Source organism: Macaca mulatta, chromosome 11 (genome assembly GCF_049350105.2).
Source record: "Macaca mulatta isolate MMU2019108-1 chromosome 11, T2T-MMU8v2.0, whole genome shotgun sequence".
NCBI lineage: Eukaryota > Metazoa > Chordata > Mammalia > Primates > Cercopithecidae > Macaca > Macaca mulatta.
In genome coordinates, this window is record NC_133416.1 from 55,055,528 (window position 1) to 55,112,500 (window position 56,973).

Genomic DNA, 56,973 nt, shown 5'->3' on the forward strand with positions numbered 1-56,973 from the left:
TATAACACGTCAAAGAGCCTACCAAGAAGGCTATTGCAATTGCCTAGGCAAGAGATGCAGAGAACCTGAATTCAACCATTGTGGAAGGTGAGAAGAAGGGGACGTCAAGAGCTGTTTCAGACAGTTGCCCTTTGGGAATGGGTTGGATATGGATCTTGTCTTTCTAAAAACATCCCAGAGTTCATCTCAGCCTTTTGTCCTCAGGCACTAATCCGTGACTCCTGCATACTTCATCACCTTCCCGCATTTTTTACTGCTCGCTTTATATTAGGTGTACATATGCTTGTTCAGGGCTTGTCCAATTTGCAGTTTGTCTGGCTCAGGCACAGGATGCCTGGAGTTCAGGCAAAGGCCCTGCTGGCTGAGCCTCTAGGTAGGGATGTCTCAGGCAGCAGTGGACAGATTCATGGAGGTTTTGGATGACAATCAGATGAGGATCTGTCCAGCCACCACGTTCATCCTGGAAGCTAAGATTGAGAAAGGAAGTGCGGGGAAAGTTGACCATGGAGATTGGCTGGCTGGCGCCTGGGTTTCATCAAACACGCATTGCAGAGTGAAAATCTAGGAAGCCCATCTCCAGCCTACCCCTCAGGCACAGCTCCCCCAGCTCCCCGGCCAGGCAGCCTTCCTCCACACCTGCCTCCAGGGTGCCAGCTCTTAACATAAGTACCACAGGTACCATTCGGGGGGTGCTCCAGCCCCTCTAGAGGAAGGGCAAAAAGGGGCAAGCAGTTTGTGTGTGTGTAGCTGGATCACCGTTTAACCTACTTAGACTGTGTTCATCTGAGGTTGCCAGTGGCGGAGGGACTTGCAGCAATTGTGAAGGGCTAAGACCCCCAAAGCCATCTCATGGTGTTGTCACCCTCTCCAGGCCGTACTGAGCCTGGGGCAGTTGTTAATAGTGTCAGAGGCAGCTGTTAGTCTCTGTGGTCTGCAGGTCCCCCTCCAAGATAGTTTGATTTTGTTCATTTCAAGATGTTAGTTTGTGTTTTGGTTTTTCCCCCATACCTGTCCCCTGTTCCAAAGGGATAACTCAGCCCTTTAGATTTCTTTGGGGTAGAAATTTTTTAAAAAATCATTCAAAGACAACCTCTTGAACTGACTCTCATGAATTCCTGGGCTTACTCAAGAGATGATATCAGGTGTTCAAGATGCTGTTGAGCGAGGACAGCAAGGAGCGAGCAGGGTGAGGGGAGAGGAAGCTGAACCCTGCCCTGGCATCACCGTGGAGAAGGGTCAGGGTCACTAAGGGGCATGGCTGCGTGGGCATGTTGGACCCTGCACACCAGCTTTACCAGCCTGGGCCAAGCTTCCCAGGTCACAAGGAGCAGTAACATGACCCAACACAGAGGTCTGTGGGACAAGGGACAAGGGGGAGATCAGCATGACATGGTGAGAGGCCCTTGCATACCCTGCCTCCTGGGCTCCAAGAAGCAATTCTCCAGGACTCCTGAGCGACCATGGGGAGGGGGAGGTAGCCTCAGTAATGGAGGAGATTAAATCCCCTGGGGCCAGTCAGGATGGGGCTCTGAGTTAGATTTAGGTTGGTTTAAATTTTTTAAAAATAGGACCTCTTTTGCCCTCCAGGATTTGTGGAGGAAGATTCATCCCTCCAACTGCAGCCAGGACACTTATTGGCTGTTCCAGGTGCATCTGTGAGCCAGGTGAATGTGGGCCCAATGCAAGCGAGACCCTCCTTCCCTGGTCCCACAGGCAGCCTCGTCAGGTCCCTCAAAGGAAGAGCTGAGAATGTGGTTTTGGGGACCACCTTGGTTGACTGGCTTCTGGGTCCCCTTCACAAGGTCGTGGTGAATTGTCAGTTCCTTGATGTTGTGCCAGACCCCTATTAACTTCAGTAGGGAGGGCACCAGGTTCAAGAGACCGAAGAAGAGACCCCCAGCCAGCATACGAGACCAGGGGCGTTATTAGTGGGAAACTTACACATGGGGATGTTCCCATGGTGGCGCGCTGGGCAGAAGAACCACAGCCACTTGTGAAAAACATGCAGTTTACAGCATTTTCACTTCTCACCCTGCCCCTAACAGCCTCCACCTGGCAGCCTTCACTTAATCCAAAAGAAAGGGGCTTGATCCCCTGTACGGCCATGTCCCACTGGACAGCAGGGAAACTCGGACATTCTCATAGATAAGAAATTAATCTCCAGGTCGGCCACTCCCAGAATCTTTAGCTCAGACTTCTGAACTGCTTTCAGGTGCATCTGCTGTACAGGATCACTCTCAGGGTAGGCTTGAGTTATCACTCTCAGGTGTGTCTACCATACACTTGAACACATAAGCTCCCTGCGCCCTCACTGTGTCTAACCTGTCCGAGCAGTGCTCTCTGCCTCCAACTGCACCCACAGGTGCAGACCCCTGCCTGGGACCTTCTCTACATAGACACCCTATGTGCTACTCCTCCAAGAAAAAGTCAGTAAACTCTCTTTCTGTGTCCATTCTTCACACAAATTAGCACGGTAAGGAAAAAAGAGACAACTTGGGAGCAGAAATCCCAATGATCCAGTTTGGACCCCACCACAGTAGTTAAGACAAATCAGCTTCCGTCTCAGTTTTTCCACCCATAAAATGGGAGTAACAGCTGCCTCACATCAAAGGAAGTGCCATGTAAGTGGTAAAATGCTCTAAGGTTGTAAGGAGTTTTTAAAAGCAAGGGACCCTATTCATTTAGAGAAGTGAACCCGGAACTTCAGAGGGTGAGACTGTTTCCTCACTCTAGACATATGAGCCAGAGCTTTGGGCTCTAAGATCTCTGATTCACATAGGAATAAACACAGAATCCATTAAATAAGGTCTGTGTGCCTCTTAAGTCCACTCAGGTACTACAGTGGCTGCAGCAACGGGGTTATGACCTGGCTCAGCCTCCAACTCTCCAAGCTTTAGCAAGTCCCGATCTTTTGGGAAAGTGCACCCAATAAGGAAACAACTGACTTGGTTCCAGTCCTGATTCTTTCACTCACTGGGTGTCATTTAACCTCAAGCAAGCTTTCTCAAGCGTGGAATCAAGAAAGTGGGGACAGAATGAAGACCATGAAGAGCACCTCCAACTCGAATTCCTCAGTCACCCCACCAGTGCAAAGGCAGGTCAAGACAGCACTGAAGATCCTCCTGCCTCATCCCGTTCCTGCCCACGAGTCCAGGAAGGGATGCAGAGCTGGGAAGAGCTAGTCGCTGACCTGCCCCTGGCCCCACAGGGCCTTTTAGGACCAGCAGCCCTTTCCACCCTGCACTGCCCTGGACCTATAGGGCCAAGAGTACATGCACATGGAGAGATTGAGGAGGCTGGGAGCACAGGAGTACACAGCTGGCCCCCTCTGCCCAGGCCCACCCGGAGAGCCCCAGTGAGCTCACGTCTGCAGTAACCTCACTTCTCATAACTGCGACGGTGAGACACGCCTGGGAAGCCAAGCCCAGGTGAGAAGTGATGGCTGTCTCCTCAGGAATGTGCTGCCCAATTAACACTGCCTCCCAGATGGCTCCTGCGGAGGCTAGGACTACTCCCCCAGGGCAGTGCTGGCCAGCCTCCAGGCTGAGTCATTCGGTGAGCATTTATTGAGGGCCTACTATGCATCAGGCATAACAAGGAGGAATAAAAGCCACACTGAAGAGTACAGTCTGTCTGTCCCAGACACACTTTCGGAGACAGATTGTCAGAGAGCCTTAAGAGCTCTACTGGTGAAGCCCCCAGACCTCCATCAACCCAAAGCCCTCCCACTTCCTGACCACAGCTGCAAGCCCTTAACTTGTTTCCCTCTCTTTTCAAAGCACCCACAGTTCTCAATCTCCTTCTAGGCTCCTCTTCATCTTAAGCTGTATGAATCAGGCTGCTGCCTCCTCATTTTCCTGCTTCTGGGACAGTCTGAACCACCCACTGTCCATCTGCAGACATTAGGTTTATTGCTTCCTGTCCTTGGCAGGGTGTCCAAGAGAGGCCATAAAGTGAGGCAACACCCATGTGTCTAGAGGATGGGCTCTCACTAGAGGTGCTCTTCAGGTTAATTACCTATAGAGGCAGGTCCTCAGGCAGGAAAGCCTAACTTGGAAGATAGGCCTCAGTTAGGCAAGGGGCCTCCCTCTCAAAGGGCATGTGCCCTGAGGGCTGAAGTTGGAAGAGGTTAGAAACCTCAGCATGGCCTGCATGGTATGTGGTCAAAGCAGTCATTCTTCTTCTTATAAGATCCAGTCTTTTATCTTTACTAGCTCTATATCTGCATGTTAGGATTGCATCCCACCAGGAAAAAGAGACACCCCAAAGACCAGGATTACATGATTTTGAGGGGCTATTTGTCTCATTTAATGAGAGCTCAGAGGTTAGGCAGTCAGGCTCTGACCATAGCTCCAATGCCATCAGGGGTCCAGGCTCCTTTTACCCTTCTACCCAGTCTCCCTTAGCACGTACTTCTTATCATCACAAGATGGCTGCCCCATCTCCAACATCAAGTTCAAATTCCAAGCAGGAAGATGAAGATCAAAGGATCAGTTGAGTCTCCATCCCTTTTAAGGAGCTTTCCTGGAAGTTCCACACAAGTTCTTACACCCCATCGGCCAGAACTGTGTCACACAGCCACCTCTATTTGCAAGAAATAGAGGCTGAGAAATGTGTTTTTAGTTGATCATTTGCTGCCACCAACAACATCAGATTTGGCTAAATGAGGAATAAAAACTGGTATAGAACTTGTAAGCAGAGAGATGTGTAGGAGCAAAGGGAAAACTGCCCCCTTTTCCTGTGAAGGGGCTCCCACTTGGTCACAAGTCAGACTCTCAACGACATAAGACAAGATGAGAGGGGGACCTCGTCCAGTTTTTATTTTGGGGACTCAGTGGTTTTTCTAAGTAGACACTGGACTGGTCAGAACCACAAAACTGACCAGTCTGCAAGGCTGAATTGAACAGCAGGGTTTTGGGGGTTTAGGTGTATGTTCTACCTTATGGTACCCACTTTATGGCATAAGAATACAGAAAGACAAAGACAAAGGAAAACAGGATTTCTGGGAGGAAAAAGGATCAGATAACATGAATATTCATTCAAAAAGTATACCAGAGTTGCCATACCCAAGACTAGTCACACAAATGCTTTTCTCCCATTAATCAAGATTTGGGAGAGAAAAAGGCAGTGATTTTTACCATTTGCTCAACCAGATTCCACAGAAAGAGAGATTGAAAGCCTGGCTGGTGAAAATTTCTTACCCTTCTACTGACTTGTGAGGTCCTGAGTTCTTTTCACGGAAGCTTCCAGAGGAGCTGAGCAGCATTGATGTACTGTTCACAGTGCCAAAACTGTAGGGGAAGTTTGCTGAAAACCAACTGAAAAAAGGCAGATTAATAGAAGAAAAGGCATACAAGTTTTATTCATATGCATGGAAGGGGAGTGGGGGAAGAGGGAATCATAGAGTGATTAGCTCAACCCTGCAATGCGGTATAAAATCTTATACACCCTCGATATGATTTGGATTTGTGTCCCTGCCCAAATCTCATGTTGAATTGATGGAGGGGCCTGGTGGGAAGTGATTGGATCATGGGGGCTGTTCTCATGATTGTGAGTGAGTTCTCACGAGATCTGATGGTTTAAAAGCATGTAGCACTTTCCCTTCACTCTCTCTCTCCTGCTTCGCTATGGTTAGGTGTGCTTGCTTTCCCTTCACCTTCTGCCATGATTCTAATCTCCTGAGGCCTCCTACCCATGCTTCCTGCACAGCCTGCAAAACTGTAAGTCAATTAAACCTCTATTCTTCATAATTACCAGTTTCAAGTAGTTCTTCATAGCAGCGTGAGAATGGATTAATACAGAAAACTGATGCCAGGAGTGGGGCATTGCTATAAAGATACCTGAAAATGTGGAATCAATTTTGGAACTGGGTAATGGGCACAGGTTGGAACAGTTTGGATGGCTCAGAAGAAGACAGGAAAATGTGGGAAAGTTTGGAACTTCCTAGAGACTTGTTGAATGGTTTTGACCAAGATGCTGATAGTGATATGGACAATGAAGTCCAGGCTGAGGTGGTCTCAGATGGAGATGAGGAACTTATTGGGAACTGGAGTAAAGGTCATTCTTGCTATGCTTTAGCAAACAGACTAACAGCATTTTGCCCCAGCCCTAGAGATCTGTGGCACTTTGAACTCGAGAGAGATGATTGAGGGTATCTGGTGGAAGACATTTGTAAGCAGCAAAGCATTCAAGAGGTGACCTGACCTGGCTGCTCCTAACAGTGTACAGTCATATGTGTTCACAAAGTGATGATCTGAAATCAGAACTTTTGTTTAAAAGGGAAGCAGCACATACACGTTTGGAAAATTTGCAGCCTGACCATGTGGTAGAAAAGAAAAACCTATTTTCTGGGAAGAAATTCAAGCTGGATGCCAGGCACGGTGGCTCATGCCTGTAATCCCAGCACTTTGGGAGGTTTAGGAGGGTGGATCACCTGAGGTCAGGAGTTCAAGACTACCCTGGACAACATGGCAAAACCCTATCTCTACTAATAATACAAAAATTAGCTGGACGTGGTGGTGGGCACCTGTAATCCCAGCTACTCAGGCGACTGAGACAGAAGAATTGCTTGAACCTGGGAGGCAGAGGTTGCAGTGAGCCGCGATTGCTCCACTGCACTCCAGCCTGGGCAACAAGAGTGAGAATCTGACTTGGTGAGGGCATGCGGGCTGGGAGGGAAAAAATTCAAGCCAGCTGCAGAAATCTACATAAGTAAAGAGGAGATGAATGTTAATAACCAAGACAATGGGGAAAATGTCTCCAGGGCATGTCAGAGATCTTTGTGGCAGCACCTCCCATCATAGGCATGGAGGCCTTGGAGGGAAAAATGGTCTTATGTGCCAGGCCCAGGGCCCCTGCTGCTCTGGGCAGCATCAGGATATGGCACCCTGCCTCCCAGTCACTCCAGCTCCAGCTGTGGCTAAAAGGGACCAAGGTACAGCTCAGGCTGTTGCTTCAGAGGGTTCAAGCCCCAAGTCTTGGTGGCTTCCATATGGTGTTGGGTCTGCAGGTGTGCAGAAGGCAAGAGCTGAGGCTTGGAAGCCTTCACCTAGATTTTAGAGGATGTATGGAAATGCCTGGATGTCCAGGCAGAAGTCTGCTGCATGGGCAAAGCCCTCATGAAAAACCTCTACTAGGGCATTGTGAGGGGAAATATGGGGTTGGAGCCTCCACAGAGTCCCCACTGGGGCACTGCCTGGTGGAGCTGTGAGAAGAATGCCACCATCCTCCAGACCCTAGAATAGTAGATCCACTGACAGCTTGCACTGTGCACCTGGAAAAGTAGTAGGCACTCAACACCAGCCCATGAAAGCAGCCAAAGGGGCTGTACCCCGCAGAGCCATAAGGGCAGAGCTGTCCAAAGCCTTAGGAGCCCACCACTTGTATCAGCATGCTCTGAACGTGACACATGGAGTCAAAGGAGATTATTTTGGAGCTTTAAAATTTGGCTGGGTGTGGTAGCTCACACCTGTAATCCTAGCACTTTGGGAGGCTGAGACATAAGGATTGCTTGAGGCCAGGAGTTTGAGACCAGCCTGGGTAACATGGCAAAACACCATCTCTACCAAAAAAGAAAAAAAATACACACATACAAATTAGCCAGGCATGGTGGTACATTCCTGTAGTCCCAGCTACTTGGGAGGCTGAGGAGGGAGGGTGGTTTGAGCCCAGGAGACAGAGGATGCAGTGAGCTGAGATCATAACCCTGCACTCCAGCCTGGGCAATGGAGACAGACCCTGTCTCAAAAAAATAAAAAGATTTAATGACTGCCCTATTGTGTTTCAAACTTGCATGAGGCTTGTAGCCCCTTTGTTTTGGCCAATTTCTCCCATTTGGAATGGGAGCATTTATTCAATGCCAGTACCTCCATTGTATCTTGCAAGTAACTAAATTGTTTTTGAATTTACAGGCTCATAGGCAGAAGTCTCAAATGAGACTTTGTCAGAGGCATCTGAACCAGAACAACTCCATCTTGAATAGGAGCTGGGTACAATGAGGCTGAAACCTACTGGGTTGCATTCCCAGACAGTTAAGGCATTCTAAGTCACAGGATGAGATGGGAGGTCAGCACAAGATACAGGTCATAAAGACCTTGCTGATATAACAGGCTTCAGGAAAGAAGCCAGCTAAATCATACCAAAACCAAAATGGCCACAAGAGTGACCTCTGGTCGTCCTTACTGCTACACTCCCACCAGTGCCATGATAGTTTACAAATGCCATGGCAATGTCAGGAAGTTACCCTATATGGTCTAAAAAGGGGAAACATGAATAATCCACCCCTTGTTCAGCATATCATCAAGAAATAACCATAAAAATGGGCAATCAGCAGCCCTCGTGGCTGCCCTGTCTATGAAGTAGCCATTCTTTTATTCCTTTACTTTCCTAATAAACTTGCTTTCACTTTGCACTGCAGACTCACCCTGAATTCTTTCTTGAGCGAGATCCAAGAACCCTCTCTTGGGGTCTGGATCGGGACGGACCCCTTTCCTGTAACAACTTTGGACTTGGACTTTTCAGTTAATGCTGGGATGAGTTAAGACTTTGGGGGACTGCTGAGAAGGGATAATTGTATTTTGCAATGTGAGAAAGACATGAGATTTGGGAGGGGTCAGAGTAGAATGATATGGCTCGGATTTGTATCCCTGCCCAAATCTCATGTTGAATTGGAGGAGGGGACTCATGGGAGGTGATTGGATCATGGGGGCTGTTCTCGTGATAGTGAGTGAGTTCTCACAAGATCTGATGGTTTAAAAGTGTGTGGCACTTTTCCCTTCACTCTCTGCAGCTCTGCCATGCTAAGATGTGTTTGCTTCCCATGTACCTTCTGCCATGATTGTAAGTTTCCTGAGGCCTCCCACCCATGCTTCCTGTACAGCCTGTGGAACTGTGATTCAATTAAACCTCTTTTCTTCATAATTACCCAGTCTCAGGCAGTTCTTTTTTTTTTTTTTTTTTTTTGAGACATAGTCTTGCTCTGTTGCCCAGGCTGGAGTGCAGTGGCACGATCTTGGCTCACTGCAAGCTCCGCCTTCCGGGTTCATGCCATTCTCCTGCCTCAGCCTCCCAAGTAGCTGGGACTACAGGTGCCCACCACCAGGCCCAGCTAATTTTTTTTTGTATTTTTAGTAGAGACAGGGTTTCACCATGTTAGCCAGGATGGTCTCGATCTCCTGACCTCGTGATCCGCCCACCTCAGCCTCCCAAAGTGCTGGGATTACAGGGTTGAGCCACCGTGCTTGGCCTTAGATAGTTCTTTATAGCAGTGTGAGAATGGATACAACCCTTCTTTACAGCGGAGAAAGAAGATGGGGAATGTACGCAGTTCTTTTGAGGGGCAGTAAATGATTAGGGAGAATGAATAGACAAGGCAGACACATTAACTTGTAAATGATTCTCTTTGCAATTTGAAAGAGCAGGAAAGGCAGGCATTATCTTGTGAAAAATTCCATCCAGGCATGATTGCATTCTTCAGTCTTCTTCTCTGCCATAGATCATGATATTTCAGGGATGGGATACAAACTCTTGGTAAGACGTTTTCTTGGCCAGACACAGTGGCTCATGCCTGTAATCCCAGCACATTGGGAAGCTGAGGCAGGAGGATTGCTTGAGCCCAGGAGTTTGAGACCAGCCTGGGCAACGTGGGGAGACTCCATTGCTAGTAAAAATTTAAAAATTAGCCAGGCATGGTAGTGCACACCTGTGGTCCCAACTACTTGGGAGGTTGAGGTGGGACGTATAATCCAAAAAAGTATCAGAGGTAAGTCTCAATTAATTTAGGAGTTTATTTTGACAAGGTTAAGGACATACCTGTAACACAGCCTCAGGAGGTCCTAACAACATGTGCCCAAGGTAGTCAGGTACAGCTTGCTTTTAAACATTTTTGGGAGACACGAGACATCAATAATTATGTGCAAGATGTACACTGGTTGTGTCCAGTAAGGCAGGACAACTCGAAGGGTGGCGAGGTGGGGGTCTTTCAGGTCAGAAGTAGATAAGAGACAAAATGTTGCATTCTTTTGAGTCCTAGATCCGCCTTCCACTGAATACACACTTTAGTCTGGTTCAGTATACCTGCATTTTTACATACACCATATGGCAGAGGAGGCAATCAAATACGCATTTGTCTCAGGTGAGCCTCAGAAGGATAAGTTTGAGTCCTGTCTGTCCTTTGTCCACAAGGAAATTCCTTGTGGGCAAATTGTGAGGGGTGTATGTAGCTTTTGATCTTTGTAGCTACCTTACTTAGGAATAAAATGGGAGGCAGAATTGCCTGACATAGTCTCCAGCTTGACTTTTCCCCTGGCTTCATGATTTGGGGGTCCTGAGATTTATTTTTCTTTCACAATGGTAATGAGGCATGTGTGACTCCCCCTTCCCATCATGGCCTGAACTAGTTTTTCAGGTTAACTTTGCAATGCCCTTGGCCAAGAGGAGGAGTCCATTCAGCTGGCTGGGGGTAGAGGAGGCTTAGTTTTATTTTTGTTTCACAGAGGACTGCTTGAGCCCCAGATTTTGAGGCTTCAATGAGCTGTGATGGCACTGTACTTGAGCCTGGACAACAGAGCAAAACACTGTCTCAAAAAAAAAAAAAAAAAAAAAAAAACAACTTTCTTGATGAGACAAGGAAATTCCAGAGAGACTCTTCCCCTGTGCTTGGGGTTGAGGGGAGGAACAAGACAAGGTTAGAGGGACCTTGATTCTGAGGCTTGTTTTCTTTTAATTCTCAAAAGCACTCAGTATGCTCAAACACCATATTTTGGGGAATCGTTTTCTGTGACCCAACAGATGAAAAAAAAAACATTTCAAGAAGGAAAAGAGGCGGATCAGAGATGTGAGAGGGGAAGTACAGGGTCCTCGTTGCCTCTTACTAAAGACTCAGTGGGCTGACTGTGGCCAGTGGTCAGGCAGGTGGCTAGACAACAGCAGGTACATTGGCATTCCCCACAGGAGAAAGAGGAAAATATGGAGGTGACAGAAACCTGAGGGGTCGCCAGCCTTCCTCTCCATTGCCAAATGGGCCCCTTATTCATCCCATTTCAGAATATCTCCTCTCCCTCAGCATCATCTTTAATAATTTCACCTGGTTAATGTCAGTGCTCAACTCTTTCTGCTGCAGGCTGAGCTCGACCTGGCAGTACGAACAAAGAAACCCACCCATTCAAAAGTACCCTCTAGGCTGGGTGCAGTGGCTCACACCTGTATTCCCAGCACTTTCGGAGGCCAAGGCAGGCAGATCCTGAGGTCAGGAGTTTCAGGCCAGCCTGGTCAACTACTAAAAATACAAAAATTAGCCAGGCGTGGTGGCAGGCGCCTCTAATCCCAGCTACTTGTGAGGCAGAGACAGGAGAATCGCTTGAACCCGGGAGGTGGAGGTTGCAGTGAGCTGAGATTGTGCCACTGTACTCCAGCCTGGGGGACAGAGCGAGACTCCATCTCAAAACAAACAAACAAACAAACAAACAAACAAAAAGTACTTTCTAACCTCTTGTGTGCGTGCCTTTTTTTGTGGAGGTCTGGGGAAAGGGGTCCCTACTACAGAATGAGTCTACTCCTTGGCGCCTCTGGCACCTAATTGGCTTGCAAAGCTCAGCTCTGGGGTACCTTCCTGCGAGAAGCCAGCAGGACTCCCCATGGAAGCTTTCCCCCAGACTGGGCCCCTCTGAGTGAGACTTCCAGCAGCACTTTTATCTACAGTATTGGAGGGGTCGATGAAGCCTCTGGTTCCCCTCCTGGACTGAGGACAGGTTCCAATGTAATTGCCCAACGGGTTCTCCTTGCCCACTGCCCAGAGCTAATTCATCAAGATAAGGGAATTGCAATAGAGAATTTAATTCACGCAGAGTCAGATACCGGAGTTTTATCACCCAAATAAGTCTCCCTGACAATTCAGACACTGGGGTTTTTTAACGATAATTTGGCTGGTAGGATACCAGGCAGTGGGGAGTACTGATTGGTCAGGTTGGAGATGAAATCATAGGGGGTCTAAGTGGGTTCTTCTTACTTCTAATCTTGGGTGGGATTGCAGAAATGGCTGAGCCAGATAACTGGTCTGGGTACTGCCAGCTGGTGCCTCAGAATGCAGGGTCTGAAAAATATCCCCAGCACCGATCTTAGATTTTACAATAGTGATGTTATCCCTTGGAGCAATTGGGAAGGTTTGGAATCTTGTGACTTCCGGCTGGATGACCCCTAAACCATAATTTCTAATCTTGTGGCTAATTTGTTAGTCTTACAAAGGCAGTCTGGTCCCCAGGCAAGAAGGGGGCTTGTTTTGGGAAAGGGCTATTATCTTTGCTTCGAAGTTCAACTATAAACTAAACTCCTCCCAAAGTTAGTTCGGCCTCTGCCCAGGAATGAACAAGGGCAGCTTGGAGATTAAAAGCAAGGCGGAACTGGATAAGTCAGATCTCTTTCACCGTCATAATTTTCTCACAATTTCTGCAAAGGCAGTTTCTCTGGATGCTCTGCATCTGTGTAGCCTCAGCGACTACACAGCTCCTGTGCTCTAAAGAATATTTCAGAATGGCTTCGGTAGCCGGCAGCACCTTCCTCCTCTCGCAGCAGAGAAGTGTTTTGCTCGGGAAACTTGACTGGAGCCTTTCCCAGCCTATCTAGCGAACAGGAGAGCATCCTCCGGACTCCGCAGACGACCCTGGCCGGACAGCCAGGCTAGCGGCTCCCCGGCGCTCTCTGCCGCCCTCTCCCGGAACCGAGGGAGCGAGACAGCGGCGACGTCGACGGGAAGGCCTCCGGAGCCGCGAAGAGCGCACGCGCGAGCGCGCTCTGGCGTCCCCCGGGCGGGCTTGGTATTTGGCGCCTGCGCGCTGAGTGCGTGCGGCTCCGCCGACCGAAGAGGCTGGTAAGTCCTAAAGCTGGCAGGTGGTCGGGGGAGCGGCCGGAGAGGAGCTGCTGGGAGTTCGTGCCCTCCAGGTCTGGGACGCTGGCGTTCGCTCCTGCCTGGGCCACTTTGGTGGGCTCAGAGCATCGCTTTTTGCCAGGGGGCGTGACCTGAGCCCGCCTCCCGGGGCTGGGGGGTGGAGAGGAATGGGAATCGTTAAGGCCCGTTATCAATTTGGTGCTTGTTTGTTGCTCGAGGAGGGCACAGAGCTTACAAATAGTGAAGAGGAAGGGGCAAGGCTGAACCAGGTGGGAGTGGGGGTGCCCCAAGTCCCAGGGCGGTGAGGATCGAGGCAGGTGCGCGAAAGGCAGGCCCCGTTCCCCCTCCCCACCCCCACCGGCTGTGTGTGGCGGATAAGAGCGGAGTGGGGAGCAGTACTACAAAATGGGGGTCCCAATGGAAATCGTACAGGTGTTGGGACCACACTCAGGGCGGCAACTTGTTATTTCTGCGTTTTCAGTTTTCTTATAGAAACAAGCGATTTCTGTCGTGATTCACTGGGGCCGCTAACATGCACTCCCTCTTTTCATCTTAGGACATGACACCAGTGGCATATCACGGCCATGGGGTCTCAGCATTCAGCTGCTGCTCGCCCCTCCTGCAGGCGAAAGCAAGAAGATGACAGGGACGGTTTGCTGGCTGAACGAGAGCAGGAAGAAGCCATTGCTCAGTTCCCATATGTGGAATTCACCGGGAGAGATAGCATCACCTGTCTCACGTGCCAGGGGACAGGCTACATTCCAACAGGTGATCACGGAGGGATGATTCCCTGATGAGAATCCCAAGGTACCTTTGGAGTTCTCCTGTCTGCCCAGACAACTTTTCTTCTAGGCAGTAATACCGTAACAGTCAGAGACAGTGCCCTGGACAGGAGCCAGTTCAACTGACTTAATACACTTGGGCAGTTCCACAACTTCTCTTCCTCTCCTTATTTTTCCAACCCTTTCTTCTTTTCTTCACCTCCACTCTTGTTCTTTTCCTGAGGTTTGGAATATTCAGTTTGCTCTATGTTGTGGGGTTAGTTGACAGGCGCATTTCTTTATCACTGTCACTCACAAGGATTGGGACAGCTTTGCAGGGAAACCATCTTGGAAGCTGCTTTTCAAGGAAATGGACAGCTAATCCTTAACAGCCTAAGGTCAGAAAAATGTATCAGGTCAGGAGAGAGAGACAAACACTCAACCTTGGTACAGGATCATCTATTACTATTAACAAGTTGGCCCTCAGAAAATCTTTAACAGTTTAGCTGGAGAGTCACGGAAATTTAGAGCTGGTTAGAACCTTACAAAGAATTTACTCCAAAGCTTCCATATGAAAGGCGAGGAAACCATGGCCTTGAGAGATTCAACGACTCTGCCAAGCCGGTGTAGTAAAGCCAGAACAGGATCCCAGGTTTTTCAACTTCCACATCACTATGCTAGCAGCATTGATAGATGTTTTATAATTTGTGGCACTTTCTTGTTTCTTGTTCATTAGACCCAACACGTGAATTTCACTAGTATTTTTAAAAACGTCTCATTCCAGAAGAATATTTGTTGTGGCAGGCTCAAGTGAGACATGAAGGAAAGTACTGCCAACACATGGGATTTACAAAATAATTGTTTGGCTCTTTTCTAGAGCAAGTAAATGAGTTGGTGGCTTTGATCCCACACAGTGATCAGAGATTGCGCCCTCAGCGAACGTGAGTTACCTGCCTCTTACCTATTAATACCTACTTCTGTCCCTAATCTCTTTCTGTATGTATGAATGCCAGTTAATTCTTTGAAAAGTACATACGTTCTTGTAAGTTCCCCATTTTCCTTGTAACTGTTTGCCTGAGCAGGATATCTCTGCCCCCATCACAGTCTGGGGAAAGAAACTTGAAGCTGGAAATGCTTTGAAGGTCAAGGAATGGAATTAGAAGAAATTGGGAAAGTGGGGTGTTCTGGGAGGTGTGGGACTGTCTCTGTCCACATAGCTCCTTTCTTCAGCTTTTCTTCCCAGAGCGCAAACAGTGTTCAAAGGAGTTTTAAAAGGTTTCTCCTGCTTCACTGCTTCTTGACTGGTTTATGGTTCCTGGCTCTTGGAACTTCCCTTTCACTCCCTTCTCTTTCCTGGTTTTGTGTTTAATCTTGACACACTGAACCTTGATATCTGAATGCCTGGGTCGGTCATGTGCTGTGTTATTTGCAGTAAGCAATATGTCCTCCTGTCCATCCTGCTTTGTCTCCTGGCATCTGGTTTGGTGGTTTTCTTCCTGTTTCCGCATTCAGTCCTTGTGGATGATGACGGCATCAAAGTGGTGAAAGTCACATTTAATAAGCAAGACTCCCTTGTAATTCTCACCATCATGGTAAGCCTTAGGGTCTCATTCTCTGGGTTATGCACCTGCCAGGCTGGGACCCGGGACACTTACACTTGTTTCCTGACTTGCCCTGATGTAGGCCACCCTGAAAATCAGGAACTCGAACTTCTACCCGGTGGCAGTGACCAGCTTGTCCAGCCAGATTCAGTACATGAACACAGTGGTCGGTACATATGTGACTACTAACGTCTCCCTTATTCCACCTCGGAGTGAGCAACTGGTATGCTGTTCTTTTAGGAACCTTGCCCCACAGGCCTGAGAGAAGAGTAGGGGGCTGCAGGAATGCCATAGCTGTGTCACTTTCCTTTTTGTCTTCTCATTTCTACTTGTAGGAACTGGTGGTGAGGAAAACCTGATGGGCCCTGTAATTATAAGTAATTGTGAAAAAAACCAGCTAGCATTTAAGCATCTGGGGAGCAGAATAATTTGTAAGAGAAAAAGATTTGCTACAAATTAAGAAGCAGCAGTGTTATAGCCTGAGGTCCATTGGCCTCTCAAAAGGGAAGAGGTTGGCAGTATCTATTAGAGGCTCACAGACTGTATTAGGGACAATCTCAGGGAAGTATTTTGTATGTGATGGAAAAATGACCCAAGGTCTTTGGATTGCTAATAACACTGTTCTGTGTCAAGCCTGCTTGACCACAGACCAACTCTGGTATCTTATTTTCAGGTGAATTTTACCGGGAAGGCCGAGATGGGAGGACCGTTTTCCTATGTGTAGTAAGGACACTGTTCTCTATGTGTGTGCTCTCTACTGGAGGAAAGGGATTCAAAGTCATACTTCATTGATTGGGGCCTGGTCCTGCCTTAGGTCTCAGCTTTTGGCCTATAGGTTCCCTGGCTTTGGATGTATTGAGATTTATTTGAAGAATGTATCATTATTATGCATATATTTGAAGAATGTATTATTTGATATGTGACGGAAGTACTGGAACTTCTAAAAGAGAACGTTAAGCCACTAAGGTTCCAAGCGCCAGCACTTATATGATGCGTTTGAAAAAACAGAAAGTGGTATGATGCTGTGGGAGGATGAAAACGACAGTGGCAGGGACTGAGAGCTGACGAGCCTTGGCAGCACTGAGGTCGGAAGGGGGAGGGGGTTCACCCCAAACAGGACAGTATAACTCTGCACTCTTCTGCTGAAGCTTTTTAAAACAAACAAACAAACAAACAAAAAACACTGACTATTTCCATATTTGCTGTTTGGTAGCTTCTTCTGCACGGTACCTGATATCCTGGTGCACAACATAGTGATCTTCATGCGGTGCGTCTCTCTTCCCTATCCTGACGGCCTGTGCGGCCGTGTGAGCCCACCACCTTTGCTCAGGAGGCCCCTGTGTGGCCACAGGGCAGAGACACCTAGCCCGAGGGGACACCCAGTGCCTCACAGGCACAGATACAGTAGACCCGTGGTGTTCTCTAGATGTGGTGTCCACATGCCCTTCACAAATCACCAGTCACCCTGAGCAGTCAAACCTTTTCTCCATAAAATGGGTCTAGTTTAACTAAACACATGATCCCCTCAGAATCCAGATGAGACAGTCATGAACAGAAAAGCTTTCTCAAGATGTTAAGTACTGAGCATTTGACCAGACTTCCTCTCTAGCCACACAGGTTACCACAGGTCATGGACCTTTAGGGTTGTTTCTGGAACCATGGCTGTTAAATTTGCCAGTGACAAGACTCTGCTGCAGGCGTGAACTATGAGGGTTAGAGCAGAGTTTCTCAGCCTTGGCACTATGAACACTTTGGGCCAGCCCTTTGTTGTAGGAGGCTGTTCTGTGCATTGTAGGATGTTTAACAGTATTCGTGTCCTCTACCCACTAGATCCCAGTAGTAAACCCTCCATCCCTTAGTTGTAACAACCCAGAATGTCTTCAGGCATTGCCAGAAGTCTCCTGTGGGGTAAAATCATTCCCAGTTGAGAACCCTTGTTTAGAAGGCCACCTCCTGGCACAGTATCTCTGTGAATGTGGAAAGATTTTCTGGCCTCCTGGTTACATAACCATGAGGGTGTGTGCCTGGGGCCCCTGGGTATTGTTGCCTGAACTTGCAAAAAATTTCCTGGGACATTTTTATGGCTTATTGCATCCCCCAAACATAATTAATTCTTCTTGGTTTTCTTTTCCCTAGAACTTCAGTGAAGATTTCATACATTGGCCTCATGACCCAGAGCTCCTTGGAGACACATCACTATGTGGATTGTGGAGGAAATTCCACAGCTATTTAACAACTGTTATTGGTTCTTCCACATAGCACCTGTAGAAGAGAGCACAGCATCTGTTCCCAAGGCCTGAGTTCTGTACCTACCCGCATGTGGTGTAAGCAGAGGAGGAATTAACTCCCAGCAAACATCCTCCTGCCACTTAGGAGGAGACACCTCCCTATGGTACCACTTATGTTTCTCAGAACCAGCAGAATCACTGCCCAGTGCCTAGCCTGTGCCCAGCAAATAGTTGGCACTCAATAAAGGTTTTCAGAATTTAATACAGATCTTTTCAGCTGTTCTTAGGGCATTATAAATGGAAATCATAACGTGGTTCTAGGTTATCAAACCATGGGGTGACGTGGAGCTAGGACTGTGAGTGAGCTGCAGGCCATTATCAGTGCCTCATCTGTGCAGAAGTGGCAGCAGAGAGGGACCATCCGAATACCTAAGAGAAAACAGACCTATTCAGGATGTGAATTTGTTTCAGCTGTTCCCAAAGGCCTGTGAGCTTTTCAAAAAGAAAGAAAAAAGTGTGTTGGCTTTTTTTTTTTAGAATGTTAGAATTGTTTTTACCGAGAGTCTACATGGGGCTTGATTCATCCTTCATCCATTGGCTGGAACATGGATTGGGGATTGATAGAAAAATAAACCCTGCTTTTGATTCATCTGTGTCTCCTCTGATTGCCTGGGTGTCTTTGTAGGGATCTCTGGGGGAACCGTAGAATAGTTCCCTGCCAAGTGGGTCAGGATGGAATGGGAGGAAAGAGATTGTACCGATTGTACTCCCATTCCCATGAGTTCCTGTCACAGCAAGCATCTGCCTCTTGCGGCATGGGGCTACCCTGTTCCCTTCCAGGACAGAGCACTCAGTGCCCCCTGGAGGTTGGAATTCAGTCTTGAATAAGACATCCTGGTTTGAGATTGTAAGTTTCGTGGGTCATCTCCACCTGCTCTGCCACCTAAGGTTAGGCTACAGCCCCAGGATGACAGAGAATCTAGTTAAGAAGCTTGAGTAGTCAGGTGTCAGAAGTTAGCTCTTCCCATAGCACTGGGACCTCAGGAAACCCTAACAACAACAGATGGTGGCTGGGGTTGTATATTAGTTTTTGTCTCCATTCCCATAGCTTGGTTTTCAATATTTGCGTAATGATCTGTATAGTGTTGAATCTTCAAGCTAAATTTCATGACTGTTGGGCTGACTTTGACCATAACGGAGGAATCCAGAAGCTGAGGGTTAAGTTTCGGTGTTGCCCTGGATCATGTAGTGACACGTGTACGTGACAGTGATGACTGATGTGGATTGATGATGGGATATCACCACTGACACAGAAGCAAATGTGCACCATTTCTGAGAATGTTGCCCTAATCAAAACATGCCCTAAACACATGAAGATGTTCACATTGCTACATTTGCTCTTTAGTTTTCCTGTTTTCCAAATAGCCTATGTAACAGATTTTTCATGGAATTTTGAAAAAGATACTCATACTGGTACTTCAGTTTTGAAACATTTTTCTTTTGTGACCATATGCCTTAGTAACATTTCTTGCTTTTGATATTATCTTAAAATCCAGTTATTATTTTATAATGAGAGCGTTTACATTTTTAAAACATATAGCAATAAATCCGATGTTATAATACTATCAATTTCCGTATCTGTTTATTAGCATCTCAGACTGCACTTTGGGATGTTCTGCATAGCTTTATTGTAGTGTCTGTCAATTCTTGAACAAATGCCTGGAATATTCTCTCAGCACCCCCAGATAGAAAGAGGAAGTGGCTGGCTTTGGTATCATTGTCATCATCATGGTGTTCCCGATGGATTGAAGTTTTCAGAGTGTGTTTCTTGGAGAGAGGCTTTGTTAGCTATCTCTTCTCTGTAATTTCTGGCTTGGCCAGAAACTATACTTATCTGTACTGTGACCTCTTTCTTATCTCGAACTACTTATCCCGTATCACCTGGTTGAAGAGTTGCTGCATACAGAGATGTCCATTCATTTATTTACTCATTTGAGAAAGTATTTATTGAGTACCTAGGATTGCAATTTCTAATGCATTTTGTCCAGAGTCATAGCTAGAGTTTAAAACACCATCACACATCTTTTATGCTCACCAGGCCTTATATAGGCCACAGTTTATCTCCACCAACTATTCTGCAACCGTAGGTACCTCAATGCAGGACCTCCATGATCTCTGGGTCAACTCTCAGGGATTCAAGCCCAAAGTGTGAAAGAAATTATTAAAAGAATCAGCCTATTTGTTTAAAGCACTACATGAATCAATAGGGTCCCAGGTTATTTTCTCTGGACAAAATAATCCTTATTCTTTGCCTTGATAAATAAAATATTACCTGGTTAGCACTCCTTTAAGATTCTGTGTTCTTTCAGTTGTTTAGAAGGGAACCCACTTCAGAAGTTCTGTGATTTGTACAGTATCCAAGGGGTTTGGAAGTAAGTCTTAGCTGGAGCTGAGACTGCCAACTCCTAGTCCAAAGTCTTTGATGCCAGACACTTCCATGGAGATGAGGAGGCTCAAGAGAGGGAAAGCCTGGCCCAGCCCCTTAAAATCAGCAAGCTGGGTCTTTCCACTCAGTCCTGCTGAGTGGAATTTATCCTGAGTCCTGCTGGGGTCGGGAATTTATCCGACAGGTTATTCTGACCAGTGAGACTATCTCCTTTCTGGGGGCATCAGGGATCACAGAAGTTAGTAGCAATCCTGGTTATTCTCACCTTCCCCTCTGGGCCAAGGGAAGACAAGGAAGCAGCACAGGGAGCACAGCCCTGCCAGCCAGGGTGGCGATTTCCACCTGACCCTAGTGCAGGCAGAGGTAGAGCTTTCTGTGCACCACCCTGGGCTCTTCCTTCTGCTTCGTGCGGCAGTTACCTAGGGAGCAGCTGCTATTACTTCTAGGTTTGACTAGGCACTCAAGAAGCAGGTGAACTGCAAGGAATCACCTTGATCCTGGGACTTATCTTGCAGAGGTCTAAGCTGATGGTGACAATCTACTGAACTACTTAATTAAGAGTAAGTAGGCTCTGGAGTTTGACAGGTTGGAGCAGAGCTCAACACTGTAGCTCCAGCTAGGAACTCATATATGTCACCTCTCTTCCGACCCTAATTAGCGCTCTTGGTAGGTGGAAGGTTAACTTATGAGATAGCTATTCTAATTATGTGTTTTCAATTATCGTGTTTTCATTTTACTCCTTTGTCATGAACTAGCTCTGACGGGGTATATATTATTATTGTAGATGTATATGTATGTATGTGTATATACATACATATATAAACCTACCTATATAATAATATATAATAATATATAGGTATATTCTATATATTATATAATAGTATGTAGGTATAGATTATAATTATCGTGATAATTTATATCATAAATTGAGCATTAATACATACAAATCCAACACAAGTGTCTTATTTATTTTTACTATTTAATAGAAAAGCTGTCAACCTTAACGTGGAGGAAGCAGGGGCAGGGATGGGAGAAGGGGACAGAGAAAGGGGTAGCTCTGTTTTATCAGCTGTGCCAAATATCTGGAAATTTACTTCACAAAATACTACTGCCCTCTGGTTGATTTGGAGTCTCTCACCCACTTCATGCATTCCCGTCACTGTGGCCCTCTACTGGAGAAGGGGACAACTTGCTTATTGTTGCCACCTGTCCAGGTCATTGAAAGGCAAGGGACACCCAAGAGTAGGAAGAAATGGGAAGCAGTCCATTCTTAAGACTGGTGTTCAGAGTATATGGAAACTTTTAAGTGCAGGCCCAGGGAGTGAAGAATGGGGGCTAGAGGGGTGGGGACAGGAAAGAGGAATATGGGTGGGGCAGGTCACATTTCCACCTCTCCTTGACCTACAACCAAACGTCTTATAGGGGGACATAAATAGATCACTTAGATTGATTGTGTGCACTTAACCATGGGCCCCTGCAGGATTAACTCCCCTATCTTCTCCCTTTCTCGAGGGAGTATCTCCCACGTCTCCGATCCAGCAGGATGCAGCCCACATGTGGTCTTACACCCTAAGCTGGCAGGGCACTCATGTGTCATAGAGCTGTGTTCAGTGTTTGTTTACCTTCAAGAGCAATGCCATTCCTCTGGCATACCTCCCTTCCCAAATTTTGGTCTCTGGTCCTGTTCAACAGTGGGTTCCACATAGTGCCAAGGTTTACCAGAGAGGCAAGTTCATGTTTGTGTGAGGCTGCTAACCCCAGCAGTGTGGCTTCAGTGTCCTTACTCTTGGTTGAAAAATCAACAGAAGAAGTCCTTAGGACTGCTATTTGGGCACGCCTACAGAATGGAGAATTAATGGAAAAGAAACTAAAGAACAAACCACAAGTCAATAGGTACTTTCCAATAATCTTTTCATTTTTAATATCAATTGATGTTTTAAAAAATACAGAGGTGTTTGACACAGAATAGCACCATTGTGTAGGACACACACAGTTCCTGCGCCCGGCACCTGAAGGGGGGTCTTCTGGCCTGGGCTGGGGGCAGTCACTCAGGGGGCATTTGACTCACACCAGTTAGTTTCCTGCCTCTGCCTTGACCCGAAGGTCTTACAGGAAGACAATAAATAAATAGAACACCAAGATTTTATTTTGCAGTCTGCCCAGTTCAGGTCTCTCAGAAAGAGAGGGGAGAAAGTCCGAACTGTGAGAGGGTGGGATGAATGGACATCAGGTCAGGTCAGCCATTCAGTGCAGAGTCCTAGAGTGACTGGGATTGGAAAGTACTTGGGTCCTTTGGGTTTGCAACGGATTGTGTTGTTTCTGGGTTCAGGTTTTTACAAGAAGCAGACCGGCCCTATGTCCACACCGAATTCCTGCTCGGGCCCTCCTATGTCCATGGGTGCAATGTCAATGATGGGGAGGCGTGAGGTCTTCTGTGACCGGTACTCGATGACAGTCTTGCCCCACTTACCGGTGTGTTTCTAGGGGAGAAAAAAGGAGGAGGCTCTGTTCAGTAGATGCCTTGCTACCCAGTTCCAGCTGCCCAGGAGCCCAAAACTGAACAAACTGGCGAGCATCAGAGCCTACAAGGTTGAACCACACTGAGGGGGCTCCTGAGACCTCTTCTCGGCTCGCCAAAGGCCTCTCCACTTCAACTCCTATCCTTAGCAGCAGGGCCCTCCTCCACTCTGCCCTTCCCGTCCTTCCCCACTCCCTACAGTGAGCTCCCAACCTGTGACCTCTTCTTCACCCTGTACACATTGTAAGAACACTTCTATAACAGTCATTGGGTTCCAGGTAGGGTTTTATTCCCCTGAGTCAGGGGAATGGAGAAGATGAATGATATGTGCCTCTCCCTCACCTGTCACTCAGCCTATCTTCTCTACATGACCCTCAAACTCATGCCTCTTATGATCCTGTCACTTTAGGACCTGACAACCCTCAGCCCTGCTCCAGGCAGCTCAGGCACAGGCCGCTCTTCTCTCTGGCAGCCCCACTCACCGTGCAGTCATCCTTCAGGGCAGTGTACGTGAACCTGCTATTGCCCTCTGCCCGGATCTCCACGTCGTTGGAGCCCTGGATGAGCAGGGCCTTCTTGAGGTTGCCAGCTGCTTCGTCCAGGTAGGCAATGCTATTCTTGCAGTGGTAGGTGATGTTCTGGGAGCCTTCCGTGGAAAGCAGGCGTAGGAAGGTCATCTGGACGTTGGCAGTGTTGGGAGCCAGGTTGTCATCTCCATAGCTGAACTGTTGGGGCAGACAGCAGCAGTGTGAGGCCTGGGAGCTGGCATTCAATGGGACCAGGGACTGTAGGGGCTGCCAAGAGTTCATGGTTCACGGACCTCAAGGGTGCTGGGGCAGCAGGGAGCTAGTTGGATATTTTTGCTTCCAGGAGTGGAGCAAGCTCAGAGGACCTCTTTTCCCACCTCCACGTGGGAAAAAAATACTCTTCCTCCTCTTTCCCTCCTCTCAAGCCCAACAGAAAATTGGAGGAAAATATGGGGAAGGTGCTAAAAGCTTCCAGAGAGAAATAAAAGAAAGAGTGTGAGGAGCCATCTCTGCTCATCATCTAGGGCACCCAGGTACTCACGTGGAAGCCACCATTGATGGTTTCTCCAAACCAGATATGTTTCTTCTCCTTGCTCTTGCTGCTCCACCAATTCTTCTTGGGAACGTTTGCTGGGTTGGGGTAGACGCAAGTCTCACCAGTCTCCATGTTGCAGAAAACCTTCATGGCGTCCAAGGTGCAGCCTTGGTTGGGGTCAATCCAGTAGTCTCCTGCAGGGGGAAGAGGCAGCACCCATGGGGGCTCAGACAGGCACAGACACAAAAGCTTGAGAGGGCCAGGCCTGACTGAAAGGGACAGAAAGGCCTACAGGGACAAGGAATGAGGTTCACACGTGGCCTGAAAGGAGGGGAACCTGGAAGGATGCAGGGGCAGGGAGATCTGCATGAGCTAAGTCCAGCTCTAAGGAAGGACACGTGCAAAGAGGGCAGGAGCAGTGCCCGGCTGGTGGATGGAGTCCACCCTGAGGTCACCTTGGCCAAGTAGCCATGGCAGGACAGGTGCCAGGGCTGCAGCTTCTCTGCTGTAAAATGAGAGAGGAACCCTCTGGCAGAACCTTCCAGGCCCAGCTCTGCCCTGTAGTAGGGGGCATCTCCTCCCTTGCTGCTGTGCCTAAGGGCTGACTCCCTGCTTCCCAGGGCGGGGGATCCTGTCCTCCAAGCTTACCACTCTTCCACTCAGGATGGCAGAGTTTCAGGTCTCTGCAGGTGCGTGCAGGGTTCTTGCGGGAGCCCTCGGGGCTGCGGATGCTCTCAATCTGGTTGTTGAGGGACTTGAGTGTGGCATCCACCTCGGCATCATGCTGTCTCAGGCCACCGGCTGCCTGGTCAGCCCGCATGTACTGCAGGGGGTCAGGGCCCTTCTCTCTCGGGCCTAGGCCAGCAAAGGCGGACATGTCGATGCCAGGGCCAGGGGGACCTGGAGGACCAGGGGGTCCAGGATTTCCAGGAGGACCCTGCAGCAGGAAACAGAGAGATCAGCCACGATTGTGGGAAAGTGCCCCTCCGTGTCCATCCCCATTTGCTAGAATGTACTAGAGTATCCCTCTTCCCAGTCCCATGGGTGGGGCAGAGGTGTAGCAGTTGTTTAGAAGGGAACCCACTTCAGGACCAAGGAAACCACAGCACCATGCCTATTTCTTCCTTAACCCTTCTCTTCAGTTTCCCAGCACTGATCATGGGCCCTGTGAACCTCTGAGGAGACCTCAGGATAAAGGGTGCCATCACTGTTAACTGCAGGTTGATGCCCTAAAAGAGGCCCTGAGGAAAAAAGAGCTCAAGCCTCCCAGATGCTGGAGACACCTCGACAGCAGGGAAGGAGTCAGGACACTTACAGCAGGGCCGGTTTCGCCTGATCGTCCACGGGGACCAGGAGGCCCAATGGGGCCAGGGATTCCATTAGCACCATCTTTGCCAGAGGGACCAACAGGGCCAGGAGGACCCTGAAAGAAAGAGCGGTCGTGAGGAAAGAGTGGTCACCACAGGGAAGGCTGGGGAGTCGCCGGGGCTGGGTAGGTGGCTGTCCTGATAGCACCAGCCACTCCACCCCCCGTTCTTCGCATGCTCAGTCATGGAAGCCTAAGTTGGTCTCTATTTGGCCAAGAACCAGCAGGACAGCTCCATGGCCTGCCTACCCTCCTAAGCTCCTCTTTGTAAAATGCTGTTACCAGGGGTTTGTCTGGCAGCAAGAGCTGCTTCGTGTTTGTCTTGCAGCCACTGTGGCCTCAAGTGCTTTTCTGGCCATAGGCACATGTGCCAGTCCTGCCCCCACTTTTGAGTGAGGACCCCTGAGCCCACAGCTTCCCCAGAAGCAGTAGCATTTCCCTCCTCATGGGAACACAGGCCCGCACCCTCTGAAGGGCCCCCTCCATCTTCCAACTCCAAGTCACTTACTCTAGGGCCAGAAGGACCAGCAGGACCAGAAGCACCTTGGTCTCCAGAAGGACCCTGTGTAGAAGGAAGAGGCAAAAAGCCGCAGTCAGCACAGACATATCTATATCCTGGGAGCTGGGGGAGCAGCTTTATGTCCCAGCCCCATTCCTTTTCCACTTCCTCCTCACTCCAGCCCTGAGGAAGTCCTAGAAACTGCTTAGGGTGATCCCAAGCTGTCCTGGCAGCACAGGGAGCTCAAGTGGGCTCTGAGTGGCAGGAGGCCTCGGGAAGTCCCACGCAGGCAGTGACACTCACAGGAGGGCCGGGCAGACCCTGCAGACCAGTGAAGCCACGGTGTCCCTTCAGGCCTCTCTCGCCAGGCTCTCCAGCCTCTCCTTTGTCACCTCGGGGGCCTTGAGGACCCTGGGAACAAGATAGACACAGATTGAGTCAGGTCAGGGGCAGGACAGGAGCCCCCTCCTGTCCCACCCAAGCTGAGGAATCCCCGGAACCACAAGGCTGGAGGCCCGGGAACCACCTGGAGGCCGGTTGCCCTCCAGGCCTACCCCTGGTGGGGACTCAGTGCAGGACACTTGGATACTTACCTGGATTCCCCGGGCTCCAGCTGGTCCTGAGGGTCCCATGGGGCCTTGTGCACCCTGAGGAGAGTAAGCGCAGCGTCAGAGAAAAGCCAAGACAGGTGAGGGCCTCCTCTGCATCTGCCCCGGGCTGGGCACTGAGGCCACCGCTCTGTAGTCCAGAGACCGCCTAAACCCGGGGACTGCCTCAGCCCCACCGCTCAGGGGAAGGCGGCTTTTAACTGAATTCAGGATACTTACAGCTTCTCCTCTGTCTCCCTGCTTGCCAGTTGGACCAGCGGGGCCAGGAGAGCCAGGGGGCCCAGGGGATCCAGGAGCTCCCACAGCACCAGTCTCACCACGATCACCCTGTCAGGAGAGAGGTCTCAGGCTCAGAGAAGAATGTTCCAGAAGAGACAGGAACAGAAGGTCCTTCTAGGCTGAGATGAGACTGGTTCCAACTAGCCACCCCCAGCTGACCTGTCAGGCCCGAGGCAATGTCCTCCCCATCCCACTGCATACACAGACACCAGACACTCACCTTGACTCCAGCTGCGCCATCTCTGCCAGGGGGGCCATCAGCGCCGGGGCTTCCCTGGACAAAGGGAAACAAGAATGCGTTTAGAGCTGCTTCCTGCCCGTCTCCACGTCTGCTCCCCCAGCCCTCCTCAGAAGCCCAGGCCTCTCCTCTTCTGCCTAACTCACTCACACTTTGAAGCCAAAGCTTCCTCACTGAGTTTTCCTCCTCCTTCTGGAAGCAGCTCTTGGTCTCTATGCCTGTCTCTCTCCCACACAACCTTCCCATTGCACCTAGGCTCTCAGGCCTGTCAGCTGACGCTGCCACCTGCTTCTCCAGTGCCCTGCCTGGGACTTGCTCTGGCTGGCCCAGCACAGAGACTCACAGGGCCCCTCTCTCCAATCAGAGCCACCCCAGGGAGTCCCACTGCTCACCTCTCGTCCAGGTTCACCTGCAGGACCGGTCAGGCCAGGAGGACCCACGGGGCCAGGAGGACCTCTGTCTCCAGATGCTCCAGGAGCGCCCTGCTTGCCGGGCTCACCCTGGAGGGACAGAGACAAGGACGATGAGTGCGCATGGTAAGCACCCCTGCCCAGGGCCCACTGACCCTTCAGGGAGAGGGCAGACAAGGGACAGTCCTGAGGGTGCTGAGGGAGGCAGAAGCTTTGGCAGGCAGGGCCCAGCTTGGATGGAGGGAGGGACACCCCACACTCACCGATGGGCCAGGCAAGCCTGGGAATCCTCTCTCACCACGCTGCCCAGGCAGACCGACGATGCCTCTCTGTCCCGCCAGACCCTGGGGACCTGGTGGACCATCGGCCCCCTGAGAGAGGAGAGGCGGGAGATGAGAACTGACAGAGTAGCCCAGCCTCTTCCGCCTTCTCAGCATAGCTCTGTCTGTGCAGCCCCGCTCCCTGGCATCCCCACGGCCCCTGCTCCCTCCCACCCCATGCTCTGTGAGCTCAGAAGCCACTCACGACCCTGCTCCCAGGGACCTTGGCATGGGCCTGGTAAGGGACTTACAGAGGGACCATCATCTCCAGGCTCTCCTTTCTCGCCAGGGGGGCCAGCAGGACCTTGGAGGCCAGGGTCACCAGCTCGGCCAGGGGGGCCGCTGTCTCCTCGAGCACCTTTGGGACCATCTTTTCCAGAAGGACCAGGGGGACCAGGGGGTCCAGGGTTGCCCTAGAAGGAGAAAATGCGGGAAGTGAGGGCTCATCTCACCCTTCCTCATCCAGGCTGCCAAAGTCACTATGGCCTCATCGACAGCAGTTTCCTCTCTGGGGGCTTCTCTACCTCCCCACACTAAGGGCAACCTAACCCCCACCCCAATCTACCTCTGCAACCTTCTCACCATGTAAGACAGCTCTGGGAAGCCACTCTGGCTTCTCCAGCCCCTGCTCGCTTTGCTTTCACCCATCTACTTGGAATCCCTCCTTCCTCCTCCCTTTGTCCTCAATCCCTCTTCCTCAGGAGCTGCTCCACCCCTGCCCCTCTGACCCCTGAGCTTGACCCCAGCATTCACTCCCTCTGCCTATGGTGCTGGTGAACTCAGTGAGTTCATCACCCCTACTCCCTCCATGTAAACTCCCTGAGAGCGACCCAGGACATGTGGACTTGCTTTAAAGCACACGGGCAGGTGCACAGAACATGCTGAAGAAACACCTGTCCAGGATGAAGGTAATCGTGGCGGCTCTGCCCTGCCCACCAAGCCAGCAGGGCAGTCACCTGGAGCAATCCAGACCCTGTTGGGTGCTGGCCAGGCTATTCCATGCCGCCTGTGCCTCTCATGCCAGAATCACTTACATTGGAGCCTGGGGGTCCAACGCGGCCAGCAGCTCCAGGGAATCCGGTGGCTCCCTGTGTGGGGAGAGGAGAGTCCCTGAGAACCTCAAGCCCTCAGGAGGTTCGAGATTCAAATGGGCGTGGGGTGTGGTCTCAGAGCCTGGTGTGGAAAGGGTGAGGGGCTGCAAAGCAGCAGGGGGGAGCCAGGGAGGGAGAAAGGGCCCCCGGGTCTGGCCACAGAAGCAGGCACAGGCTGTTCCCCTGCCTCCGACTTCTGCAGTCAGCGCTTCAGGGAGCTGACCAAGGGGCAAGCCTCGAGCTGGGGAATCCGGGACCACTGTGCACTCAGGCGCCCTCTCTCCCACCTGCCTGTGGGTGGCCTTAGGCTGGGGGCCAATGCAGGGCTGGGAAAAGAGTGGGGGGCATCCCAGAACACCCCCCGCCATGGGAGCGTCTGGGGCCAGGCCCTCTTTGTGAGGTACAGGGTGGGTTGTGAGAGGCCTCACTCACCGGGGGGCCTTGGGCACCTCGGGCTCCTTTAGGACCAGTCACTCCAGTAGGACCCTGGGAAGGAAAGAGGGAGACAGTGAGGCCCAGTGCCCGGGGAGGTCAGTGGGCTTCTGTCTGAGCCCCAACAATGGACCCTTGAGGTTTTCAAAGATGCAGCTTTCTTGGCACTAAAAACCCAGCCTGAAGAGGCTGCCCCAGGCAAGTCTGTCCTCTCTGCCGCAGGAGACTTGTGTTCCAGTAGAAGCCCATCAGGCAACCACGGAACTGGTCTGGGGTCTGGCCTCCCGGGAAGCTCTTCCCGCCACCGCTCCCTCCTCTCCAGGAGACCAGCAGCTTGGTTATGGCGGTCGGTGGCCAGCCTGTACTCTGTCAGTCCCTCCACCCCACCCACACAGCCCACACGCCACATGGGGACCATGAAAGCTCCTTCTACCGACATGGGGGTGTTCCCAGGCCTGTGAACCAGCCTCTGTCTACCGCCTGCTGGGGCCTCCGCATCTGCACCCCAGGAGCCCTTCCTTGAGGGAACAATTCTTTGGGGAGTGCAGCGTTACCCACCTGAGGCCCAGGCGCTCCAGAGGGGCCCTGAGGACCAGGGGCACCAGCGTCGCCTTTCTGGCCGGCCTCTCCTTGCTCACCCTTGGCCCCAGGCTGGCCATCAGCACCCTATAATGGGAGGGAGGAGGTGGGCGAGTGAGAGGCAGGCCAAAGCCCTGGAGCTCTTCCAGAGGAGCGGGAGACTCTGAGTATCTGCATGTGTGTCCACCCTGGCCTGGACACGACGGTTCTCTTGGTATGGAGGCAGCAAAGGAGAGGAGAGGAGCCTCCATTTCCCTCCCCGACAAGCTCTGATGCCCGAGGGTGCTGGATGTGGAGCTGGCCTGAGTGGAGGGAGCCAGGCAGATGGAGAGAGATACTCACGGGAGGCCCAGCAAATCCTGCTGGTCCGGGGGGCCCAGTCTCTCCACGTTCACCCTGTGAGAGAAGGGGGCATGGCGAGAGGTCAGGCCCCGCTGCCTGACCTGCTTCTTCTCCCCTCCGAGAGCCCCTTGGGCCCTGCCCAGCCTCCTGTTCCCCAGAGACGGGCAACTGAAAGCAGCCTTAGTCCTAAACGCAGGCTGAGGCTCTGTTAACCCAAAAGCCCTCAACCTGAGCACATCATGGGAGTGACGTGCCCTCCCCCTTCCCTTCCCATCTCTCCTCCCTCCCTAGACCCAGCGGGCAGGGAGGGAGCCAGTGCCTGGCAGCATGCAGGGCCACCAGGCAGCACGAGGGCCCACCCTGGCTCCCTGGCTCTCTGGCTCCTGAGGGCCGAGGGCAGAGCCAGGCTCAGAGGGGCAGACACTCACCGGAGCGCCACGAGCACCAGCACTTCCTGCAGGACCAGGAGGTCCAACTTCTCCCTAAGGGCAGGGAGGGGAGGAAGAACCGGGGGTGAGAAGGTGGAGAGTCGAGTGGGAGAGGGCAAAGTGCATTTGGGGGGCCTTGCTCATGGGGAGGGGGCTCCAGGTCCCCCTGGCACAGCCTGTGTTACTGTGCAGCCCACACGCGCACCCTCTCGGCCTCTGCTGAATGCACTTTTACCCCCAGCCCAGCTGTCCCACCCGACAGGGAACACTGCCAGTGGCTTCACTTCTGAGAGGACCCCCTCTTCACCCTCACAGCCCCGGCGGGCAGGAAGGTGACTGGTGAGTGAGGACAAGACAGAACAGCCTTTGGCAGGAGATAAGAAGGAGGCATGACAGGGAGGCAAGGCGTGGAGAGGAAAGGAGCCAGGACTCACCTTCTCGCCGTTAGCACCAGCCGGGCCAGGGGGGCCAATGGGACCTGTCAGGCCCTGCGGGGAGAGCAGGTAGAGGTGAGGGAGGCAGGCTGAGCCAGCCGAGCACATGGGACTCCACACCAAGAGGACCTTGGTGTGCCCTCCCACCGCCTCCAGAGCTCCCCCTTACCCTCTGGCCCCAGTTTAACAGAGAAGTCCCTGCAGTTGCCCAGCCCCCACAGAACAGGACCAGGGACCCCACTGGCAGACTGCCCAGCCCCCTTCCCAGCTCTCCTGGGGTGCAGGGCTGGGATCCCAATGCCCGGCAGTCCGGCAACCCGCATTCACTTACTCGTCCACCATCCTTTCCAGGGGCTCCCTCAGGGCCTTTCTCACCAACATCACCCTGGGGGAAGAGAAAACCAGCCACCTCAGCCGGGCACCCCAGGACCCCTGTGGCTGGCTCAGTCCCACCCAGGCTGGGGTGCTAGGGAGAGCCCAGTCCCTGCCCAAGAGGGATTTGCTGTGGTCTCAGGGTGGGTCAGCAGCAGCAGGGGCAAGACGAAGGAACAAGGGGAGAGGATGTCACTAAAAGGCAGGGAGCTTTGGAAAGGAGTCTTTAAGCTCCTCAAGAAGGGCTAACAGAAACCCTCATCACCAGGTGCCACGAGGGAATGGAAGCAATCACAAGGGGCAGGAATGTGGCAAAGCCACATCTTTGGTGAGAGGCCGTAACCCCAGTACTTACCCTGTCACCCTTGGGCCCAGCGATACCAGCTGCTCCCCTCTCACCGGGCATTCCCTGAAGACCTGGAGGGCCCTGAGCCCCAGGGGGGCCTGCTGGGCCAGATGCACCCTGGGATGGAGGTAAGAAGGAGTCTGTAGTGGACAGCACCTCCCCTTGGACCCCTGTTTGCGGAGCCTGGGTAACCAGGGCCCCAAACCCCTCTTCCTTCCCTTCCTCCCGTGTATACCTCCTTTCCAGCTCCATCTTCCGCCCCCCCACTTCTATTCTTCCTTCCTCCTGAGCCCGCTCCCCTTCTCCCTGCTCAGTGGGACTCCCAGGCTGCCGAGAAGACCCCTACAGGACACAGCCTCACTTACTTTGGGACCATCAGTGCCAGGAGTGCCAGGGAGGCCACGGGCACCTTGGAGGCCTTGGGAACCGGGAGAGCCACGTTCACCTGGGAAACCTCGTTCACCCTGCGGCAGAGACACCAAGAAGTGATCAACCAAGAGCAATGGGGGAGAAGGACCAGGGAGAAGCAGGGAGGTGGGGAAAGGAGCAGGAGCCTAGAACCCAGGGCAGGCCCAAGGAGGCCGCCTGCAGCAGCCAACAGGACACTCACCCTGGGACCCACGAGGCCAGGGGCTCCAGCTTCACCGGGAACACCCTGGAGAATAAAGAAAGATGCGTGAGAGTGAAGTCTTCATGTCATAGACCCCTGAATAGTCCTCCATGGTGGGGCTGAACATCACTCCTCCCGTGGGGGACTGTGTCATCTGTAGAGGCTGGGATGTGGGTCCAGGACATTCCCAGGCCTCACAGGGCTCCTCATGCCCTCTTGCCCTTGCCTCCCAGCATCAGAAACGACCTTCCCATCTAAACAGGTTGCAGGTCCAAAGAGCCCCATACTCACCTGGTCACCTGGTTTTCCACCTTCACCTGGCGGACCAGGAGGGCCAGGAAGTCCCTAGAAGCCAAAGTGACAAGGGTTATCAAAGGAGTGAGTTTGCTGCCCTGGCCCCCAGGGAGGCACAGTATATGGTAGACCCAAAGGAAGGAGGCAACAGCAATGAGAGCCAGGGGTGCAGGGAAGGTTCAATGCTTGGCACCCTGCAAGAGGCGTGGGCCCTCCAGCGATGGTGCCTGCTGCTGTCCCAGGAAGCCCTTGGTATGGCAAAGAACTAGACAGAGAGCCTGGTCCAGCCACCTACCTGGAACCCAGATGGCCCAGGAGCACCCTGCTCGCCTCGTTCACCAGCAGGTCCCTGCAGAGGAAAAGAAAAGGTGAGCTGAGCCAGTGTTCCAGAGACCCTGAGAGCCACAGCTAGCAGGGCCCAGGGGAGGTCAGCAGGGTGGGCAGGACAGGCGTCTTCCTGCGCTGCTCAGACAGTACATGCATGCCTCCCTGCACTCCCATTAGCCACCCACACTCCTCTCCACCAACGCGGGTCCACACAGCCTCCTGGGACACCTTGCCTCAGCTCAGAGTGAGTCTGGTGTACCAGCTTAGCCCACATCCACATCCGTCAGCTCCATTATTGGATGGATCTGTGGTCTCCCACCCCCACCCCTCCCAGCCCCTGCCCCCAGGGTCACCCGGGGAGGCTAGGAAGGTACTTACAGCAGGGCCAGGGGGTCCTGCAGCACCTGTCTCACCATCTTTGCCAGGAAGGCCCTAGAGGGAAGAGAAAAAGACAATGTAATGACACGCTTTTTTTCCCTCTTGAAGTCCCCCTAGGACTGGGCAAAGGTACTTCTGGCCCACAGTTTCCAGACCTCCACGATACCCCAGCTGAACCCCATTTCCACACCTTTCCCTCCCTTCCTTCCCAAGCCCCATCTTTTCTTAGCTGTTTTCAGCATGGAAGCCTTCCCCAGCTCCCTGGCCTGCTGACCAATGGCAACCAGAAGTCTCCCTGTGTAGACACCCAAAGGGCCCAGCCAACATGGGGCTCAGCCGCAGGGATCAACACTCAATACCAAGGGGTCCCAGGACCATGCCATGGAGATGCCATTCCCCTGTCCTCCCTGCAAATGCCCAGCCAACACCAAACCATGGGCAATGGGGAAGGATACTTACTCTCAGACCAGGAGCACCAGGCAGTCCCTTCTCACCAGCTTTGCCAGGCTCGCCCTAGAGGAAAGAGAGGGCAGGGCCATGGGGCAGATGGTTTGGTAGGGAGTTAGGGGCAGAGCGGGCTGCAGGGACTGAGGCTTGGGGCCACATCCTGATGGACAGCCGAGATAAAGCAAATTACCAGCCCTTCTCTTCTGTTCAGGGGCCATAATGGCAGCCAGCCTGCTGGGCACTGCCACATGGAACAATGTATGGCTGCAATGCCCCGACGCTCTCTGGGGCTGTGGATTTTCCCCAGATCACATGCAGACCCCCACTGCCACCCATGGCACAGGAGCCCCACTCATCACTGTCCCTGGCTAAACTCTACTCAGGACCCAGCCCTTTCCCCAAGAGGGCAGGGAGGTAGGTAGCACATGGAAGGAAATGGAAGAGCAAATTATTACTTACATTGGCACCTTTGGGGCCAGGGAAACCCATGACACCAGGCTGCCCGCGAGCCCCCTGAGGACCTGGAGGTCCAGGACGACCATCTTCACCAGGGGCTCCCTGAAAGAGAGAACACCATTCTCATAACAGACACTCTGACTACATCCATCCATCTAACATCCACTAAGGGCCTACATGATAGACCTAGAACTAGGCACCAGTCACACATGCTCAGTATCTAGGATTGACCACACCACACTCATGGGCCCATCTATAGCAAGACACCGCTGAGCTTAGAAAGCTGCCCAAGAAAGTGCACACACAATGTCATCATTCCTCCAAGGATAAGCCCCAAATGCATAATGGAGTGGCATTTTCAGAGCTCACGGCTACTGCACGGGCTACATCTGGCCCCAGTGCCTACCATCTACCCCCACCGCAATTCTCAAAATTCACAGTACTCTAGGCCTCCCCAACCCAAACTCCATCTCTCTTTTCTCTTGCCTCCCCAGGGAGATCTCCCCACCCTCCAGCAGCCCTCAGAGGATAGACTTACAGAAGGGCCAACTTTGCCTTGAGGACCAGCATCACCAGGGCGGCCAGTGAGACCCTTTGTTCAGGAAAGAGAAGAGGGTGGGGTCAGGAGCCGGCCCCAGGACCTCCCAATCCTGGCAGTGCAGGGCTGGAGGGAGCCAGCCAGGAAGGGCCTGAGGGTCTGCCCACAGTCTGAAGCCAAGGGCAACAGCGGCTCTGCTACCTACCCGGGCTCCAGGAAGTCCAGGTTCTCCAGGACGGCCAGGGTCACCATTGGCTCCCTTGGGACCAGCAAGACCACTGGGCCCTCGCTCTCCAGGAGCTCCCTAAACAAGGGTACACAGGGAGTCAGTAGGATACCATGTGACCAGCGATGCAGAGAGGGACCCCAGCCCCTCTTCCCCCACTCACCTTGGGACCTGCCAGACCATCTTGACCTGGGAAACCGCGGTTGCCAGGAGCACCCTAAGGAGCCACAGGGAGGAGAGGCAGTGAATGAGAACGGCCCCTAACCCAGCCAGGCTCCAGCGGGTCCATCCCACTAACCCACCAATCCCAATTTCTGGGGAGCAGTAACTGTGGTCTGCAGGATTCTCAGAGGTTAACTTCTGGAGCCTGTCCCCGCTTCCTGGGAAGGAGTTCAGACTGTTTCATGTCAGCCTGGCGGTGGGGGGCACAACTCAGGGTCAGACTCCCTCTCCCCGTGGTGTGGATGGAGAAAGAGGAGGATGACATGCGGAAAAGTCATGGGCTCCGACCAGAACACGGACCACAAGGACTCCACTTCCCTCTCGAGATCACAGCCCCCGTGAGATAGAGCCTCCTCATTCACTTACTCTTTCTCCAGGGGGACCAATGGGCCCAACACCACCAGGCTCTCCACGGGCACCTCTCTTGCCTTCTTCACCAGCGGGTCCAGGGGCTCCCTGGGGGCCAGCGGGGCCCTGAGGACCACCAAAAAACAGAAACAGAGTGAGCCTTCACCTGGGCCTGGAGCAAGCCTCGACTCAGAGTATGGAGGAAGTAGCCTTGGCAACTGTTTCAGGGCAGAGGGGGCTTGAGGATGAGAGGCCATAAAGGACCAGCCATGGCAGAGCAGAGGGAAATGAGAGGGCGTAAAGATCCAACTGTTCACACTGGCCAAGCCAAGGATGGGAGCTGAAGCTGTATCTGGGCCTTCTCAGCCCTGTTAAGTCTCCTCCAGGCATAATCTGAAAGGACCCAGACTGGGGGATAGAGCCCCGGAGGGGGTAGGCGGCGGGCTGGTGGGGCAGTGGGGAGGAGGTGAGGAGGCCTGTGACCCATAGAACAGCAGTAGAAAAGACAAGAGCTTGGGGGCAGATACTCACAGGTTCTCCCTTGGGGCCTTGTTCACCTTTGAAGCCAGCAATACCAGGTTCACCCTTGAAAAGAGAGGCAGGTCCTCACACCAGATTCTCTCCAGGGAGCCTGCCCCACCCCAGAACCCCTGTTCACGATGCCCTCGGATGGAGGCCGCTGTGAGGCCAGGGCAGGAGAGCATGGGAAAGATGGGTGATGGGGTTTGACTCCAGAGATGTCAATGGGACTTGGGGGTCACTTTGGGCTCTTACCGTCTGACCTTTCGGGCCCAGAGGACCAGTTGCACCTTGAGGGCCAGGAGGTCCCCGTGGCCCAGGGAAACCAGGAGCACCAGCAATGCCAGGAGCACCCTGTCAGCATGAGCAGAAGGGAAGGGTGTCAGGAGACGGGAGAGGCAGGACCAGGCTCGCTTGGGGGAGCAAAGTCCAGGGGCAACACTCACAGCAGATCCTTTGGCTCCAGGAATTCCATCTGTTCCAGGGTTACCCTGAGAAAGGAGACATTGTCAAATAAGCAGCAAAGAATGAACCCCAACCACCTCCAGCCCTCCAGGGTCCAGATCCAGGGACCTGGCATAGGTGCTGTCCATTTCAGGGACATTCCCACCATGTGTTTCACGGGGAAGATGGGATAGAAGGGGATACATCTAGAGATGGGGACAGGCATTGGGCCAGAATGAAGGTTTGGTGATTGGAGCCCACGGCCGTCAGAGCAAAGTACAGAGTCAAGATTCTGAGGCCACAGACCCCAGACCCCCCAGGCCAAAGAGAAGCTGCACTTACAGAGGCACCAGCAGGCCCAGGGGACCCAGGAGTACCAGGTTCACCACGAGGACCTTGAGCACCTTCAGGACCACGGGCACCAGTGGGGCCGGCTTCACCCTGGGAAGAGACAGGAAGGATGAAATGAAGAAGAGAGGGGACACAGACCTCTAGTGGGCGGGCAACAGCTCAGGGCCAGCTGCGAGCACAGCCCTGGATTATGCACATGCACCCAAGCCCGCACCTGAACATGCGCATTCACACACAGGTCACGCTGCCATTTCTGTCCCTGCCTGACTGAGCTAATGACTTGATGACTTCCCACACCTGCCTCCTCTACTGCTCACCTCCTCTCTACACAGTAAGCCTCCACACGCCACGGCACAGCTACGTACTACAGCAACGGACAACCCACGGTTCCATCGACACCATCAGAAAAGCGTGGGCTGGGGACCCTGCCATCTTGGCACCCTGGGATGATGGATGGACACCGCTCTCTCCTACCACCTCCTGTTTTTCTATTTTATTGAGGAACTGAGGTCCCTTCTAAGTCTCTGAACATCCGGGCTCAGAGCACCATCTCACTCCCATCTGGCTGACGGGTGAAGAGTGACACCCCGGCCCTGGCCCCAGTCTGTTCTCAGTAAGCCAGAAATCCAAGACAAAAGCACATGGGGACTCTCCCCCTCCTTGCTCTCAGTGCAACCCAATTCCCCTTAGGGGGGGCCTCTGGCAAGCCCCCTCCCCCCTAAATGGCCTGTGCTTTTACTTTCATTTTTTCCTAAAAATTACAACCCACTCGAGATGGCAGAGTCCCTGGGGAGGGCTGCCGACCTGGAGAGAGGGCAGAGCCTCCTCAGGTTTCTTCTCAGAACATTCCTGCTTCACTTCGGTAATTATTATTTTCCAAAGGTCAGCCCCCCTCACCTTCCGCTGTCCCTCTTCACAATGGGTCTCCTTTACCCGGCTCCCGGGACCTCAGACACTGTCTGGTTGCCATGGAAACCCCCAGGAGGGGAAAAGCAACCTGATGCCAGTGACACATGGAGGCTCCTTATTCATTCCCAGGGACGTTCACACTGGAATCCCTCCTGGGCTGCGGGGCCTGGCCCTGAACTGGCTGGCCTCCCACTGGCCTCTAGTAATCCTCCAGAGATCTCCATTAACATGGCTTGGAAGAGCCAGGCACCCCAAATGAAGCAGAAACCTGGAGGGCAGCAGAGGCTCCCTGCCTGTGCCTCTTCCCTGTCCAGCCCCCTCCAGTGCCCGTCAGGGCCCCGAGCTTGCTCAGCTGTTGGGTCTCCCCTAGGTTTGCCTCCCTTTGCTGCCACTCCTGGCCTTCTGCCCCTGCCAGGCCCCTGGTGTATCCCCATCTTCTTCTCTGTCCACCTCTCCCCACTCCAAAGTTGTAACTGATCTCCCACATTTTATCTTCTGTCTTACTTTCCCTCCAGGTGAGGCTACGAGTGTCTGGCTTTTTGCCCTGCCTAGATGGAGGGGGCAGTGGGTGGGGTGGTGGGGAGCTACTTCTCAGACGGGAGCAGGTGGTTGTTGAGGGAGCAATGAGCAAGGGTTACAGGGAAAGGACAGCTTCTCGGCATCCAGAAATTCCAGACTGGACAACAGGGCATGTACCTTGGCTCCAGGAGCACCAGGGAAGCCAGGACCACCAGCAGGACCGACAGGACCCTGGAGAGAGTAGGCGGATGAGAAGAGAGGTGAATGCCAGTTCTGACCTCCAAAGCGAGCCACCCCCACACCTCACACTCCTTCCCTCCTCTATACTGATTTCACTCCATATCCATTGTGGCTAAAAAGCCTTGGATGAAAATTGTCCCCATTGCCAGCGTCCCCAGAAACCTTTGCCTGGCTTCAGAAGGCAAAGCAAGTTTCTGACTACATCTGTAGTGAGAAGCAAGAATCTCCATTGACCCTTCCTCCTCTAAAAAGACTGCTGAAAGGATGGCTGAGGAAAATGAGCCCATGCTTCAAAGCTTGTTATCAACATGCTCAAGTGATATTTAAGAACTGCTTCTCTTTCTTCCTCCTTTCCAGTAGACATCTGAGTGCTGCTGTGGTTGCACCCAATAAACCCTGCAGACTTCACCGGGCTGCTTAATAGGACTTAGAGCACAGCAACAACAATGACCTGCTGAGGATAAAATGAACTTACCGGAGGCCCTGCGGGGCCTGGCTGACCATCGTTGCCTCGGGCACCCTGTGAGCAAGAAGGAAGTGACCATGAGAGGTACCCACAGGCCCTGTCCGTCCCTGCTTCTAGCCCACCCTTACAGAAAACGAAGGAGACACTGTGCCTGGGGTGTCCCAGGGCTGAGCACAAGGATGGTGAGGTGTGGGCTTCAGCTTTAGTGTCTGTGTGGGTGACCGGAGGGTAGTAGTGGGTTTCTTCTAATCTTTTTTTTTTTTGAGACAAAGCCTGGCTCTGATGCCAGGCTGGAGTACAGTGGTGCGGTCTCGGCTCACTACAACCTCCACCTCCCAAGTTCAAGCGATTCTTCTGCCTCCTGAGTAACTGGGATTACAGGCATGTGTCACCACACCTGGCTAATTTTTTTATTTTTATTTTTAGGAGAGACTGGGTTTTGCCATGTTGGCCAGGCTGGTCTGGAACTCCTGACCTCAGGTGATCCACCCGCCTTGGGCTCCCAAGGTGCTGGGATTACAGGCGTGAGCCACTGCACCTGGCCCCTAATCTTAAACAAAGCTTAAATCATTTCTTCTTTTCTTCAACTTCAGTTCAGACCCCAAACATCCCTAACTTCACGGCCAAGTGATCATTTAAAGACTGAGAACTGAGTGCAAGGAAATGAAACAGCGAGACAACCATGTGGACTCAGTGCTTCCTGCCTTGAAGTGCTTTCAAGGCTTGGTAAACCTCTCTGGTTAAGATTTGGTTAAGGCCTCCTCTTGGTTGACTCCAGGTTGCCTCTTCCTGTGGCCCATCCCCAGACAACCTGCTCTTATGGAAAACAAAGATGCTCACAAGATGTCTCCCACTGGCTCCCTGATGGGGCAGGGCACCAGCCACAGTTCAAAGACTACATCTAAGCTCAAGCCCTAAGAGGCTTTGGCTTACAAAGCAAGGCAAGGTTGCCAGCTCCTTCTCTAGGACTGGACTTGGAGGGGGAGGGTTTTTCTGCCAACTTTGTGGTGGCACCCCTCAAATGCTCTCTCAGGGTTCCTTAGGGCCCAGGGAACTCTTTACCCAAACTCTGGGGGCCACAGGCTGGGTGGAGCTGGGCCTAGGGCCTGACTGAGCAGGTCGGGGGGAACCTTTCCCTGCTGAGTCCTGTCTGCCAGTCTCTGCCTCTCCTTAGAAGCTAGAGAAGGATGCTTTAGGGGGAGCTCGTGTTTTAAATACAACTCAACTCTTCTTCCTGGCTGGGGTCCATTTCTCCTCACGGAGACTCTCCAGATTGGCGTTTAAGAGGAAAGCAAGAGAAGGCTTAGAAAAAATGTCAGCAGGAACATAAAGCTTCAGGATTGGCCACAGCCCCTCTGGGCTGGCCTGGCTGCTTCGGGAAACTGTTCCTTGGGAAGCTCTGGAGCACCCTCTCCCCAGAGGTAGGCCAGCAGGGAGGCCCAGGCTGGGCCTGAACGAAAGGGAGCTGCCACGCTGCTCTGAGAGGCCAGAACTAGGCTGGCATCTGTCACCTCTCCCTGCAGCAAGTCTGGAGAGAGGACACAGTCAGGCCCAAGGGAGGGCACATGACCACAGCAGGCAGACGCCAACCCAGCCCAGTCTCTGGGCCAGCCTTGACACCAGACCAGCACCTGGATCTCCGTGAGCCTGCCCCACGTCTGGGGCCTGCACACCCCGACACTGCTACAGCTCCCTCTGGAAGTCAAGGTTGAGAAGGCTGCTGGGAGACCACAGAGTAGGGGCCTCGCAGAGCAGACTCCAGAGAGGAGTGTGATGGGAGGGGAGAAGGAGGAGGAGCAAAGAAGGGCTCAAAGGCAACGTTGTCAATCTTCCAAGCCAAATCCTATACACGCTGCCAGCCTAACTACCATGGGGACAGGAACCAGTAAAGAGAAGCAAGAAACAGAGCGGCTGTGCCCAGGAAGGAGGGAACAAGGACAGGGGATGGAGCTTGTCTTTAGCCCATGCAGACCAGGGCCACTGCAGCTCTGAGCCTCGCTAAAAGGCCACAAGCCAGCATCCTGCTAATCTGTAGAAACGGCAGTGTTTCTTGGCAGCCCCAGTGCTCTCTAATCCCCTCACACAGAGTGACCCTGGGGCAAGGCGCTTCAGCAGCTCTGGCTGACAAAGGGGGCGGGGGTCGAGGCTGCTGCTTATTTCACTGATCTGCCATTGAGGGAAACTTCTGCCAAACAAGACACATTAGCTGGAAAGCAGCACAACGGAGTGAAGCTGATTTATTTTGGCCAGCCCTGCAAGGACCTGTGAGGAGGGGCCTCAGAGCTTGGGTGGTGGGGGTATGAAATCAGCAGAAGGCATAATCTTTCTTAAACACGGCTTTCATCGCATCACTCGCCTGACCAAGCGCCTACAAGGACTCTCTATTGCTAAGGAATCAGAGCTAAACGCCTCCGTCTGGCACCCTGCACCCTCCCTCAGCTGCCAATCCCCTCACCCTTAATTTCCCACATTAACTAGAGGCCACCAGAGTCTGAGGCTGCAAGGCACCATTTATCTTAAGCTATTTCACTTTTCTGTGTCTCGGTTTTTTCATTTGTAAAATTGGGAGAAGAATAGAACCACCTCTCAGGATGTGGAGGAAGATGAGACCAGGTAAAGCATATAGGGTATTAAACACAGGAAGTGCCTATGGAATGGTGGCCCCCGGCACTATAGCATAATATCACTCACAGCAGCAGCCAGCACAGAGCCCTGTGAGTTGATGCTCACCTGTTCCACTTTTCTAGGGCATCTGAGCAACCAGGAAGAACAGAGAGTAGCACGGTGGTGCTATAGCCAATTAAGTCTGTCTGTAAACTCCAACTGGATTGCCCAGGGAGTGGGTGGCGTCTGTTGAAGGGATTACCTGATAATCTGGATTTGTTAAGAGAATCCTGCTTTCATCCATCCACCCTCCCATTCCCATCCCTCCTCCTTCAACTGTGCAGACTTAGCCTGGGAATTTTTGATGGGCACACTCGGGGTGAATTCTTAAGGGATAACAATACTCCCTATGCTTCGCAGGGTTGTTTCAAGGGTCAAGAGAAACAAACCTGTAAACTCTAAAGTGCTTGGCAAATGGTGGTGTTTGGCTTTGTCAGTTACTCACCGCAGCACCAGCAGGGCCAGTCCGTCCTCTTTCACCAGGCAGGCCACGAGGACCCTGGAACACACACGAGGACAGCCTAAGCATGAGTTGGCTTCACGGTGCTCAGGGTGACCATTTCTACCTGTGGGCCCTTTGCAGATACCAGAGGAGAGGGAGGGTGCACACACCCAGGAAACCAAGGACCTCCTGATGGTGCTAGCTCCTTGACTAGCCAGGATGCCTCAGATCACACCCAACAGTTTTCTCCCCAGGCATAACACACAGATGTTCCTGTTGCTACCTATTGAGAACCTTTGTTACAAGCACACCTACCTTGCTCCTTGCAGTAGATGAGCTTGACAAAATGTTGAGACTCAACAGAATTTTTTAAAATGGGAGCATCTTTAGTGTGTTAACATGGCTATCTTAAGGAAATGTTGGTGAAATCTTGAACAAATCATCTATCTAATACATTTTGCTTTTTGCTCACGGTCAGATGAAATCCACAACATTGAATATGAACTTTGCACAAAGGGAGCTCTTTGCAGCCATCTGCTAGTCTGAAGAGTCTCTGATAAGCCTTCCTGGAGGGTGTCCATACTTACCATTGGGCCCGGAGATCCGTTCTCACCCGGGGAACCACTCTCACCCTGGAAAAATGATGCACAAGGTCAGTGTCTGGGACCCCATTCTTGGCCCCCAGAAAACTCCTAGGGAAGACGCCAAAAGCCCTAGTCACCTCAGCCTGCATTGACACAAACTTCAGTCCTGTGAAGGACAATGCCCTGAGCTCTCCAGGTCTGCTGTTGGCCCATCAGGATGTAGGGCTGGTGTTCCCAGCCACGGCTGTTCTGAGGAGCTAGTTCCACTGAGCTCCACAGTGTCTCCCTGGCTAGGAAGAGGGACTCCTCAATGTCTCCCTCCTCCCCATCCCATTGCACTTTCTGGCCTCTCACCTTCACACCAGGGGCACCCGCCTCTCCCTTAGCACCGTCCAGGCCTGGATAACCCTAGGGAACATGAGAAAATGTTCAATCACACTTCTGGGAAACTCAAGTTGGAAGAAATGCACGAGCCCCAAAGTGCTTTTCTCTCCCCGCAGGCATCTCTTCCTTCCAACCTCCTCACCCATGATACTTACTCTGTGACCTTTGACACCAGGAAGGCCTGGGGTTCCTGGGAAACCGCGAGCACCCTGCAATCCAAAGTGGAGGTGTTCAGAGCACAGAGTAAAATAACAGGGGGAAGCTGCCCTGGGTTGCAGAGGGCCTCCAGCTCCCTTGGGCCACCAGGGCATTGTCTCCAATCCCCACACTTGGACAGCTCTTTCAGTAAAACCCAGACCACCCCTCCCCATACCCCCCATTTTATGCAAAGTGGTATAAATAACAACTGCCCAGCCTCCCTCATGGGAGCCTGAGTGGAGATTACAAACATGGTCGTGATAAATATAGGGGCTACTGGTGTTCCATCTCAGAAGTGACCTCATTGAACTGGATGCACTGGGTTTAAGGCCATGGGGAGGGAGACGCTGGGAAAGATGCCTGAGGCTGGGAAAGGTGGCATTTACCTGAGGACCAGGCGGACCTCTTTCACCAGCTTTTCCAGGTTTTCCAGCTTCGCCCTGAAGGGAGAGAGAGATACCCCAGCTGCCTCAGAGACGCAGTAGCATAGTGGGGGCACCCCAGAGGGCTTCCCTCCTTCCAGCCGTCCATGCCTTTGCCCACTGGCTCACTCATCTCCCTCAACTCCTTCAGACTCCACATGCCTGGATGCCTTTCATGGTTCACGATTTATTCTTTTGGACACATGCATAGCCCATGGGCAAGCTCCTCTGTCCTCACCAGCCTCTGACTTCCCCTGAGAGGCTTTCTCTCTTCTCTCCTGGGCTCTGCTGACTGGACGTGCTCTCCCTAACCTTGAGAGACTTTTACTGTCTAATGCTATTCATAAAAATAGCCCAAGAGTGCCAATTCTTGTCTCTTCATTTCGTTTGCATCCTTTGTAGACATCCTGACTCAGGCTGCGCTTTTTCTAACTCATTTACAATTAAGATAATGCTGGGTTGTTGAACGCTTCTTTCTTTATTTTTTCTTCTCTACATCTTTCTGCCTTGTGTTTTTTCTCTCTCTTCTCTCATTTCTCAATTTCCCTTCCTGGGGCTAATGATGTTTTAATTATTTCTCTTCCCCTTGGATCCAAAGCAGTCCCCAGGGAACTTGCCAGCACAGTCACAGTGGCCATATAGATAGGAGATGGCATCAGGGTTTGGGACAGCCCAGTCTTGCTCCTCAAGACATCTCCACCCTGGGTGCCTCCCTGTCACTCCCCCAGCACACACCTTCTCCAGGCCCTTTCAAAGGAGGCAGCTCCTCATTTGTCTACTCATGTATACTCACATCATCACCAGGCTTTCCAGGGGGACCAGGAGGACCACGGGGACCCATGGGACCCTACAAACAAAGGAAGAGAGTTTAAGAGATGGTTAGAGCGGGAAGACACCTGAGCAATGGACAAAACTTGGACATCGTAGTTTTGGAAGCCAGTTCTTCTATGAAGAAGAAAGATGGGAAGGTCAGAACAAAGGTGCAGAGACCACAGTGGGATGCAGCAGCAGCACACGCTGGGGTGACCCGGAAAGGGGGCTGGTAGGACAGAGTCCCTGGTGGCCCTTGCCACACTGGGCTGTCCGTCAGAGTTCCTCCACAGCTAGGAAGTGACATCTGAGTTTCCTTGGGGCCACCAACTGTGGGAAAGGGCTGGGCAGAGCCTGGGAGGGACAGCAGCTGTGGTCCCAGTGGTCTATCATTACAGGCTCCCCCGGAGAGAGGACAGGGCCATGTCGGTACTCACAGAGACACCAGGTTCACCAGGTTCACCAGGATTGCCTTGAAATCCTTGAGGCCCCTAAAAAGTAAAATGAGGACACCAGGTGAACCCCTATAAACGACTAAAACATCATAGTGCTTGGGAATCATCTGTGACACCATGGAGGCGAAAAGACTTGTAGGTACTTACAGGAGCACCTGCAGGGCCTGGAGGTCCTCGAGGTCCCATGGGGCCCTGCACCAGAACAGAAAATGAGGGGTTTACTGCACATGCTTCACCAGTGGCCTCCAGTGTGCCATCTTCTCCTAGCCAACAGCCCAGACAAAGGACAAGAAGTTACTCTGTGGGCAAGGGGCCTAGAGTGGCTGCTCCCTCTCATTTCCCACTCCCCACGCAACACTCTATTTTTATTTATAGGCACCATTTGGACAGAAAAGCTGGCCTTGCTTTCTCCTGGACAGTAGCCATGTTTACTAAAGGCTGAGTTTCATTTAGCATGTGCCAAGTCAGAGCTGCGGGGCTGAGATTTCCTGCTGGAAGTCTGTGGATGCTGGAGAACAGTAGCTGCTGTCTGCATTCTTCAGTTCTCATTCCAAGAGCAATAGCAACTGGCCTTCTAACAGATCAGCCTATATGCATCTCTCCATCTTCATTCTTCTTAGTCACTCCAGCGCATCATTAAAAGTGGCATCCATTGCCATTAAAAACCAAATACTTTGGGCTAGCTGAATGGGAGGTTACATAACTATGGAGGAGAGCTGCTCTAAGCAATTATCTGTGAAGCAGAGGTTGTCAGACTCTCTGGCTCTGCTAAGGGCCACCTCCTGCCATTTTCGCTGCAAAGAACTAGTGTCTTTTCTTACCATTGGTCCCTGCATTACTCCCATCTGGGCGCCACCAGCCTTTTCATCAAATCCTCCAGCCATCTGGGCAGCAAAGTTCTGCAAAGAAACCCAACATTAGGAGGTTGAAAGGCACTAGGTCTTCCCTACTTGGCTAGGTAAGCTCTATCTGGATACAAAGAACTCTACTGAGATAAACTCTGATTGTTGGAGACTAACCTATCATTGATCAGAATTACCACTGATGCCTGGAAAGTACTTTGGGGAATGGATTATAAGGTGGCAAAATCTGGAAGGGAAAGTGTTATTTGGAGAAGTATCAGTTCCTCGCATGTCATTTTATAAAATTATTTTTATGTTCTAAAATACGGCAGATATTATTTAACATATATGGAGAAACATAACCAAACCTTCTAAGGGTGTTCTTTATTCTTTAAGACTTTAATGCCCAGCAAAAGACTAAAATCAACAGTCTTGGAATATTTCAGCAAGAGATGCAGTAGGCATCTGTGAGCCCATTTAAGTTTAAGAATTTACAATACAGCAAACGTCAAAATAGCAAACCTGCAAAAACTAGGCAATCATATAATTTGCTGATTGGTTTGATTCCAAAATTGACTTTAGCCACACACCTTCACTCAGTGGAGTTCTTTCATGAGAGTGAATAGTTGCTTGGAATGTACTTGGCAAGGACCAAGAATAAATGTCTTCCAAGGACAGTGGTCACTCTTCTTCCAGGGAAATACAAGTGCCCAGTCATCCTTTCTCCTAACCCTTACACCCACCCCCGAGCATCAACCACATGGTACAGATGCCTGGAAGCCAGGTAACTGAAGACTTTCTTTATAGAATCCCAGTTAGTGAAAAAAAAAGCCAGCCCTTAGCACCACAGTCTCATGCCTAATATGTGACTCTACTAAATTATAGGCCTGAGGGCAAAGCCCATGGACAGGCTATGTACACACTGCTGGCAGCCCTGGGAGCCAGCCAGGTAAGTGCAAGTAGCAATTTAAAAGCCACATTTCTGGAGGGACAGCCTGAAGGAACGGGAAGTAAGGATACTTACTCCACCAAGACCAGGGGGACCAGGGGGGCCAGGAGGACCAGGGGGGCCAGGATTTCCAGGGGTCCCAGGTTCTCCATCTCTGCCACGAGGTCCAGGGGCACCCTTGGCATAAAGAGAAAAAGGCATCAATGGGAAGCCGTGTTTCTCCAAGCGCCATCTGTCCCTGGGCTGCTGTGTAAGAGGTGACCAGGCTCTTAAACACATGGTAGGGCCTTGGGGGTCCTGGGAAGTCCACCAGAGTCAAGCAGCGTTGCTTTTTACTCACTTTTTCACCTTTGTCACCACGATCGCCTCTGGGTCCTTGTTCCCCTGCAGGTCCCTGAAGGTGAAGAACATGGTAAGACGACAGCAAGGCCAGGAACCTGCAGGTCAGTAACTCACGAGCAGTGAGGAAGGGACGCAGAAGGAGATTTCCCCTTTTCTTACCTGAGGCCCAGGAGGTCCTTTGGGTCCTACAATCTGTGAGAGACAACCCCACAGGATGGTTAGTTAGAGGAGAGCACAAGGAAATGACCCATTTCGAGCAGCAGCTGGGACACCAGGTGAGAATAATTTGAACTTACATCCTTGATGTCTCCAGGTTCTCCTTTCTGTCCCTGAAACATGAAACATTCACAGGATTAAGCTGAGTAAGCCCACTAAGCCCCTAGTCTAAAACCCTGCCAGCAGCCCCTGTGTTGAGGTGCCCTCTGAAACAGATACCTTCTGATGTCTAAAAAATCACAGACTGGATTGGCATAGCATTGCTTCTGAAGCAGGAAATCTAAAGGTAAAAAAATATGAAAAAAGAAAAAGAAGAAAGCCCTTACCTTTGGTCCTGGTTGCCCTGCAAGGGGGAAAAAAAAAATAATAGAGAAGAAGAAGGTAAGAATCTTGAGATGGAAAAATACCAATTCTTGTCATTCAAACATTCATTAGATCAAACAAAAGGACACAACCAAGGAAGGTGGCAGCTTCCTGTGACTCCACTGAACCCCTCTGTTGGGGTGTTAGGGCCACTGTGGCCCTGGGGTTGCTGAGGTCCCATGAGGAATGGAGGTGACCCAGACTTTGTTATTCAAAAAGCAGACAGCATGCAAAAGAAAGGAGCAAGGGCAGCACAGAAAGGCAATGAAGAACTCAAGATCTTATCAGCCACGAGAAGGAAAGCACAGATTCAGTCTCTCTTCCCCCCACAGGGTAGGAAGCCCTTCCCGAACCCCAAGCCCTCCCAGAGGAAGAGTTAGGCACTTAGAAAGGTCTTACATTAGAGCTGCGTCTCCTTGAAGCAAGCACAAATAAAAACACAAAAACAGCAAGGCATATGAGTTATGAAGAGTATTGGAGCATCAGATCCTGTGCCATCCCCAGTCAATAACCCCTCCCTTACAGTAGCAGCAAAATAGTAAAGGCAAGTAACACTTCGCTCACATGGGCCCCTCAGAAAGAATCTGGGAATTTATACATTAAGGAGCCAGTGTTGCTGAAGTGTTAAGGAAAGGCAACTTCTCACTTCCCTTGCCACAGCCTTCTCTACTTCAGCAGGAAGGGGACAGCAAGAACTACCCAAAAACTCTAGACAAGTGTCCCCACTCACTCTGCAGGGAGATAGGATAGGACATCTGTATGAATGCTGGGAAGGGGTCACCTGAACATATATCATCCACCAGCACTGGATCTAACTGGGAGTTTATAACCACCCACCACAGTGCAGACATATGGGGCTCTGTCTCCACCCATCCCCACTAGAACTCCCAAAGCCTAGCCCTTCCCTCTGCTATTATTTTGCTTCTGAATTAGTGGTCAACTCCAAGAGAGGTAATAGCAGGTAGGAAACTACCACCAATGTTCCATAACTCAATGAGGGAGCCTGCCCCTACTGTCTCCCCACTAGCTGGCAGAGCTTTCTTCACACTGAAGACCACATACATGGAAGTCTTCTAAGGAGAAGAGAAGATGTCAGTGGCAGAGGAGGAATTAATTCATGGATTGGCCGGACAGAGCATTTGATCTCCATAGTAGCTCTAGTAATTTGCAGAGATGATTTCAGAGAGGATTTTTTTTTTTTTTTTTTTTTTTTTTTTGTAGAATCACATCTGTCCTTCATGTGTCTTAGAGATGTTGGGCAAAGAAGGACCCCTCTAGCGTCTCAAGCTCCCTTACTCAGTTTCAACCTGCAAGTGAGAAGTGGCCTTTCATTTCTACCCCAGCTGCCAGGTCCCATGGATAACTAGCCCCTCTGCTTTGCAGAGATGACCAGCATCTATGGGAGCATGTTTGCGGTGCTTGCAAGTAATTTATTTATGTTGAACAGGAAATAAATAAATTACAACCACTGGCAGTGGCGAGGTCAGTTGGGCAGATGGGGCAGCACTCTCCGAAGGGGATCTCAGGGCTGAGGCAGTCTTTCACGTCTTCACAGATTATGTCGTCGCAGAGGACAGTCCCAGTGTCACAGACACAGATCCGGCAGGGCTCCGGCTTCCACACATCCTTATCATTATACCTCTGCCCATCCTGCACACAGCTGCCAGCCTCCTCTGCACCAAGGGTGGGAAGGGAGAAGCAGAGAGCCAAGGGAAGGAGGGGGTGGGGAGCCAGAGAGAAAAAGAGAGAGGTTGCAGTCAACTTGACAGAATTCAAATGCTGAAGAACGTAGGCTGGGGCCACCTGGACATATAGAACTTAAAAATTATTTTCCTAAAACATCACTGATTTTTCCATGTATTCAACAAATATTTATTATGCACCTTGCACCATGCTCTCTATTCACCAGTGAAAATCTTGACCCAGCAATGAAGGTGGGGGGTTACTATACTATTCTCTTTACCCACCTAATATGGGGGAGACCAGGTGATGGGGTGGGTGGGGGGAGTTGAAGGGTGAGCAGAAGGGAGGAGATGAGATATTCTGAATAGGAACTCTGGGACTATAAAAAGAAAGGAGACAGAAAAATGGTGAGACCTGCCCTCCCCCAGCCCAGGACCAGAGAAGTCTTCTTTCTTCTGCCTTCCTCTGGGAATTACAGGATTTGCTAAATACAACTGACAGCTAACATTCAGAGGGGATGTAGAAAATTCTACCTACAGAAATTGGAATCTATAAGCAGCCAGGCTCCAAAAATAGATATATAAGAGAGGGGGGTGAAAAGATGAGCTATTAGACTTAAGATCTTGTCTCATTCTTTGAACCATATTAGAATTAGGACCAATCTGGGGAGCGGGTAGACCCATTCAAACGATACACTCGGGGCTTGGGCAGGCTATAAACTACTTAGGCGGCAAGGGGGCTAAAGCGCCCCCAGTGCTGACCTCCACCTGTAGCCCTGCTTGGAGATGCCCTGCCTCCATCTGAAAACAGCACCCTGATTTGGGGAGCAGGGGTCCTTGAATACCTGGTTAGGGCTAAGATTGGCCAGGCCAGGCCTGGCCTCCTCCAAGAACGCAGAGGACGAATAGCAGGGACTAGTCCCCTCCACCAGCGCCCTGCCGTCTGGAATTCATGCTGCAAATGAAACCTGTGCTGACAAGAGCGCTCCTTAGCAGCCAAGGACTGTAGAGCCCGCACCACGTGCTAGGGAGCGCCCAGCGCTGTTTTTCTCATCAAAATCCCTAAGGCAATGGCAGCAGCAGGAGATGAATAATAGGAAAGAGCCACAAACCCAGAGGGTGGAGAGAGAAACGAGCCTGCCCACTGCTCTTTAAGGAGAGTGAAAATCTAAAGATAAACGTTCCTTTTTACTTTCCCACTAGAAGAAATCCGCTCAGCCTTTGGGCAAGATAATCACAGGAGGGTGAGAGATCCCAGGGAAAATACAGAAGTTGCTGGGACACACCCACCGTTAAAATAGCTGGAGCAGTAGAATGCAGGCGGTGAGGAAGGTGTGGGAGAGGAGGCGTCGGTTAATGCGCTCCAGCCCAGACTAAGGAAGAGCCCACCCACACCCATGAGGACCCAGCGAGGAGAGGGGGAAATGCTTGGAGAGGGGCCACTCCCCGTGCGGATCAGATTTCCCGGGGAAGGGCGGCCCGGGATGCGCGGGCGCAGGGGCGGGGCCAGGCTGCGCTGGGTGTAAGAGCCGCTGGGTGACTCTGTGGCTGCGGCTCTGGACACGGCTCGCTCACAGACATTGGCAGAGTGAAAAGTGGGATTAAATGACTGCCCCAGAAAGGAGCCAGCGCCGTAACCGGATCCCCTAGGTGTGGACGGAGGAGCCCAGCACCACCATAATTGCTGCTCTAAAACGGCTGCCGATAGCATCCCGGCGCGCCTGATCCGGTTCCCCTCATTACCGCAAGGCCGTATAAGTGATTCTTTGTGGCAAGCCAATTAAAAAGCTACCTCTTTCGGGGAACTGTTTTGCTTCACCGCCGCTCTGCGCAGGGCTGGAGCCGGGAGGTGGCGGCGGGCGGGCACAGGGGGGCATTGTGGGAGAGGGGGTCGGGCAGTACGAGAGAACCCACCGGACCTCGTCTCTCATGAATGGGGCTTTTCTCGAGCGCACACAGAGCCCGATTCACAGGTCTCCGCGAGGAACCCGTTTAAATAAATACGGGCAGCGTTTCAGCCCCATCTGGAAGCCATCGCTGCCAATCTCCCAACGCAAACAAGCCTCACAAAGGAGGATTGAGATCTCTCCCCTGAGCCAGGGGCACTGTCGGAGGCGAGGGCTCTGAAATGCAGATGAGGGTCAAAGACGCCGCCGCCAAGAAGTTTCTCAAACTCGTGGAAAGATGGGGAGGAGGGGTGTGGCCGAGCTCTAGGTTTCTGACATTCCTGACGTCCATGCAGACTGCGCATTTCCCCACGTCACACCTAGGGGTCCGCTGACCCCAGGCGGAGGGGTTACAAAGGTGGGATGCTCCAGGGCGCAAAATCAGCCTCTCGGATGCAGAATCACACTCCCTCTGGGAGGAGGAGGAGCGACTGGAAGGTGTGGGCCGGAGAAGCTGTGGAATCACTACCTCCCAGGAAAGATGCGGCGGTGAGAGAGCTCTACCGCTTAAGCAAGCGACCCTAATACCGGATGGAGAATTTGAGAATTATTTTAAAGTCACCCAGCTAATTCCATTGCGAACTAAGGCAGGGGTCAGTCAAGAAGACATCTTTGTGGGCGTGTGCTTGCAAATTTAGTACAAAAATATAGTCAGTCTGAGTCCAGGCCACGTATAGTCACGCTGTATTCCTCAAATGCCCGGGAGCGCCCCTCCAGCTCAGCGCCCTACCGAGTGACCCGGCCAGAGTCTCCTGCTCCCGGCTCCTCGCAGCTGCGCCGCAGGCACCAGCCCTGCCCCCGCCGCGCTAATGAACGGAAAGCCCGCCTGAGCCCGCCGCCTTCCACGCTATCCCTGGAGACAGCCTGGTGGCAGGAGAGGGCCCACAGAGCCTCGAAGGCAGAGGACTTTGATTCCCCCTGCCGAAGAGTTTCCCTCTGCGATTGATTTACAATCTTTAACATACAAAGACAGGGCTGGAATCCCAGCCGTCGGAAACGTGCCCAAACACGTGGAAAAAAAAATCCTCTCTACCTAATACACTTTCCAGGCTTCGTTTGTCCTGAATATAATCCCAGACAGTGGACCTTACCAAAGGAGGGGTAGAAAGAAAGGTGCAGTCCGAACAGCCTTTGGACCCGACTACAACAGCCATCTCTAACTCTACCGGTTGAAATAGTTGTAGCAATCGTAGCAATCGACCAGCTTGCCCCGCTTCCCTCACACACACACACACACACACACACACACACACACACACACACACCACGCAGCCTGGCTAGGTGAGTTCCAGAATTTAGAAAAGTAACTCATTGTAGTACCTCCGGGCGGCGGGGAATGGGGTAAGACCGCGGGGAAGGGGGCGCTATTTTCGGGGGCATTTGAAAAGCACGGTCTGGTTGGAATGTTATCGTCTTTCAGACGATCTCTCCTACTGGAAGTTTCTGTACCCTTTATCAGAAGACAGGCGCAGGCGGACGGAGGGAAGTCGAGATGAGCGCGAGGGCTGCACCTTGCTCCAGGGCCAGCTGGGTGGGGAGAGTACCCTAAAGAGGCGCTGAGGTCTCAGAGGGCCTCTCCGAAGCCATTCTTTGTGGCCTGGGATCTCAGCCCACCAGTGTCAGAGTGTTAGTCCCCTTTGTCTAACTCTCCTTTGAGCCCACCAGCCACCAAGCCTTGAACAGGCTGTGAAGTCAACCCTTTGGCGTTTGCTTGCTCCCTCGCTCGCGTTCTCTCTTTTCTACTTCTCCTAAGTTCGATGAGTTAAGATCTGTTTTTGCAGAACTCGAAGTGCTTCGAAGAGGCGAGCTGCATGCATGTGCGCCTAATTATCAAAGCTGGTGGAAAAGAGCGCATTTATATCTGTGCGCAAACTTCTCCCAGCCAACACTTTGCAAGTTCAGTATTCTAGCGCAACGTAAGGACCTGCAAATACTTGCAACCGCGATGGGCACTGAGGACCCTGGGACAGAGTCCTTGACTCCCAGAACTCTGCTCGGTGAACTCCTGCGTGTCCTGTGCCTAAGTCAGCGAGCTACGACCCCGGGAGCTGTTTTAGCCCGGAGCCGCGGGCTCCCGAGCTGGAGCGGGCCGGGGAGAAGGATGCTGAGGGACGCATAGAAGGCAGGCAGGCAGGGGCAGGGGACGACTTACGGACATCCTGGCCCTGACACCGAAGGACAGCGGCGACGAGCAGCGTCAGCAGCACCAGCGTCTGGGGAGCCCCGAGGCGAATCATGGCTCACCGCGGGGCCTGGCTGAGCCGGGCCCGGGCGGAGCGCAGCGAGGCGGCAGGAGCACAGCGCGGGTCCGGGTCTCTACCGCGCCCTCATGCAGGAGGCCCTTGGAGCAGGAGGAAGCGGGAGACCCGGCAGCCCAGCAGCGCTCTGCGTCTTCTCCCCGCCGCGGCGCCCGTTATATGCGCCCGGCCCCTTTCGAGGCTGGAGAACTCGCCCAAACCGCGGGCCGCCCCCTGCCCCCCGCTGGGCTGTAACCTGAGCCCCCCGCCCCCGGAGCCCGCCTGGTCCCTGCCAGTGCCCGCACCTGCCCAAGCCGGACCCCCCTCTCTGCGAGTCCCGCTTCCCGCCCCCCACCCCTAGGGCGCCGAGTGGCCTGATCGGGCGGGGCGCAGAGATGGCCCCTGCCCCCCAAACCCGGGGCTGCCGCGCTGCCCCCCTCTGACCACAGGCGGGAAGGGGGGCCTCCGGCCCCTCCCCTCGGAGTTCTGCCGGAGTTGGAGGGGAGGGGGGTGTTTGCAGAGGCGCAGGCCGAGAGCCCTAGACCGAGGACGGAAAAGACACGGGAGGGAGGAGGGAAAGCGGTAGAAAGGAGCAGCGGAGGGAGAAGGAGCAGCGGAGGAAGAAGGGGCACCGCGTCGGGCGTTTGGGAGTGGGGACAGGGAGGAGCCCATAGAGTTATTCAGAGTCCTAAATCTTGGAGACAAGCTAGCTGAGCCAGGTCTGAAGGGCTGCCCCGACCTGTCTTTTAGCCCTTTCCTGCAGTACCTGGTCCCCAGACTCCCACCTGACGTTCACAGCGCCTGCCCTCCACCCCTCCCCCATCCAGCTCTGCGATGAAAGCCTCCTCTGGAGTCCAGGCCGAAGTTGGCCTGAGCCGACAGCCAGGAAAGGAGCTGGTGTGTTACTGCACAGAAGGAGACCTGTGTGAAGGTGTGGGGGGCAGGGGCAGGCCCTGGGAAGGGGACTGAAGGAGCCACAGAGGACGGAGGGAGCGGAGACTAAACGGTGCAAGCTGCCTGCTGTCGGGGGACTGTCTAGCTCCAGGCTCAGACGTGGTGTCTGCTCTTCCTGGCTGGGGTCCGGGAGTCCCCCGGGGAGTGGGCACTGCCGGCCGGGGTAGAGCAGCTTTGGCCAGAGACGGTTGGTCACTGCTGCGGCCCTGGCCAGGGATCGGGGAGGCCGATCCAGCTGGCGAGTTCTGTGAGCCGGGGAGAAGCGCCAGAATTTCCCAGTCGGCCCCCTGGCCCTCCGCTTCCCGCCTCACCTCACCTTCCCCGGTGAGCGCCCTCTCTCACCTTAGCCAAACTGCCTTCTCCCCAGGGCTTAGATGGTCTCTTCTCTTGGTCTCCGGTGCCTCCTTTCATACCAGGGAGGAAACGTCCCCAAACAGACCTTCCTCTTGAGTGATATGGTCCCCCAAAGAACTTTAGGCAAAATGAAACTCAGGATTTGGGATCTGACTTAACCAGAACTTCAGCCCTCCTGGGCAATTTGGTTTCTCTGGAGCTTTCCCCCTAGAAGCTGAGAGCACTTGGAAGAAGCTACTTCTGCGCCTTAGGTTTCCACCAGGGGTCATGGGACCCCATCCCTAGCCTATCAGGCTTTGACACTTGTCCTGGTAGAGGCTGGAGTTGCAAGTGCACTGGCTGGAAAGGGAAAGAACTCATTGTTGAAGGAAATACTTCCATGCTTTGTCCAGTCTGGATGGAGATGGGGAAGAATTCAACCACTGTTTCCAGCATCTCCCCTACCTTCCACAGGCCTTACTTGTTTGAATCTCCATGCTCCCATTCAGGGGCTTGCATTAAGCTCTGGGCTCTTCCTCAGGCCCAATCTCTGCTAGAAAAAAGCTGTTCTCTTGCTAGCAGTGCCTCATGTCCTCTTTGGGGCTCAGAGGATCCTATACTCTCTACCTGGAAGATAGAATGACCAAATTCCACTCATTTATCAAGACCTCCTAGGTTAAAGCCCCTCTGAGAAGCCTTCTCTGATATCTCGAGAACACAACGTCTCCCTGCCTTTCTGAATCCCCCTGGCATTTATAGCCTAAGCTACATATGTTTTTGTGTAGTTTAAATTTTTTCCCCTTATATCCATTGGTCTTTATCTCATCAATGAGCCTGGAAGATGCTTGGGAACAAGAACTGTGCCTAGCACAATTCTAACACACAGGAGGAGTTAGGAAAGCCCCTGTGGACTAATAGTTTAGATACAACTATAAAGGCATTTATACGACTGACTTCAAATACAAGTTGTCATAAAAATTCAGCAGAAAGAAAAGAATTTGGTAGAAAACACTAAAGTATATGGAAAAAATCGAAGCCCAGTTCAGAATGATCTGGTTTAGTGAGCAGCAAAGTGGGACAGACTTTCGTTGCAAGTTTGTTCTTAATTTCATCCTCTAGCTCTGTGATTCATCTTTGCCAGTAGACTGTATCTACGTGTAAGAGCTTTGGATTCCTTCCAGCAATCATGGTCCATCTATGAATACAAGTTAAGTTCTCCACCCCCTGTAGGAAAATTTCTTTTCGCCAGCGGTGGGAATTGACATAAGAAAAATAAAATTTAAAATTTAAATTGGCAAGCCTAAATAAACTATGGAAATTATTTAAATTATAAAGCCAACTGAACACCAACATTAATATTTTACCCATCTGTGACTCCAAACAACTAATTAAAAACCTCTAATTTGTGACTCAAACTGGAATTAGACCTATATGTAGCACACATATGCAAATCACTGATTTGGAAATTACTTGTCCAACAATCTCACTATCCACACCATACCCAAGCAACTGAAAAGAAGGGGAACTAAACCACTAAATAGCCAGAATTGATGTTATATAAAGCTATGCATTTTGTGCATAGTAGAGCCCTTTTTACTCCTTGTCTGTTAATTCATAGTTTAGGTATTATATTAACACATAATGGCATCTGACCTCACCAATTAGATGCAGAAAACTAGAGGTAAGATAGGAGAGCAGCAATTGTTGATGAAGCACAATGAGAACAGCAAAAAGGGAGAATAAGAGAGGAAACAGAAAAGCAATATGAAATTGACACAACAAATACAAAACATGGTAACCGAAGGTCAATGGGGTAGGGCCACTGCCCCTACAGTCATCAATGCTTCCAGGGAATATCCTCATCTACAGCATCTGCTGTAGTCCCTGTGATTCATAACTGAAATGTCCAATAAAATGCTAATTTAGGTTTAATGTGGTCTCTTTGAGGAGACAGGTAAATATGTATTCCATATTTTAGAAAGGTTGTAAATAAATGTTCATTCACTTAATGTGAAAAATCTTCTATCATAGCAGTGTCAGACCAATAAGGAAATGCTGCAATTTCTAGAGCTGCTGAACTGAAGACAAAGAGCTTCTGATTTCCCCAGTTGGTAGGAAAAGAGCATCGATGGCTGAGTGTCGCACATGATCAGCTTCACTCACTCACACCTTTAAGTACAGTATGGGTAACAGTAGGTAGAACAGTTAGAAATTAAACAGGTACAACAGGGTGCAGTGGCTTACACCTGTAATCCCAGAACTTTGGGATGCCAAAGCCAGAGGATCATTTGAGGTCGGGAGTTCGAGACCAGCATGGCCAATATGGTGAAACCCCATCTCTACAAAAATATGAAAATTAGCTGTGTGTGGTGGTGGGCATCTGTAATCCCAGCTATTCAGGAGGCTGAGGCAGGAGAATCTCTTGGACCCGGGAGGCAGAGGTTGCAGTGAGTTGAGATTGCGCCATTGCACTCTAGCCTGGGCAACAGAGCGAGACTTCATCTCAAAGCAAAAAAAAGAAAGAAAGAAAGAAAAGAAATTAAACAGTCGCAATCAGTGTATCTACCCCAAGTCAGCCCAATTCAGAGAAACAGATGGATTAAATCAGCAATATTG

At 51.8% G+C, this 56,973-nt stretch overlaps 2 protein-coding genes and 1 long non-coding RNA gene across 11 annotated transcripts; 2 read left to right on the plus strand and 1 right to left on the minus strand.

Moving 5' to 3' along the window:
* Positions 1-12,815: 12,815 nt before the first annotated feature.
* Positions 12,816-18,125, plus strand: TMEM106C (transmembrane protein 106C). 6 transcript variants are annotated; one of them, XM_077952607.1, is made up of 8 exons: positions 12,816-12,933; positions 13,437-13,648; positions 14,519-14,582; positions 15,074-15,233; positions 15,325-15,465; positions 15,916-15,965; positions 16,456-16,513; positions 17,379-18,119. In XM_077952607.1, the coding sequence occupies exons 2-8, from the start codon at positions 13,465-13,467 to the stop codon at positions 17,499-17,501; spliced, it is 780 nt and encodes a 259-aa protein (XP_077808733.1). In that variant the 5' UTR covers positions 12,816-12,933; positions 13,437-13,464; the 3' UTR covers positions 17,502-18,119.
* A 3,685-nt stretch (positions 18,126-21,810) lies between these two features.
* Positions 21,811-53,864, minus strand: COL2A1 (collagen type II alpha 1 chain). 4 transcript variants are annotated; one of them, XM_077953978.1, is made up of 55 exons: positions 50,680-50,731; positions 49,733-49,842; positions 49,173-49,267; positions 48,669-48,878; positions 46,923-46,955; positions 46,786-46,818; positions 46,625-46,678; positions 46,360-46,461; positions 45,315-45,392; positions 44,641-44,685; positions 44,476-44,529; positions 44,022-44,075; positions 43,193-43,246; positions 42,764-42,817; positions 42,579-42,632; positions 42,228-42,272; positions 41,644-41,697; positions 38,544-38,588; positions 38,006-38,059; positions 36,392-36,490; positions 36,052-36,096; positions 35,861-35,959; positions 35,618-35,671; positions 35,105-35,212; positions 34,680-34,733; positions 34,496-34,594; positions 34,291-34,344; positions 33,756-33,854; positions 33,309-33,362; positions 32,850-32,903; positions 32,440-32,493; positions 32,142-32,195; positions 31,851-31,895; positions 31,606-31,704; positions 31,250-31,357; positions 30,854-30,907; positions 30,523-30,576; positions 30,089-30,142; positions 29,661-29,714; positions 29,298-29,405; positions 28,740-28,793; positions 28,251-28,304; positions 27,468-27,629; positions 27,160-27,267; positions 26,879-26,986; positions 26,469-26,522; positions 26,189-26,296; positions 25,955-26,008; positions 25,665-25,772; positions 25,371-25,424; positions 24,812-24,919; positions 24,145-24,433; positions 23,503-23,690; positions 22,917-23,159; positions 21,811-22,396 (listed from the first exon to the last, which is right to left on the minus strand). In XM_077953978.1, exons 9-55 carry the CDS (start codon positions 45,375-45,377, stop codon positions 22,250-22,252), a joined length of 3,918 nt encoding a protein of 1,305 aa, XP_077810104.1. In that variant the 5' UTR covers positions 45,378-45,392; positions 46,360-46,461; positions 46,625-46,678; positions 46,786-46,818; positions 46,923-46,955; positions 48,669-48,878; positions 49,173-49,267; positions 49,733-49,842; positions 50,680-50,731; the 3' UTR covers positions 21,811-22,249. The 4 variants fall into 4 exon arrangements, with proteins under 4 accessions (XP_077810104.1, XP_001100739.3, XP_077810103.1 ...); XM_001100739.5 differs by lacking the exons at positions 49,173-49,267; positions 49,733-49,842; positions 50,680-50,731 and adding exons at positions 47,169-47,185; positions 52,986-53,864 and having other exon boundaries at positions 48,672-48,878; XM_077953977.1 differs by lacking the exons at positions 49,173-49,267; positions 49,733-49,842; positions 50,680-50,731 and adding an exon at positions 52,986-53,450.
* LOC114670835 (uncharacterized) lies at positions 29,148-31,918 on the plus strand. The gene is made up of 3 exons (XR_003720603.2): positions 29,148-30,427; positions 31,163-31,368; positions 31,555-31,918. It is a non-coding gene; the product is annotated as an uncharacterized LOC114670835 (long non-coding RNA).
* Positions 53,865-56,973: the final 3,109 nt, after the last annotated feature.

Coding starts and splice junctions, on each gene's coding strand:
- TMEM106C (XM_077952607.1), top strand. CDS start 13,465: ATGGGGTCTCAGCATTCAGCTGCTGCTCGCCCCTCCTGCAGGCGAAAG. Junction 13,649..14,518: donor GACAGGCTACATTCCAACAG/GTGATCACGGAG, acceptor GCTCTTTTCTAG/AGCAAGTAAATGAGTTGGTG. Junction 15,966..16,455: donor GGACCGTTTTCCTATGTGTA/GTAAGGACACTG, acceptor GCTGTTTGGTAG/CTTCTTCTGCACGGTACCTG.
- COL2A1 (XM_001100739.5), bottom strand. CDS start 53,070: ATGATTCGCCTCGGGGCTCCCCAGACGCTGGTGCTGCTGACGCTGCTC. Junction 42,818..43,192: donor GAGGTCCGCCTGGTCCTCAG/GTAAATGCCACC, acceptor TTTGGATTGCAG/GGTGCTCGCGGTTTCCCAGG. Junction 26,297..26,468: donor ATGGCGCAGCTGGAGTCAAG/GTGAGTGTCTGG, acceptor CTCTCCTGACAG/GGTGATCGTGGTGAGACTGG.